At 48.7% G+C, this 72,089-nt stretch overlaps 1 protein-coding gene across 5 annotated transcripts; it reads left to right on the top strand.

Moving 5' to 3' along the window:
- Nucleotides 1-23,880: 23,880 nt before the first annotated feature.
- LOC136494556 (uncharacterized) lies at nt 23,881-61,900 on the top strand. 5 transcript variants are annotated; one of them, XM_066490707.1, is made up of 11 exons: nt 23,881-24,786; nt 24,879-25,180; nt 26,836-26,964; nt 57,152-57,221; nt 57,321-57,421; nt 57,497-58,222; nt 58,306-58,461; nt 58,559-58,790; nt 58,875-58,945; nt 59,017-59,139; nt 61,113-61,900. In XM_066490707.1, the coding sequence occupies exons 1-11, from the start codon at nt 24,072-24,074 to the stop codon at nt 61,479-61,481; spliced, it is 2,994 nt and encodes a 997-aa protein (XP_066346804.1). In that variant the 5' UTR covers nt 23,881-24,071; the 3' UTR covers nt 61,482-61,900. The 5 variants fall into 5 exon arrangements, with proteins under 5 accessions (XP_066346804.1, XP_066346803.1, XP_066346802.1 ...); XM_066490706.1 differs by having other exon boundaries at nt 57,357-58,222; XM_066490705.1 differs by having other exon boundaries at nt 57,321-58,222.
- Nucleotides 61,901-72,089: the final 10,189 nt, after the last annotated feature.

Below are 72,089 nucleotides of genomic sequence, written 5' to 3'. Positions count from 1 at the left end.
GTTGCTAAAAAATTGATCAACTAAAATTGCGAACCGCAGTCAAACAGTGTCAAGCCTATTTGAGCCTCATAGATCCCTTTGTTATACTTGCTAAGCATGGTGAGCTTACACTTGCTTTACATCTAATGAAAATCCCGGATGGGTAACAGATAATGGATATGAAGAGTTTCCGAAGGATGTCCAGGACTACTAGGGAGACGTTCACCAGTTGGAGTCCCTGTGGCAGTTGGGCTAGTTATTCCACTGTGTTTGTAATAATATTGCCTTCGAGCAAACTTTGTATTTAACTTTATGATGAGATATGTGATGTAATAAGTACTTTACTTTGATACTATTGCAATTTGTGATATATGTGTGTATTTGGACATCCTGGGCGCACATATATGAGTACTTGGTTTTGCTTTGCAAAATTGGGTGCGACAAATTGGTATCAAAGCTATAACTGACTGTAGGACGAACAACCTAGATAGAAATGGACGTTTTTAGGATTTCATTATCTTTATTTTACTACTTTTACTTTGCTATAAAATTTTTGCTTATATTCTGTTCTTTATCTGTTGCCAAAAATTATTTTGTTCTAATACTCAACCTTTTCATTCTTGTAGATGGCCCGTACCTAAGCAGACCCCATGTAAGAGGACCATCCTGATGCCCACTAGGAGGACCAGGTTCACTTTGGGCAAGCGTGTCCCAGCACACCTTGTGGAGGCTCTAAGGAACCAAGAGGAGGAACCACCTATGGAGGTGCCCATGGGGAAACCTCTGGAGGACTTGTTGGAGGATCCAATGGATGAAGAAACAGAAGAGGGACCCATGTTTGAGGGACCCATTGAGATAGAGGAGTCTGAGGAAGATCCCGAGGAAATGCAGGAACAAGGTGGCCAAGGAGGGAGCTGGTGACCCTGATGATGGAGATGGTTCTGATGATTCCGATGCTGATGGAGGTGATGACGGTGGAGATGGTGGAGACGATGGAGACGGTGGGGACGATGGGGATGATGACAATGATGATGATCACAATGCACCATTGGCTCAAGGATGGACTACGGAGATCCACTACGACTTGGAGGGTGATGGCTACTACCACCCTAGGCTTCTTGCACTTGTGCATCGCTACCACCCCGGAGGCACTATACAGTACAGGACGGAGCATTGGACCCACCCCGACTACACCGGCTTCTGGGAGACAGAAGTGTACATCCGAGAGGGGACTCGGGTGCGCTACATCCACCGCGCCACCACTGCACGGCTCACACGTGTGGCCATCATCAAGGATGTAGCTCGATAGGCGTTGATGGTCAACCACGACCGTCACTTCGATGACATCGCCTGGGAGGATGACCGCTATCTTCCCCGCCATCGGAGCGGACAGTCTACGTGCAACATCGCTGCACCACTTGGAGAGGCGAACCTGAGGCTAAGGCCTACCTTGTTGTGCTTGGCTAAGACCCACACTGACTTGGATCAGGCCCCGAATGAGCTCGATGTCATGGGGAGGGCCTACATGCAGCTGGCTCGTGAGAACGCTACACTGAAGCAGCAGCTAGGAGGTCCAGATGTGGAAGATTTAGGAGTACCCGCTCAGTCGCCCCCGAGGACCAGAGGATAGTCTGGAGACCCCAGCACCAGCACCAACATCGACCCGTACCCATAGGAGAGTCTTAAAAATATGTAATAAGCACGCGTAGCTACGCGAGAGAGTATTTAGTTTCTTTCTTTTAATGGTTGGACAAGTGTTAGTTGCATGGTTGGATGTTTATCATTATGAATAATGTTTGATTTGGATCTTTGATATGATTGTGATGACTTGTGGGCATGTCCACGGTCATTTAGTTAAGGTTAAGGTTTAAGGATATTATGAATAAATAGTTGGGTTTCGTTCTATCATGCTGTCCATTCTGTATCATTCGGAACAGTCTGTCTTTATCAGTTCATATCTCGTAATCTAGAAACTCAAAGGTCATGAACTTTTTATGGAGATAAGTAGACTTCAACATCTTTCTTTTGGCTCTGTAATCACCTCAATAGCTATTATAAATTATGAGATACAACTGTTGTAAGTTGAGGTTTCTGCGCTGTCAGGATTCCGGAACAGTACTGCTTATCATTTGTATTTGACTAAGTAAACAGTCAGAATCTGAAAAAGTGTTCTAAACAAAAGTTGTAGAGAATTTCATAAGCTTTCCAGAAAGGTATGCTACGCAGTCATATGATAATCAGAGAGTAAGATATGCTCGTTTTACAGCACAGCTGTTATCCAACTTGCTGGAAAAGTTCAGAACAAATATCTTCTTGCATACCCTACATATATCTCTTGTCTACACATACTCTTGTTACATCAGTATCTTGTAAGAGTTATATGCTTGGACATGTGAGACTTATATGATGCCTCTACAGATGGTGAACACCAGGAGGAACAACCAGGGAGGACGAGGAACCGCCGCCACCACCCCCAGTCACCATGGAGCAGCTAATGATGATGCAGACCCAGTTGCTTCAATAGATGGCCCAAAACATGCAGAACATAGGGCAAGGGAATGGGAATGCACCCCCTCATGTCAGAGATAAGAGGGGAGAGTTTCTGAAAGGACACCCACCTGTATTTAAGCACTCTACCGACCCACTCCAAGCTGATGATTGGCTACTGTGCCATTGAGAGGCAACTGGAGATTGCCCAATGTGATGATAGGGAGAAAGTTTTATATGCTTCTGGACAGTTGCAGGGAGCTAGCATAGGATTGGTGGGACTCATTCCGCTTCGGCCGCACTAAAGTTAATCCCATCACTTGGGCTGAGTTCTGCAGTGCCTTCCGCACTCACCATGTACCTACAGGACTGATGAAGCTGAAGGAGTTCTTGGCTCTCAAGCAGGGGAGCATGACTGTTGCTGAATATCGTGACAAGTTTATACAATTGTCACGGTATGCACCTACTGAGGTAGATGAGGATGGAAAGAGGCAGGAGCTGTTTATGGAGGGCTTAAATGATGGTCTCCAGTACCAGCTGTTGTCCCATACCTTTGCTAACTTCCAGCAGCTGGTGGACAAAGCTTTAGTGATTGAGAACAAGCGCCGCCAGATGGAGGACAAGAAGAGGAAATTTCAAGGACAAGCAATCTAGGAGCAACTCTCGCTTCCGTAGCCAACCCTCAACAAACTCAACCTCAGCAGCGATATCAAGGTCAGACAGGTCCCAACCGCAACCTAGCAGCAGCAGCGTGCACAGCAGCAGCAACAGTAGTACAAGGCACCAGCTCAGCGCCAGCAGCAACCCAACAATGTACCAGTGAGGAATAATGCCCCCAACGCTCCGCAGAGGAATGGCGCACCAAAAGCGCCAAATGCAGTTAATGACAACAAGTGCTTCAATTGTGGAGAGCCAGGGACATTACTCCAATAGATGTCCCAAGAAGACGGCTAACTCACAGCAGAACTACGTTCGGGGAAAGGTGAACCATGTTACTGCTGAAATAGCTCAGGAGGCACCGGATGTGGTGATCGGTACGTTTCGGTCAACTCAAACTCAGCTACAGTACTTTTTGACTCTGGTGCTTCGCATTCCTTCATAACATATACATTCATAAAGAAGCATGGTATTCTAGTAAGTGTTATGAAGAAACACATGTTAGTAAGCTCACCTGGTGGGGTAATGAAAGCAGAGTGGATATGCTTAGCTGCTAGTCTCAGCATAAGGGGGGTAGAATTTCAAGCAAATCTTGTAGTCATAAATTCCACTGGTATCGATGTCATCTTGGGTATGGATTGGCTAAGGTTGCAGAAAGCAGTTATTAACTATGGTAATAGTTCTATGAATCTTATCACTTCAACTAGGAGAAGAAGTGGTGTATGTGGCAACTCAATCAGCTGCAGAAATCTATCGGGTTAATCAGTTGGAGGGCACAACCTTAGAAGATATAAGGATAGCAAATGAGTACCCAGGATGTCTTCCCTGAGGAACTGCTAGGTATGCCACCTGACCGAGACATCGAGTTTATAATTGAACTTTTACCTGGAACTGCACCCATAGCTAAGAGACCCTATAGAATGGGAGTGAATGAATTAGCAGAACTTAAGAAACAATTAAGGGAATTGTTAGACAAGGGTTATGTTCAACCTAGTTCATCACCTTGGGGTGCACCAGTACTGTTTGTAGAAAAGAAGGATGGTACACAAAGGATATGCATAGACTACAGGTCACTTAATGAGGTCACAATTAAGAACAAGTACCCATTACCTAGAATTGATGACCTATTTGACCAATTGAAAGGGGCTTGTGTGTTTTCCAAGATTGACCTTCGATCTGGATACCATTAGTTGAGGATAAGGCGTACTGACATCCCCAAGACCGCCTTTGTGACCCGTTATGGACTGTATGAGTTCACAGTCATGTCTTTTGGTCTGACAAATGCACCTGCCTACTTCATGTATCTGATGAACAAGGTGTTCATGGAGTACCTTGACAAGTTTGTCGTCGTGTTCATTGATGACATACTAGTGTATTCTAAGAATGAAGAAGAGCATGAAGAACATTTGAGATTGGTGTTGCAGAAGCTTAGAGAGCATCAACTTTATGCCAAGTTCAGCAAATGTGAGTTATGGCTAAAAGAAGTATCTTTCCTTGGTCACATAATCTCTAATGGAGGAGTAGCAGTAGATCCCAAGAAGGTTAGAGATGTGTTGAGTTGGAAACCACCTAAAGATGTTAGTGAGATTCGGAGTTTTCTAGGGATGGCTGGGTATTATAGGAGATTCATCAAGGGATTCTCTAAGTTAGCCAAGCCCATGACTGCTTTGTTAGAGAAGAATGCCAAATTTGTATGGACTAAGCAATGTCAGGACAGTTTTGAGGAGTTGAAGAAGAGACTAACTTCTGCTCCAGTGCTCATCTTACCTGATCTCACCAAAAGTTTCTCTATCTATTGTGATGCCTCACGGCAAGGTCTAGGAGGTGTTCTTATGCAAGAAGGCAGAGTTGTTGCCTACGCATCTAGACAGCTAAGAAAACATGAGTTAAATTATCCGACTCATGACCTGGAATTGGCAGCTGTGGTGCATGCTCTTAAGATTTGGAGGCACTACTTGATTGGTCATAAGTGTGAGATTTATATAGACCATAAGAGTCTGAAGTATATATTCACATAGTCAGATCTGAATCTGAGGCAGCGTAGATGGCTCGAGTTAATCAAGGATTATGATTTGGATATCCACTATCACCCGGGAAAGGCTAATGTTGTAGCAGATGCCTTGAGTAGAAGGAGTTATGTGAACATGGCCTATACAACTCAACTACCTGAAGAGTTGTGTGAGGAGTTCAAATACTTGAATTTGGGTATTGTGGCCAACGCCATGGAGTTAGAGGTAGAATCCACTCTAGAACAAGAGATTCGTAAGGGACAGCTGGATGATGAGAGGATCAAGGATATTGCAGAGTGTATAGTGATTGGTAAAGCCCTAGGATTCCATATGGATGATCAAGGGACTAGTATGGTTTGGTAAAAGGATTTATGTGCCAAAAGTAAAATCTATTAGGGAGTCTATCTTGAGGGAAGCTCATGACTCAGCCTATTCCATACACCCAGGAAGTACTAAAATGTATCTTGATCTTAAAGAGAGATACTGGTGGTATGGACTAAAGAGAGATGTAGCTGAACATGTGGCTATATGTGATACGTGCCAAAGAGTGAAAGCAGAACATCAGAGGCCAGCAGGTTTACTACAGCCTATGAAGATACCCGAGTGGAAATGGGAAGAAGTTGGAATGGACTTTATAGTTGGATTACCCCATACACAGAGAGGATTTGACTCTATCTGGGTGATTGTTGACCGTCTGACAAAAGTGGCCCATTTCATTCCGGTCAAGGTAACTTATTCGAGTGCAAAGTTAGCAGAGTTATATATGGAAAGGATTGTATGTTTACATGGTGTACCAAAGAAGATTGTTTCGGATAGGGGTACACAGTTCACATCACATTTTTGGCAGAAATTGCATGAGTCAATGGATACGAAGTTGAACTTTAGCTCAGCTTACCATCCTCAAACAGATGGACAGACCGAGAGAACAAATCAGATCTTAGAGGATATGCTAAGAGCTTGTGCTCTGTAGTATGGGACAAGTTGGGATAAGAGTTTACCATATGCCAAATTCTCCTATAATAATAGCTACCAAAAGAGTCTTAAGATGGCACTGTTTGAGGCATTGTATGGCAGGAAGTGCAGAACACCATTGTTTTGGAATCAAACGGGGGAAAGTCAAGTCTTTGGACCAGATGTTTTGCAACTGGCAGAAAAACAAGTGCAAACAATAAGGCAAAACCTGAAGGTTGCACAGTCCCGATAGAAAAGCTATGCGGACACGAGAAGAAGAGATTTGACATTTGAAATCGGTGACTTTGTCTATCTCAAAGTTTCACCCATGAAAGGAGTAAAGAGATTCCATACCAAGGGAAAGTTGTCACCCTAGGTATGTGGGACCATTCAAGATCATCAACAGGAGAGGAGAAGTTGCTTACCAGTTAGAGTTACCGGAGCAGCTCTCAGGTGTTCATGATGTTTTTCATGTGTCACAACTTAAGAAATGTTTGAGAGTACCTGAGGAACAACTACCTTTGGAAGAACTGGATATCCGAGGGGATCTGTCATACAAAGAATATCCAGTAAGAATCCTAGAAATAGCGGAGAGAATCACAAGGAGCAAAATAATAAGAATGTGCAAGGTTCAGTGGAACAGACACTCAGTGGATGAGGCAACTTGGGAAAGAGAGGAAGATCTGAGAACTGACTATCCCAATCTCTTTGAACCATCCGAATCTCGAGGACGAGATTCATCTTAAGGGGGGTAGGTTTGTAACACCCAAAATTCTACTGCAATTAGCAATTAAATTCTTGCCCTATTTATACCTTTTCTAGGTATTTCTAACATAGGCCAAATAATAAATATTGTATAAATAAAATAAACTATAAGTTTAGAAACTTGTTTGTTGCATTCATGCTGAATCATATGGTTTTTGATTGAGTGTAGGGCTAGATGATTTGAAATTGAATTCAAAACTTATTTGAATTTGGCTTAAAAACAAAAATGGAGAAAATAGAATTGGATAGAAATTTGATTTGGAAAAAAAAATTCACCTTCTGGCCCAACTCTAGCTAGCCTAGCCTTCTTCCTCCCCCTTCCCTGGCCTACCTTGCCTAGCGACAGCCCACTCGGCGGCTGCCCTGAGCTGGCCGCGTGGCCCGCACCCCGTGCGGCCCAGCTTGCCACCCGCGTGCGCGCATCAGCTCGGCCGGCCTTCATCAGCCGAGCCAGCCCACCAGCGCAGCCCACCTCAGGCATCGCGGCCCGCAACTGCCCACACCGCCGCTCCCTTCCTACTCTCTCTCGCTGCCCCAGCTAGACCCACTCATCAGCGCTGCCTTCTTCCTCCACTTTCCTTCCCCGACGCTCCCTTTCCTTTCTCTGCCGTCAATGGCGCGGCTCCGATGGAAGGCCACCGGTGCCCGTATGGAAAGCGCCGAACCCGCCTTGCTCCCTTTCCTTGTATGCCGCAGCCGCCCACCTATAAAGGCCGAGCCTCCCCTCTGCCCTTCTCCATCCCCTGCTCGCTGCCGTGAGCCACCGCCGTCGGTGAATCCTCCCCTCCTGAGCGCGAACGCCGTTGCCAAAGCCACCCGAAGCACCGCCGAACTTCCCCACGCCCGTTGGTACTTCCCAATTCGCGTTTTGGCCTTGTTTTGCCCGGATACATCCTCACCCACACGCCTTTTCTCTCTCCAGTTTGCGGCCGCCGTCGACGACTAGCTTCGGAGCCTTCCCGGACGCCGCGTTCCCCTCCAGACGACTCACGGTGAGCCCCTCTGTCTTTCCGTGCCCCTAGATGGTCAAATGGCGCCCTAGAACATCGTTTCCGCAAGCACCAAATCACCAGCCATGGCACCGCCACCATGGGCTTCTTCCCCGGTGACCCCTCCATGCCTGCGAACCAGCGCCGTCGGATCTGCTTTGATCAGTTGAGATTAGATTACATTGGTTCAGTCCACAGCGAGCCATGGACCTAGCGCACCGTGCCTACGTCAGCATTGGTCTATGCCATGTGGTGCACCGAGCGAACCATAGTGCGCCACGTGTCAGATGAGTCAGCAGCCCCAGGTCAACACGCGGTCAGCCATGCCAGTTTTACAAAATAGCCCCCCGATTTTTAGTGAATCAACCCGCAGTCCTGGTTAGTTCAAAACAATTATTTTTCGGTCCTGGTTTTATTCGTTTAGAACCCTAACATTTCCAGAAATAGTATGCCCGGTCCAAATTTCATTTAAATTCAGATTTTTAATTGTTTTAATTCAAAAATAGGTTAGTTTATTTATAGAATTGCCATTACATCTTATTTCATGCATAACTTTCACGTTTTAAGTCCGATTTGAGTGATTCTTTCGCTCATGTGTTCGTAGCAATGCGTAGAATAGATCTGTAAGCTTTTCAACATATGTTTTCACTATTTGGTGTACTATTCTAATGGAGTTCTATCTTGTATGCATGTAATTATTGGAATGATGCTTGATTGATGTTTGGATCACGATTAGAGGGTGAGCCATTCGAGGTGACTGAGGACCCCCAGTAGGATTAGCAGTACTCCCAGGATGACTTTGAGGAAGGCAAGTGTACCAAAGGCCCCTTGTTACCTATGAACTACTACCACTTACATTCATGCATGAGTTTAATTTGAATTGCCTTTAAGGACTTTACCTAGATGATTCCTTGTACCACATATCCTTGATACCTGGGTTTATTGGGTAGGCATTTTGGATAGATGCTGCAGCGCTTAACATGAAGTAATTGTTAAACATGTTTAAAGACTATATGCAATGTGATAAACTAGAACTTTTTAGCAACAGATAGGGGGCTGGAGTATGGGGTTGAGTACTCTAGTGCCTCTCCTTAAGGACTTAATCCTGAAGCGGCAACCCAGGAGGGACCGTACAACGCCGAGTGTCACATGGCTCTGACTTTAACCTATTATCTAGATTGTACTAGCTCGTCTATAGCTCTAGTAAGGGGCAAGATGGTATCTTTCCTTTTTCTGTTAGGGTGTGCACCGTGCTACGATGCCCACGCAGTGCCATTCCTTTGTAGCTATGACCTGTTAGTGCAACTAGCTAAGGGTTTCATAGTGAAACTCTGTCCACACTTCCTAGGAAGAGGTGTAGTGGGTCTCACGAACCCCGGCATTGGGAATCATGGCTCGGTGGGTAAAGATGTACAATTTCTGCAGAAATAATTAACCTGTTATAACAGCCGTGCTCACGGATACGAGCGGTCTGGATCCTTCGAGATTAGTGGTTACTGTGGATGATGGATGGATGGGTTATGAGATAAAGCTTGATGATACTTTAATACCACTTGGGAATTGGGACTGTTCATTAAAGTAGTAATTCAGGTTGCTAAAAATTGAATCAACTAAAATTGCTGAACCGCAGTCAAACAGTGTCAAGCCTATTTGAGCCTCATAGATCCCTTTGTTATACTTGCTAAGCATGGTGAGCTTACACTTGCTTTACATCCAATGAAAATCCTGGATGGGTAACAGATAATGGATATGAAGAGTTTCCGAAGGATGTCCAGGACTACTAGGGAGACATTCACCAGTTGGAGTCCCTGTGGCAGTTGGGCTAGTTATTCCGCTGTGTTTGTAATAATATTGCTTTTGAGCAAACTTTGTATTTAACTTTATGATGAGATATGCGATGTAATAAGTACTTTACTTTGATACTATTGCAATTTGTGATATATGTGTGTGTTTGGACATCCTGGGCGCACATATATGAGTACTTGGTTTTGCTTTGCAAAATTGGGTGCGACAAATTGGTATCAAAGCTATAACTGACTGTAGGACGAACAACCTAGATAGAAATGGATGTTTTTAGGATTTCATTATCTTTATTTTACTACTTTTACTTTGCTATAAAATTTTTGCTTATATTCTGTTCTTTATCTGTTGCCAAAAATTATTTTGTTCTAATACTCAACCTTTTCATTCTTGTAGATGGCCCATACCAAGCAGACCCCACGCAAGAGGACCATCATGATGCCCACTAGGAGGACCAGGTTCACTTTGGGCAAGCGTGTCCCGACACACCTTGTGGAGGCTCTAAGGAACCAAGAGGAGGAACCACCTGTGGAGGTGCCCATGGGGAAACCTCTGGAGGACTTGTTGGAGGATCCAATGGATGAAGAAACAGAAGAGGGACCCATGTTCGAGGGACCCATTGAGATAGAGGAGTCTTAGGAAGATCCTAAGGAAATGCAGGAACAAGGTGGCTAGGAGGGAGCTGGTGACCCCGATGATGGAGATGGTTCTGATGATTCCGATGCTGATGGAGGTGATGATGGTGGAGATGGTGGAGACGGTGGAGACGATGGGGATGATGACAATGATGATGATCACAATGCACCGTTGGCTCAAGGATGGACTGTGGAGATCCACTACGACTTGGAGGGTGATGGCTACTACCACCCTAGGCTTCTCGCACTTGTGCATCGCTACCACCTCGGAGGCACTGTACAACTACCAAAGTGACCTCAACAACACCGACTCGCTGCATGATGGAATAGATTGGATATATGAATAATTTCAATATACATCTAGAGATACGAAACCCTAAGAAGCAGGCAATATATACGAAATTAGAATCGAGGGCTTGCTACATGATGAACCGGTGATCCAAAAAGCAGAGGAATGGATCACGAGGAACCACCAGGAATCACCTAGGGTTAGGGTTTGGCGAGGCAATGTAGCGCTGGATCGGCCGTGAAGAGGCGATGGATGGCAGTTAGGGTCTCTAACGAGGATGTAGTGCGGGCGCGTGACTGAGTTGGGGCACGGCGGCACTAGGGCATGGGCAGGTGGCATGGGAGGTAGCGCTGGAGTAGGGTATGGTGGTGCAGGAGTGCTGTGATGGCGTGGGCGAGGATGGCTTAGGCACGGTGGTGCAACAGGTGGCGAGGCACAGCTGTGCGGCGGCGGAGGCGAGCGCGGCGACGCGAGTGCAGGGAGGTGCAGTGCGGCTAGGGCGGCGCTACAGACGGCAACTAGGGATCTACACAGTGATGTCGGTGCAGATGCGGGTTAGGTCAGGCGATGCATACGGTGGTTGGGTTATATGGTGGCCCCCAACGGATTAAGAAAGGAAACAGAATAGGCGTTCAGTACCCGCACGACTTCTATTGACCGGACGCTCCGGTGGCAACAATTGAACGCTACCACCCAGAGTCTGATTGACTCTAGAGAGGTCCAAATCCCCTCAAGTCGCGACCGAACGTGTCCGATCCCAACTGACCGGACGCAGGAACGCCATCTGACCGAACGTAGGGAAAGAACTGTTTCGGCATCCGGTCACTCCTTCGCAGCAACGGTTCACCTCCTATGAATTGACCGGACGCTGGACTTCAGAGTTTGGTGCAGCGTCTGGTCACTCTTTTTTAGCAGAAATTCAAAGTTCCTTCATGCTGCCTGTTCCTAATCAAGTCCCAACTTCAATAAGATTCAAATAAACACCAATTGGGACTTATGTGAGTGACCTCTCTCAAACCCTCAAATTTTTCAAAGTATTTTGCTTTAGGCTATAATTCTTTTTAAGAAAATAGGCAATAAAAGGGTGATTGAAGAGAAATGACAAAACAACATTTATGCATATGTAATACAATACTTAAAAGTAATTCTAGTTGCTTATCAAGTTTGATTCAAGGTTAAGCTTCTTCACACGCTTTTCGACGGTTATCTTAACCATGTTAGACAAGCCCTAAATGCATTACCAAAAATTAAACATGTTGTATATTATAATGCAATGTAAGGGACAACATAAGCTCATTTTCTAGTGAAGTTGCTAAAATCAAACACATTGAGCTCATTCCTCAACCGACAAAATGTTGCCTCATCTAGCGGTTTAGTGAAGATATCCGTCAATTGATCCTTGGTCCTTACACCTTCTAATGAAATATCATTCTTAGCAACATGATCTCTAAGAAAGTGATGGCGGATATCTATGTGCTTGGTGCGAAAGTGTTGAACCAGATTATTAGCAAGTTTTACCGCACTCTCATTGTCACACAAAAGAGGTAGCTTTTCTAGAACTACACCATAGTCTAGCAAAGTTTGCTTCATATAAAGTATTTGTGCACAACAAGCACCCACAGTAATGTATTCTGCTTCGGCGGTGGACAAAGCCATACTATTTTGCTTCTTGGAGGATCAAGACACAAGCAATCTACCAAACAAATGGCACCCTTCGGATGTGCTTTTTCTATCAACTTTGCAACCGGCATAATCCGGATCAGAATAGCCAACTAATTCAAATCTAGCTCCTTTAGGATACCAAAGACTAATGCTTGGTGTATGCTTAAGGTACCCAAGGATTCTTTTAACGGTAATCAAATGAGCTTCCTTAGGATTAGCTTGAAATCTAGCACACATACACACACTAAACATGATGTCAGGCCTAGATGCAGTTAAATATAACAAGCTACCAATCATAGAGCGTGTAACATCCTAATGGGCCAAAGTGGGCCCAATTTAATCCAGTCATGAGCACTGTTCACCCAAAAATGGGCCAGGCCAGTTTCGTGGTACTGTTCACGAGTACTGTAGCACCGTGGAAAAACACTACGCAACCAGTTAGTACCATACTGGAAACTCTGAATTCGCCGGATTGACTTAAATACCAGGGCTAGGGACGCGTAGTAACCTTCGGTTAACCGTTTTGAACGAAGCGAGGATGAAAGTTCAAGCGGGTTGCTACGCGGGTGGGACCACTCCTAGGAAGAGTGGGCCTGGGCCATGTATGTTGGAACTGGACGTTACAGAGCGATAGAGAGTTTGATCAACCGTTTTACCTCCCTCATCTAGGTCGAGATGTCTATTAGATGGCATTGGTGTCTTGATTGGCTTACATTCATCCATATTGAACATTTTAAGAAGATCCTTGGTATACTTTTCTTGAGAGATAAAAATTCCTTCTCTCATTTGCTTGACTTGAAAACCAAGAAACAATGTAAGCTCTCTAATCATTGATATCTCAAACTTCTTCGACATCAATTCACCAAACTCTTTACAAGAGTCCTCATTTGATGATCCAAATATGATATCATCAACATATACTTGATAAATGAAGATATATCCATCAAGCTTCTTGGCAAATAGTGTGGTGTCGACCTTCCCAATAGTGAAGCTCTTCTCAATAAGGAAATCCCAAAGACGCTCATACCAAGCTCTTGGAGCTTGCTTAAGCTCATATAGCGCCTTAGACAACCTATAAACATGATTAGGATATCTAGGGTCTTCAAACCCAGGAGGTTGATCAATATAGACTAGTTCATTAATAAAGCTATTTAAAAATGCACTTTTCACATCCATTTGATATAGTTTCATTTTATGACGTGATGCATATGCAAGGAGAATACGAATGGCTTCTAGTCTTGTAACCGGTGCAAAGGTCTCTCCAAAATCCAACCCTTCAACTTGAGAGAACCCCTTTGCAACTAGTCTTGCCTTATTCCTCACAATAATGCCTTGATCATTTGCTTGTTGTGGAACACCCACTTTGTTCCAATGACTCTTGCACCTTGTGGTCACTCTTCAAGAGTCCAAACTTTATTTCAAGTGAAGTTGTTCAACTCTTCATGCATGGCATTTATCCAATTTGGATCTTGAAGGGCTTCTTCTACCTTAGTAGGCTCAAAGCAAGAGATAAAAGAGTGATGTTCAATAAATGAAGCAAGTTTTTGAGATCGAGTCATTACACCCTTTGATGGACTCCCTATGATGAGGTCTTGTGGATGAGCTTATAGTAGAGGTGAATTTCTTCTATCAACCACTTGAGGGGGAGGTTATGGAGCATAACATCTTGTGCTTGTATCACTATTTGCTCATGAGAGACATGAGTATCTTTATTTTCTACTCTCCCATCTTTGTCACCATCTTATGGCACATTTGATGAAGAAGGTGGATTAATCACTTGTATATCATTTTCATCATCTTGTGGCTTGATGTCTCTAATCAGAATGTTCTTCATAGCATCCCTCAATGGTTCATCACTTACATCATCAAGATTCTCATGTGCTTCTTAGGAGCAGTTAGATTTATCAAATTCCACATCATATGTTTCTTCAACCAAACTGATGACATGATTAAATACTCGATATGCTTTGGACTTTGATGAGTAACCAATAAGAAAACCAATATCACAATGTCTTTGAAACTTCCCTATGTGTTGCCACTTCTTGTAGATGTAGCATTTACAACCAAACACCCTAAAGAAGGAGACGTCCGGCTTCTTCCCATTGAGCAACTCATAAGGTGTCTTGCCAAGAAACTTTTGAAAGAATAGGCGGTTGGATGCATAGCATGCTGTGTTGATAGCTTCTACCCATAGAGCTTCAAGTGTGTTGTACTCATCAAGCATTATTCTTGCTAGAGTGATAAGTGTCCGGTTCTTTCTCTCTACTACACCATTTTATTGAGGAGTATATGTTGCGGAGACCTCATGCTTGATCCCAACTTCATCACAATAAGCTTCAATGTTTGTGTTGTTAAATTCCTTTCCATTGTCACTTCTAATCTTCTTGAGTTTCACCTCAAACTCATTTTGTGCTATCTTGGCAAACTTCTTGAAGCATGATGCAACTTCAGATTTGTCATGAAGGAAGAATACCCATGTGTATCTAGAGTAGTCATCAACAATCATAAGACAATAAAGATTTTCTCCTGAACTCTTGTATGTTGTTGGTCCAAATAAGTCCATATGAATGATCTCTAGCACTCTTGTGGTTGACATGAAAGTTTTTATAGGATGAGTGTTTGCAACTTGTTTGCCAGCTTGACATGCACTACAAAGCTTGTCTTTCTCAAATTTCACATCCTTTAACCCTCTCACCAATTCATTCTTCATAAGCTTCTTGAGTGAACTCATTCTAACATGAGCAAGTCTTCTATGCCATAGCCACCCAAGTGATGTTTTGGTGAATAGGCATGTCTTTAAGTTAGCATATTCGGAGGTGAAATCCACTAGATATAGGTTGTTGTATCTAAATCCCTTGAATATCACTTGATCATCATCTTTCTTGGATACAACCACTTTCTTCTCGGTAAATAGGCATTGAAAGCCAATATCACACAATTGTCCAATGGATAGCAAGTTGAAACTCAATGAAGCAACATATAGCACATTTGAGATTGAATGATCATTTGATATTGCCACTTTGCCTAATCCTTTAACTTTGCTCTTTGAATTATCTCCAAATGTGATTCTTTCTTGTCCATCTACTTCTTCATCTAGTAAGGTGAACATACGAGGATCACCGGTCATATGTTGTGTGCAACCACTATCAATTACCCAATGAGTTCCACCGGTCTTGTAGTTCACCTACACACAAGAGATCAAGCTTGTTTAGGAACCCAAACTTGTTGATGGCCCTTCACTTTCTCAACAAGTGACTTTGCTACCCAAATTTTCTTAGGCCTATTCTTATTGGAAGATCCTAAGAACATAACTTTTATCTTTCTACTAGAGTCCTTTCTAAGCATGTATGAGCATTGAAAGCAAAGGGTCTAGCATGCTTGGGCAAGGGTTGTGGTGGCGGAGTTTGGCACTTATGGGCAAAGTGATCTTCTTGTCCACACTCAAAACACCTCTTTGGCTTTGGCTTTGACTTATGTTGTTGTTGTTGTTGTTGAGCTTGAGCCTTCTTCTCTTGGTTTACCAAGTACCCAATGCCACTTCTATCCATCTTCATGACGGTGTTCATTAGTAACTCACTTTAAAGATGTTTGCCTCTTGTGAACTTGCTCAATCCAATCTTGAGATATTCTTTTTCTAACTTGAGCTTCTTGTTCTCTTCTTTGAGTGCATCATCATTTTTCTCTTCCTTGAGTCTCTTGTTCTCTTCTTTGAGCTTCTCATTCCCAAGAATCAAATCACCATCATGATCAAGAGTTTCTAAAACTATAGTGTTGGAGGTTTTGAGCTCTTCAAGATCTTTCTTGAGCTTTTTATTATCATGCTTGAGCTTGACATACTCATCATAGTTGTCAGTTTCAACCACTTGCTTGCCTTTACCACTAGATCCTTGCTCAATGCTCTCAACAATTAAATCATCACATGATGTAGCTATATCAATCTTAACAACATCGTTAGTAGAGTTCACCTTGATCAAATGAACTGATCGGACTCCGCGATAGCGTCCGGTCACACCGGAACCAGCGTCCGGTCAACATTTGACCCTCCATTCACTTCCAACTCGAAATCATATGTGAATGAAGTTTGCTCCAATTGATCTTAGGGCTACTTAAGAGCTACCTAGTGCTAGATTTAACAAGTGTGCACCACACCTAACCCACTAGACTCACCTAGGTTAAGCTACCCGTCCATACCCCCCTTAATAGTATGGCCAAAGGAAAAAACAAAATCATAAACTACTCTAAGTGTCTCTTCAACACCAAACAACACTTAGAACTAGTCCATCCTTAACCTTGTCGTCCATCCTTTGAAAACCGAAATGATTTCCATCGTAGGGGCATGATAGCCATGATTGCTCAATTAATTGTCATTACCATGGCCTAACTTAATTGCATCTGCAAAACACACGTTAGTCATAGTAATCTCGTATTATCATTAATCATTGAAACCCAACTAGGGGCCTAGATGCTTTCAACGTCAACAACCAAAGGAAGATGTATTATCTACAATACCATGCAAGATAAATAAACAAACCATCACGGTGCTTTGACTGCATCTACATACAGCCTCGAGCATGCATGCAAGAAATAAATTCCCTTGCTACCGATCTACACTCACGAAACGTGACTCCAACATCATCAATCCAAATGAGCTAAGTCATGGGTTTTTTTCATTGAATATTCTAACATATATATAACTTTGTCTACCTTGATAACGGTCAATAGCAGTGGCGGCCCTGTGCTTTCTCCATTTGTTTTCCATCATTTTTCTCAAATTACTTATTTCTGCATGTTAAACATCTTTAAAATGACATATACTATTGCCATTCAAATCGGACTACGCCCTCACCTAGGTCGGACACGCTCAAGGGCTTTGCCTCCCCATGTGAATTGATTCCGACAGGCTTCGATTACGCCTGTTTGCCTATGACTCTATGTAGCCGTTGTGTCGCTGAGCCGCTCGAGCCGTCGTGGTCACCGAGCGAGCTGCTAAGCGAGCCGCCTGAGTCATAATCAAGCCACGTCGTGCCTCGATGATGACCGCCGTGAAGAACTATGTTGTGACAACAACGACCACTGCCATGGCGATAGGCTAGAAAAGCTCAAGGGCTAGGCAATTTCATCGGCGCCGACTAGACACGTTCTCAATCGCGTTACCCAAAAGCAGCCATGTCCTCGATTTAGCACCCAAGTATGCATGAGCAGTAGCGCTCTGCGCCACGGGTGATCGGTAGTGGCTCCTCCATGATGCATATATTCCTAAGCATGCACAAACATCTCGAGATAGAATGCCCCCATGTCTCGTCGGTACAGTGCTTAGCACTCTCCATGGTCTCCATTTTTCGCCATGGGTCTCCAATTTTCGCCATGATCTCCAAAATTCGCCACGGTCTCTAATTTTCGCCACGGTCTCTAATTTTTGCCACGGTTCTCCAATTTTTGCCATGATCTCCAAATTTCGCCATGGTCTCCAATTTTCGTCACGGTTCTCCAATTTTCACCACAGTTCTCCAAATTTCGCCACGGTCTCCAAATTTCGCCACGGTCTTCAATTTTTGCCATGGTCTCCAATTTTCATCATGGTTCTCCAATTTTTGCTATGGTCTCCAATTTTCGCCACGGTTCTCCAATTTTCGCTATGGGTCTCCAATTTTCGCCATGGTCTCCAATTTTCGCCACGGTTGTTCAATTTTTGCAATGGGTCTCCAATTTTTGCCACGGTCTCTAATTTTCGCCACGGTTCTCCAGTTTTCGCCATGTTCTCCAAATTTTGCCATGGTATAGTGCTAAGCACTCCATGTTCTCCAATATTCTCCTCGGTAAAGTGCTAAGCACTCTCCATTTCTCCATGGTTTAAGTGCTAAGCACTCACCAATTTTCTCCAACGGTAAAGTGCTAAGCACTTTCCATTTTTTCTCTATTTTTAAGTACTCAACACTCTCCAAATTTTACTCCAATGTCCAGTGCTTAGCACGGGAATTTCGCCCTTTTCACTTGTTTCTTTGATCCTACTACAAGATGTTGCTCTATCTTACAGCAGGCTCGGGGACTAAGTGTGTACACTTCACCTAGCAGTGAGTGTACTGTTTTTCCTCTTACTGGTCTTTAGCTAAGCTGGGGGCTAGCTGTGTCCTCGGCTATGCTAGGACTCAGTTATTCTGATTAATTGATCATTGTACTTCTTTGATCCTGACACCAGGTGCATTCTTCACCTACTGTCAGGCTCGGAGACTATAATATATACATTGCACCTTGCGGCGCATGTATCAATACTAGCATCCTCTTTGACTAAGTCATGGATGATGATCATCAGACTTCGTCAACGAAGCCTAAGTGTGTACACTTCACCTAAGGTCGATGTCTTCGACAAGCTCTGCCAACCAGCTGGTCAGATTGTTTGGCGTTCACTTCTACTCAGCGCTCACTTCACTGCCAACTAGTTGGTTGGGCTACTCGGTGCTCGATTCTTCGCTAACTAACTAGTCAGATTGTTCATCGCTTCATCGCCAGCTAAGCTAGGGACTCCTCGGCATTCGGATTCTTCGTGCAAGAGTCGTCAGCTAAGCTAGGGACTCCCTTGGTGGTCGGATCTTGCTATGTCTCATTGATGTGCTATCAGCTTGCTCCATGTTGTTTGGATCAGGGTGCTGATCTTGGGCAGCACGCTTGGGGTCTTGATACGCACATGATAAATGACATTGGCAAGCTTTTAGGCTTATTTTCTTTGACCCTGCTACAAGATTTATTTCTTTATCTTCTAGCAGGCTTGGGGACTAAGTGGCTACACTTTATCTAGCGGTGAATGTAGTGCTCTTTTCTTGATTTACCCTCCATATTGACTAAGTCATGGAAGATTCCTCGCAAACGGAGTCTAAGTGGCTACACTTCGCCTAAGGTGGAGAATTTTTAAATTTTTATCTTAAGCCCCTTACATCCTTCTAGCAAGTCTTACTTGGCTAAGTCCGAGATCTACGTACCACTTAAACTAGTCAACTTCTACTTTCATCGCTCAGTTCACCAGTTAAACTGGTCGGCTTCAACTTTCACCGCTCAGATCACCGGTTAAACTGATCGGCTTCATGTCAAACTGCTTGGACATGCTCAAGACATCATTGGTTAGTGGTTACAAGACGCTCGGGGACTAGCTGTGGGGGGTATAACCCCAGATACCCATGGCAATGGACATGAGCCGCGACACCAGGGGTGGTCCAGCCATAAGAAGAAGGCGTGTGATGCAAGACACTGATCGGCATGCATCACACGATTTTAGGAAGGAATCTTGAAGATAAAGAAGGATTTGTTCAGATATGATAGATATCGTATTCCTTGTAAATACTTACCATATACTCAGGTAGATCTAGATCTAACTGACTTGTAACCCTACCCTCAGACTATATAAGGTGGGCAGGGACCCCCTTGAACTCATCTCATATTCAATACAATCCAACAAAGACACATGACGTAGGGTATTACGTCGATCAGATGGCTCGAACCTGTCTAAATCGCTGTCTCTACGCCTTATGTCACCATCTGGTTCCTATTACGCACACCTCCACCGATCATCTACTACTGTGGGTATACCCCTCGGTAGACTGCCGACCAAATTTCTTCGACAATTGCACCTTGCGGCGCATGTATCAATGCTAACATCCTCTTTGAAGTAATGGATGATGGTCATTTGACTTTGCCAACGAAGCCTAAGTGTGTACACTTCACCTAAGGTGGAGAATTTTTTAAATTTTAAACTTGAGCTCCCTACATCCCTTTGGCAAGCCTTACTTGAGTATGTTTGAGGCCTGTTGACTAGTTAAACTAGTCGGCACTTCATTTTGTTGATCGGATTACCAGTTAAACTGGTCGGCACTTTATTTTGTTGATTGGATTACCAGTTAAACTGATCGGATTGCTAGATTAATTGTCTGACTCTAAGTTAAACTGCTCGGATCTACTCAAGACGACGTTGCTAAGTGGATACAAGGTACTCGAGGACTAGCTGTGGGGGGTATAACCCTAGATACCCACGGCAATGAACATGGGCCACACCGCCAGGGGAGGTCTAGCCCATAAGATCAAGGCCTACGGTGCTCGGCTCTGGTCGACGTGCACTGCAAGATAATCAGAAGACATCTTGACGATGAAGAAAGATCTGTTCGGATATGATAGATATCGTATTAAATACTTACCATATAGCCAAATAGATCTAGACTTAAACCCACCTATAACCCTACCCTCCAGACTATATAAGGTGGGTAGGGACCCCCTCGAATGAATCTCATATTCAATACAATCCAACAAAGACACAGGACATAGGGTATTACGTCGATTAGACAACCTGAACTTATCTAAATCGCTGTTCCTGTGTCTTATGTCACCATCGAGTTACTATTACGCGCACCTCTACCGATCAAGTTTTACTCCATATGTCCGGTGCTAAGTGCAGGAATTTTGTCCTTTACACTTAATTCTTTGATCCTGCTACAAGATATTTTCTATCTTACAGTAGGCACGGGGACTAAGTGTGTAGACCTCATCTTGCGGTGAATGTACTGTTTTTTCTTCTTGCTAGTTTTTCAGCTAAGCTGGGGACTAGCTGTGTGCTCGGCTAAGCTAGGAATTGGTTGTTTTGACTTAGTGATCGTTGAAATTCTTTGATCCTGACATCAGGTGTCTTCTTCACCTACTGTCAGGCTCGGGGACTACGATGTATATATTGCACCTTGCGGCGCATATATCAGTACTAATATCCTCTTTGCATAAGTCATGGACGATGATCATCTGACTTCGCCAACGAAGCCTAAGTGTGTATACTTCACCTAAGATGGAGAATTTTTAAATTTTAAACTTGAGCTCCTTACATTCTTCTGGCAAGCCTTACTTAGCTAAGTCCGAGATCAGGCCACCTGATAAATTGGCTGATTTCAATTTTCACCGATCGGATTACCAGTTAAACTAGTCGGCACTTCATTCTGTTGGTTGGATTACCAGTTAAACTGGTCGGCACTTTGTTTTATTGATTGGATTACTAGTTATACTGGTTAGATTGTCAGATTTGCTGGTTGACTCTAAGTTAAACTACTCAGACTTGCTCAAGACGGCATTGCTCAGCGGATACAAGGCGCTCGGGGACTAGCTGTGGAGGGTATAATCCCAGATACCCACGGCAATGCACATGGGCCGCACCGCCACGGAAGGTCCAGCCTATAAGATCAAGTTCTACGAGGCCCAGTTTTGGTCAGCGTGCACCGCAAGACAATCAGAAGATATCTTGGCGATGAAGTAAGATCTTTTCAGATATGATAGATATCATATTTCTTGTAAATACTTACCATATAACCGAATAGATCTAGACCTAAACCGACTTGTAATCCTACCCCCAGATTAGATAAGGTGGGTAGGGACCCTCCTCGGATTCATTTCATATTCAATACAATCAACCAAAGACACAGGATATAGGGTATTACATCGATCAGACGGCCTGAACCTGTCTAAACCGCTATCTCTGCGCCCGTGTCACCATCCGGTTCCTATTACGCACACCTCCACCGATCATCTATTACCATGGGTATACCCCTACTGCCGACTAGATTTCATCGACAATTACTTAAAAAAAATGCTTAACGGCAGCAGGTAAGTTACCGATGCCCATTCTGTTTGGTGCATCGCCGAGTAGCAAGTAATACTGCGGCTAGTTGGATGGTGAATGGGGGTGTTAGATCATCAATTAGCAAGTACAGTAATACTGTGATAGTTGGATCGTGAATGTGTTTGGTCATCAATTTGCCACGATAATGTGCAGAATGTTACAAACTCTTCGCAGCAAAAAAAAAAAAAAACAGTTAAATGTAGCATGTTTTCTTGTCAATTGCTGACACTGCCACGATAAATGACAAGGGGGACACACCAAAGTTTGGATAAGATTGTTAGACATGTTCGTGTCTTCTGATTTTCGACATAGAGTGCGCTGGAACAAACCTAGGGTGCGTTCGGCTCGCTGGCTGCGCTGGGGCTGGCTGGCCGGCGCACTCATATAAACATTGTTCACATGAACAGTGTTTTCAGATAAAATAGTATTTTTCTTTCACAACAATCAGTCGGAATAGTATTTTAGCTTATTTTTCAGTCCTGCCGAACAGCCTACTAGATCGGGGGAGCTCGAGCTGAGTACCGACGGTGCATTTGACAGTTCCATGAAAGATGGGTGGTGGGGTTTTGTCCTCCGATGATCAAGGGCGTGTGGTGAGCTTCAGGGGCAAGACGAGAGAATTTCCTCCTTATGCTTTCCAAGCGGATCTGTTGGGATGCCTTGCAAGTCTACGGGAGGCCGGTGTAAGCTGGGAATCACACGTATTACTCTTGAAGTTGATGCGACTCTGGTGAAGGAAGCAAAACTGATGATTACAGGTTGGCTTTCGTAGGAGTCATCACCAAGATCAAAATATTGGCCTCGTTCGGCTTACCTAGAAACCGGCTTGTTCGACTTGTTTTTTCAGCCGGAACCATGTTTTTCTCTCACAACAATTCAGTCAGAACAGTATTTTCAGTCAGTTTCAGCCAAGTTTTAGCAAGCCGAACGGGGCCATTAGCAGTGCAGACCTTAGCTCTTGTATCGTCTCTATTAGCAAGTGATATAGTAATAGAGTCGCTCATGCTATAGCTGTTGGCTGTAATCTGCCAAGTAGTTGTTATAACACTTGGGAGATGATTTCCTCGAGATTTCGAGGAATTGGTGACTAGCGAATTTAGAACGTCGGATGAGTAATAAAAGTTTTGAAAGTCTCTACACCTAAAAAAAACTCTAAAGTAATAGTTTATTCAGCGATACAAAATACGTATACTATATAGTCAACATTCTTGCATAAAACTCAGAAGTCCGCACACCTCCGCGCCTCCGCGTCAGAAGTCCGAAATTGTGAAACGGTTGGCGCGAGTGCGCCTACGTACATACCGAGTCTGTAGAGTTCGCTTTGAAGACGGTCAACAACCTCATCACATTATTTATAAATCTAGAAAGCACGTACGGGTAATATAAGTCTAAAATAAAAAGGCACATACAGGTCTACGGGACCATCACAACAACATCATGGTGCCCCTCCTCCCAATCTACGTACATGCTCGAGCTGCATCATGGCAGCTGTCGCACACGGGATCAAAGGTAATGCTAATTTCTCTATCCTTCGACCTCTCAATTAAAAACTATTCATTATTCCTCTTTAGTTTTTGAAGATCAGATTTCATGCCTTAGAAGATTGAATTTTATGCCTAGATGTTACCTTTCATGTGATCTGAAATTATACAATACAACACGGATAAATTGTAAAGATTCGTTATTGCTATTCACTGCCTAAAGTTGTTTCGATACGAAGACCGAATTCACATGTCTGTGTTTGATACGACATCCTCGAAGCTCAGGAGAAAGTGACTTTTTCTATCAGAAAATGAATCTGTTTTCTGATGGTCATTTTGGTAAAAAAAAAAGGTATTTAGCGCTAAGAACTTCTCCGCGTAGGTCAGTAAAAAAAAGTATATAGTCCCAACGCACAGGCGTATATGTAGTTGATCGGGGAAAAAAACGGAAGTGGCCTGCCTAGACCAAACCAACGCAGTCGACCAAGCAAACCTGTGCAGGTCTAACCAAGCCACGTAGGTTGGGTTGCAAACCGGCCCAAAACTGCAGTATCCGAACGTGGAAATTCATCGGACGCCAAATCCGTTCCTCGGTTCCGTTCTGTCTAAAGCCATCGAATCAGCGATTCCGCGTCCCGGTGTCGACGCCCTCGTCTTCAACATTCCGACCAGTTAACAGCTCAATTCCGCATCGATCCGAAGATTAGGGTTCCCCAGCTCGCCGCAGATGAAGGGCGGCCGCCTGCACCGCCCGGAGCCGCCGCAGACCCATCCCGCCATGGCGGCGGCGGCGGTGGCCCCCATCCCCGCCCCTAACCCCGCCGATGACTGGGTGGACGGCTCGTGGACGGTGGACTGCTCCTGCGGCGTCACGTTCGACGACGGCGAGGAGATGGTCAGCTGCGACGAGTGCAGCGTGTGGGTGCACACGCGGTGCGCGCGCTACGTCCGCGGCGTCCACACCTCCTTCTCCTGCCACAAATGCCGGAGGTCCAAGCGCGCCCCTTCCTCCGCCGACGAGGCCGAGGTTGCCGAGCTCCTCGCCGAGCTGCCCACCCACCGCCCGCCCCCGCTGTACCGCCGCTGGGCCGAGGTCCCGCTCCCCGCCCGCGTCCACGTCCACGGGCTTCCCGGCGGGGGCGACGGCGCTCTGTTCCGCGGCGCCCCGGCCTTTTCCGCCGCCCTGTGGCGCTGCACCGGCTACGTCCCCAAGAGATTTGGCTTCCGCTACTGCGAGTTCCCGTCCTGGGCCGACGATAATGATGGGGCTGATGCTCTTTTTGCGCTGGCCAGAGAGAAACCCAGGGAGATGGCGGATGATGCTTTGATAGCCATTGAACCGAAGAAGGAGAAGCATTACGTCCGAAGCCTGAGTTGTCGTGGCAAGAAACTTGATAGCGATCAGCAAGCAATGCCTCCTCTAACCAAGGCTAAGAAGAGAGGTAAATAGTTTGGGCATGGTTTAATTGCTGCACAAAGATCATTCTTCTTCTTTTTCTAATACAGTTGTGTGTCGGTTCCCTATGTGCTACAGAGCCTGATAGTTGGAAGGATGGGTGTCAGCAGAGTGAGGGCTGTGGGATACAGGATTCCATTCATGATGATGGTCACACTGAAACTAATATGGCCAGTTCTGATTTGCTAACTGCTAAAACCAAGAAGAAGATGGAGGAATTCTTGGAGCCAAGTGGGGAGAAGAAAAGCGGTGAGCAAGTTCTTGAGGCTCTGAGCAAGGATGGCAAAAAGGTGCCCAAGAAGCTGGAGGTCTCATCTGGAGTTCAAACTACATCATCCGTGGTGGAACAAGAAGTGCACTCAGGGTTTATTGGGGTAGAGGTTAGTATATCTCACATATATTGCATATTACTGAATACATCGCATAACTGTATGATTGGTAGATTTGTTTGTTTTGGTGCCATTGCATGGCTGTGCTGTTTCTACTTTATGATGTGTTGCTGGAGTTTGCACTTTTTGGCTACTTAGCACTCAGAAGGCCTGGTACTACTTCAAAGATCAGACTCACAGAAATTGTTTAAATCATCATCAATATAACAAATAGCAGGCTATAGTGTCTGGTGGGAATCGACGCTACACAATGGCACTTTCCTCCGCTGCTTCAGCTATGAGTACTTTAGCGGTGCTAAACAGGCTTCGCGGTGAGGAAATTTAGTGCTGCTTTTCTTGATTCTGGCTGGAACAGGATCATCTCTCCTTTCCTTGCTGGGTATCTGTCAGAGTGCCGTCCTCTGCTTTGCCCTTTCTCGCTTCACTCCACAGCTTTGTGCTTCCCTTCCGTCCACCTCTTCATGCTCTACGGCAGCGCCGGCATTCCCCATGGGAAGGAGGGCCAGACACGTGACGATTAGTCAACTCCGAGAGCGCATGGCCACTGGTGAGGTTGGGGTGGAGTGTGAGCCATGAGGGGCAGGAGAAGGAGAGGCACAGGGCAGAAGGGTTCGATGGGTAGAGGACTTTGAGAGGATTGGAGGTGGAAACAAAGGAAGAAGACATAGAAGTGATGCGGCGGCCGACAAGGGAAGGGGATGGGGATGTGATGCAGGTCACTTGGCCCTGGACGTCTTAGATGACAGGGGAGGATTTTGGGCCTTCTACGTTTTCCTTTTGGCCCAGACATCTCAGCTGGAAGTTCTCAGTCATTAACATTTTCTCTTTTCTTAATTAATCCGCTCATTGGATTAGCGGCCACTAAAACGCGCTATATTGATTCTTAGCTTATGAGGCATGTGTCCGCTAAATGATTTAGCCAGCAATTTTAAACATTGATTGCCATACAGCACTGCTCTCCACTATTGTAGATAAACTAGTCAGTTATCCTGACATAACATGAACATATTGTTTTTCTCTCACACTACTAGTCAATAGTCATGTGCCCATGCATTATATCAAAACAATTTTTCCGTGGTTTATTACTCACTGTATGGAACGCATGAATAAGCGTGGGGTGTTTACTGTATGGCTCCAATACATATGGGTTTCTGATGGGAAGCATCTCGAGGTACTCCACTAAAATTTAAATGATTGAGAATATCAATAATATGCATGTTGATAGAATCTTATGGAGCTTATATATACTTTCCATAGTACCTACAACAGACAGCTAAATGAGCAGCACTGCTAAGAAAAAAATTGCAATAAAATCTCAAGTGGGTGTTATAAGCAAGCAAACAATTGGGTCCACGATTGAACTGTACCATACAAATTCATTTTAGTCTGTCCAGTAAGGGTTTCATAAATTCTAGTTGCTGTTGGTGCTTTCTCTAGACCTGATCGAGAAATGAAATGCCAAATTGTCTATGTAAAGAGTTGAGAATTGGGCGTAGATATCTTACATAGGAAGTGACAGGAAGCATCTTCAATAGAGTTCTTTGGAAAACAAGGACGAGAATGTTTTCAGTCATTTCATAATCAATTGTACCTTGCATGACTGCCAAACAGTTCAAAGCTCACGGCTTTATGTTTGTATAAAAAAGGGCGTACCCAGTGCAGAGAGCTCCCGCTCTGTGCGGGGTCTGGGGAAGGGTGTTAGTGGCAAGCCTTACCCTCGCCTGTGCAATGCGAGGAGACTGCGACTCGAACCCGGGACCTTCCGGTCACAAGCGGTAAGACTCTTAAGGCTTTATGTTTGTATGTTTCAAAGAAATCTATTGACCCGTACCAATGTAATCATATGAATTCCAAAATCAACAGTGAACAAAATACACGCAAAACAGGAAATGAAACGCTGGTATGCTGCATGTCAGAGCTCTGAAAATTCGACCTACACATTTACATGGGACACTTATGGCCCATTTGCACCTTTCTAGCTCTGAGATCGATGAAGGATTTGGAGTTTGTAGGATAAAACATAGTGGTTTAAGAATACATGCTTAGTCCTATTAGAACATGAATAGCCTAGAATTTGTATAGTCTAGAATGAAGAGTCTTAGTAGTGGAAGAGTCATGTAACTCCTTTATAAACTCTTGATCAATGAATGGAACAACAGGGATTATTCCTCTCACATGGTATTAGCTAGGGGACCCACCTCCTCTCCCGTCGCCCTATCCATCGCGACGCCCCCTCTCCTCCCCTTCCATCCATGGACAACGATGCCCAGGCTGCCGCTGCTCTGGCCGCAGCCATCGTCGCTGCTCTTCCCCCTCCACCTGCCCCGAGCCTCGCATCGGCACTTGCTACAATCAACGTCAAAACCCACATCCCCTTCGCTCTAAAACTTGATCCACCCAACTACTCCCTGGCGTTGTCAGATATCTATACCCGGGTATTCGAACCAAAGGATTAATGAGCGTCACGTCGGCTCATCTGATGGTTAAGAACGCAACTGTAGCCTCGTCCGACCCCCAGGGGCCGGACGACACCTCGTCCGACCCCCAGGGGCCGGACGACACCTCGTCCGACTTCGAGGACGAGGTTTTCACCTCGTCCGACCCCAAGGCGTGGGCTCCGACTCCTCCGACCCCAGGACGCGGGCTCTGACTTGTGCGGTCCCACAGGGAGGGCTCCGCCTCGTCCGACCTCCGAGGGTCGGATTCCGTCTCGCCCGGTCCCCAGGGCGAGATTTCTGCCTCGCCCATTCCTTGGGGGTCGGGTTTACTACCGGACAAAGGCGAGATTTCCGCCTCGCCCGGTCCCCAGGGCGAGATTTCCACCTCGCTCGTTCCCTGGGGGTCGGATTTACTACCGGACAAAAGCAGTGGCCCGGGAGCACGTCTCGGGCGCATCCTGACAATGCTGGGGGACTCACGTCGCCCACCGCGTCAACAGGCTAGCACTGTGCTGCTAACTCCTTGCCTGACCATCGTCCAATGCCAGTCAACCGGCGTCAGATGACTGGCAATGTACCGCCAGCCCCCCGTATGGCCTCTGTCAGGGGACCCTTTGACCATTCCGTCCACTCGGGTGGGATGGAAGACGAGCGGCGCACGACGCCCGCACGTATGCTGCAGTGGCCAACAGGACCCCGGTGCGACGCCGCTTCCACTTCGATCTACAGGGTCAGCGGGACCCACGAGAAGAGGAGGACGGCACACCCCCGGGAGCTTTATTTCTCTTTTTTTTCCCTCTTCCCTTCTCTCTATCTCTGGTATCCTGTTCTCTCCCCTTGGTATATAAAAGGGAAGGCAGAGCACCGTTCAGAAGAGAGAGATCGATCGACCGATAGATCGAGCAGTTGAATCATCGAGCAATCGAACCACAGAGACTCGGGAGTTCCTCCTTCTCTCGCCAGTTTGTAACCCCTTAATACAAACTCAGTGCTGGTAACACGAGCAGCCCGAAACTGAACGTAGGGACATTCGGCCCGAACCAGTATAATCCTTGTGTCCTCTTAGCATACCATCCAGGTCAGACGCGCAATATACAAATTTACTAGCCGGTGGCAATTCGAAACACCGACAGTTGGCGCGCCAGATAGGGGTACTTTTGCGCATTTCGACATCAACACCAGGCCTCGGATGGCTAGTCACGGCATCAGCTAGGTCCCGGGTGCACACGTGCGCTTCGGGGACTTGGACTTCATCGTCACGGCGGAGGGAGAGCTGGCGCAAGCGCCCGTCGTCGTTCAACCCCTCCACTCTGCCGGCCTCGACGCGATCACCGAGGTGCTCGAGGAGCTGCGGCTGCGTGCGCCAGAGGCCCGCGCCCCCGAGAGCGGCCAGCTCCTCGACTTCGACTACGGGAGGTTGGAGCGTCAACTCGGTGTCTTCCTGGGACCCCAACCGTCCCGGGAGGGTCTGCGCCACCTCACCTTCTCGTTCGCTAACGTCATGACGCACCTTACCGGGGGAGAGCCGCTCTCCCTGGAATACCTCATCCGGAGCGCCCCGACAGTGCTCTCGTTCGGTCTCGGCAACGCCGCAGAGACCATTGGTCACCTTGTGGCGCAACGAATGATTCCATCCCCTGCGAACGACGAGTTCGTGGGGGTGATCGAACATGTCGCGGAGTCTTTTCATGACCTCGCAGAGGTGCCGGAGTCGCCCTCTGTCTCTGACTCCAGCAGGGGGAGCCATCACCCCTCTCGTGAATGCTTCATGATAGGTACCCTCGAGGGACACATCGAAAGCATCCACGAGGAGGCCACCCTGACGAACGACCTCAACAACGAGGTCGAGGGAGATACAGGAGCCCTACCCCGCCTGCGGGTGGAGCAGCTGAAGGCCCGGCGCCTAGAGCTTGAGGAAGCGCGACTCCAGCTCGAGCAGGAACGCGCGGAGCTCAATCGTGAGATCGAGCGCCATAGAGATGGGGGGCGCGCACGCGCCATGGCCTGTTACGTGAACCGGAGGATCGTCGAGGACGATCAAGCGCTCCCGCACTTCGCCCGGGCAAGCCAGAACATCGCTGCTGCGGCAACCTTGCTCACGGGGCTTCCAGTGCCTGCGACGCCCGAGGATCGATGGGCCCACTGCGCGCATGCTGCTTGAGCGTGCGGCTGCGCAGCAGGCCGAGAGCTCGCTGTCTCGGCGACGGGAGCTCTACGCCAGTCAGCGCACGCTCTCAGTGCGACCCGACAAGGACGCATCAGTCCACCAGGCGCCGCATGGCGGCAGGCCACGCATCACGGTTCCGGTGCAGGAGTGTCTCAGCCACAACCGTGACGCGCGCGACACCTTTGACGCCCGCCGGCGTACCCGCAGCGATGCGGGGGAGGGGGCCAGCCGTGGTTACCACCCTCGACGGGGCGGACGCTATGACCGCGAGGAGGACTGGAGTCATAGCCCCGAACCAACAGGGCCCTAGGCCTTCGGTTGACATATCCTCAAGGCGGCGCTTATGCCCCGATACCGTCCGCCGACTAACATCCCAAAATACTCCGGGGAAACGAACCCCGGCTTGTGTCTCGAGGACTACCGGCTCGCCTGCCGGGCCGGCGGTGCGGTCAGTGACGACTTCGTCATCCGCAATCACCCCCTGTTCCTGGCCGACTCGGCGCGAACATGGCTGGAGCACCTTCCGCCCAACTGCGTTCAGAGTTGGGCGGACTTGAAACAAATCTTCGTGGGGAACTTCCAGGGGCATTTACACGCGCCCTGGGAACCCCTGGGACTTGAAGAACTACCTACAGAAGTCGGGAGAGACTCTCCGCAAGTACATCCGATGCTTCTCCTGGTAGTGCAACGAGCTCCCCAATGTCGTCGATGCCGACGTCATCGGAGCCTTCCTATCAGGGACCACCTACGAGTACCTAGTGCATAAGTTGGGACGTAAGGGCCCGCGGACTACCAAGAAACTCCTCGACATCGCGACCAACCACGCTTCCGGCGAGGAGGTGGTTGGAGCAATTCTCGATCGCTTCAGAGGCAATGCAAAGCGGAACAAGGACGCCGACGAAGGCCCCTCCGACCGCTCGAATAAGAAGAATTGGAAACAGCGCGAGTGCTCGCTCGTGGCTGCCGCCGAGCGAAAAGCCGGTCGAGCGCCAGCCGAGGGCACCCCCAATCACTTCAACAAGCTGCACGAGGGGCCATGCCCAAACCGCGCCTTACCCGTCAAACACATGTACAAGGACTGTTCCCTCATGAAGCGTTTCTTCATCGGTGGCTCCAAGAAATGGGAGCAAAAGAAGCCCGAGGCAGAAGCCGACGACGTCGGAGAGAAGGACGGTGGCTTTCCGTTGCCAGATGGCTGCCTCATGATCTTCGGTGGGCCGTAGGCATACGGCTCCAAACGCCGACAGAAGCTCGCGCGCTGAGAGGTCTACGAAGCCGATCCCGCCACGCCTGCTTTCCTCAAATGGTCAGTGTCTCCAATAACCTTCGACCGATCCGACCACCCGGATAGCGTCACATACCCAGGCAAGTACCCCCTCGTGGTCGACCCTATCGTCGGCATGAAGCGGCTCACCAAGGTATTGATGGATGGGGACAGCGGCCTCAACATCATGTACGGCGAGACACACGACGCTATGGGCATCGATCGAGCGTGCATCCGGCCGACCGGAGCGCCTTTCCACGGCATCGTGCCTGGAAAGCAGGCCGTGCCACTTGGGCAGATCGATCTACCCGTCACCTTCGGGGGTCCGTCCAGCTATAGGACGGAGACCCTCACCTTCGAAGTGGTTGGGTTCCACGGAACCTACCATGCCATCTGGGACGACTATGCTACGCGAAGTTCATGGCCGTCCCTAACTACATCTATCTAAAGCTCAAGATGCCGGGCCCGCACGGGGTCATCACTATCGGCACTTCTTTTCAGAGGGCCTACAAGTGCGAGGTCGAGAGCTGCGAGCTCGCTTCGGCAACCCTCGCTTTCGAGGAGCTCGCAGCCATCGGGAAGGACCTCGCTGAAGGAGCGCCTGACGCGAAGCAGGCGGCCGGATCCTTTGAGCCTGCGCAGAACGTCAAGGAGGTCCTCGACAACTCCGCCGACAAGACGGTGCACATCGACACTGCCCTCTCCCCTAGTAGGAAGGTGCGCTCGTCGACTTCCTCCGCGCCAATCGAGACATCTTTGCGTGGAAACCCTCGGATATGCCGGGAATTCCGAGGGAAGTCGCCGAGCATGCCTTGAAGATCAGGCCGGGTTCTAGGCCGGTCAAACAACGCCTGCGCCGCTTCAACGAGAATCGGAGGCTCATCGGCGAGGAAATCGCTAAGCTCTTGGCGGCCGGTTTCATCAAGGAAGTATACTACCCAAAGTGGTTGTCCCCGTTCTGGTAGAAAAGAAAAGTGAGAAATGAAGAATGTGTGTTGACTACATGAGCCTCAATAAGGCGTGCCTGAAGGATTCGTTTCCTTTGTCACGCATAGATTAGGTAGTTGACTCGACCTCGTGGTGCAAAACCCTATGCTTCCTTGAAGCGTACTCCGGGTACCATCAGATCGCGATGAAAGAGTCCGACCAGTTCGCGATCTCTTTCATCACCCCGTTCGGATCGTTCTGCTATGTTACGATGCCATTCGGACTCAAGAACGTCAGGGCTACGTACCAACGTTGCATGACCAAATGCTTTGGAGACCTCATCGGGCGGACCGTTGAGGCTTACGTGGACGACATCGTAGTCAAGTGCAAGCAAACCGACCACCTCGTGGCCGACCTGGAGCAGACCTTCAGGAAGCTCCGGGAGAACGGCATCAAGCTCAACCCCGAGAAATGCGTCTTTGGGGTCCCAAGGGGCATGCTGTTCGGATTCATCGTCTCCGAGCGTGGCATCGAAGCCAACCCGGTAAAAATCTTAGCCATCACGAGGATAGGCCCGATTCCGAACCTAAAGGGAGTTCAAAAAGTTACCGGATGCCTCGCAACGCTTAGTCGCTTCATTTCGCGCCTTGGTGAATGGGGGCTCCCCCTTTACCGGCTCCTGAAGAAAACCGACCGATTCGCGTGGACGCCTGAGGCTCAGGAGGCGCTTGACAAGCGTGCTCCTGACGAAGGCCTCGATTCTGGTCTCGCCGGCTGAGGGAGAGCTGCTCCTACTCTACGTCGCAGCTACGACTCAGGTGGTTAGCGCCGCCTTGGTTGTAGAACGGGGAGAAGAGAGACACGCCCTCAAGGTACAGCACCCCGTGTACTTCGTTAGCAAAGTCTTGTCCGACTCCAAGACACGCTACCCCTAGATTCAGAAGCTCCTATACGCCATCCTGATCACCAAGAGGAAGTTGCGCGACTATTTCGACTCACACCAGGTGACCGTCGTGTCATCTTTCCCCCTCGGCGAGGTTATCCAGAATCGGGAGGCCATAGGGAGAATCGCGAAATGGGTGCTCGAGCTGATGGATCAGGGCGTCACGTACGCCCCACGAACGACCATCAAGTCTTAGGTACTGGCTGACTTTGTGGCCGAATGGACCGAGATCCAGATGCCATCGTCGGCGTCGATCAGGAGTACTGGACGATGTACTTCGACGGATCACTGATGAAGAAGGGCGCCGGGGTCGGGCTAGTTTTTGTTTCCCCCCTTGGGGTGCGCATGAGGTACGTTAATTCGCATCCACTTCCCGGTTTCAAATAATATGGCTGAGTACGAGGCACTCGTCAATGGCTTGCGTATCGCCATTGAGTTGGGCATCCGACGGCTTGATGTCCGAGGCGACTCGCAACTGGTCATCAACCAGGTTATGAAGGAGTCAAGCTACCATAACGCCAAGATGGCTGCATATTGTCATGAGGTCCGACAATTGGAGGCCAAGTTCGACGGCCTCGAGCTCAACCATATCCCGAGGCGGCTTAACGAAGCAGCCAACACGTTACCAAAGACGGCATTGAGCCGAGAGCCGGTCCCCACCGACATCTTCGCTAGCGACCTGCACAAGCCCTCGGTCCCAAACTCCATCATAACCGACAACGACACACAGCTCACGGGGAAGAAATTCCTCCGGTTCAACGACGACCACCACATTCGCGTTGATTGGGCTGCCGTAGTGCACCCCCACACGAACGGACAGGTCGAGCGCGCGAACGGCATCGTCCTCCAAGGCCTCAAGCCCAGAATCTTCAACCGGCTCAACAAAGCCGACGGACGGTGGGTCGCGGAGCTCCCCTCGGTACTCTGGAGCCTAAGGACATCCAGCAGCCGGGCAACCGGTTACACGCCGTTTTTCATAGTCTACGACTCCGAAGCCATCCTCCCGACTGACCTCGACTATGGAGCGCCAAGGGTTAAGGCCTACAACGAGCAGGGAAACGAAGCATCTTTGGAAGACGCCATGACCCTGCTTGACGAAGCACGCGACATCGCCCTGCTCCGTTCGGCCAAATACCAGCAGGCGCTACGACGGTACCATAGCCGACGCGTGTAGGGTCGCGCCTTCGGCATAGGCGATTTAGTCATTCGCCGCATCCAGAGCAACAAAAATCGCCACAAGCTTTCGGCGCCGTGGGAAGGACCGTACATCATCGCAGAAGTACTCCGACCCGGCACCTATAAGCTCAAGACTGATGACGGCAAAGCCATCGCTAACGCCTGGAACATCGAGCAGCTACGTCGCTTAAAAGAGTGAAGGCCTAGGTATCTTCAAGAACTTTGCAAGAAGAGCCCAAAATGAGTTTGATGTCAAAATCAAGAGAGTTAGAAGTGACAATGGGACGGAGTTCAAGAACACCAACATTAAAGAGTTTCTTGATGAAGAAGGAATCAAGCATGAGTTTTCGGTTCTATACACTCCACAACAAAATGGTGTTATTGAGAGGAAGAACCGAATGCTCATAGAAGCCGCAAGACAATGTTGGATAAGTACAAGACTCCAACCAAATATTGGGCGGAAGTGGTCAACACGGCATGCCATGCCATCAACCGCTTATATCTTTACAAGAAAAGAGAAAAGACCGCCTATGAACTTCTAACTGATAAAAAACCTAAGGTGCACTATAGAGTTTTTGGAATCCAAGTGTTTCATACTTAACAAGAAATCCAAAAGCTCTAAGTTTGCACCAAAGGTTGATAGATGCTTCATACTTGGTTATGGTACTAACGAACATGGATATCGTGTTTTCAATAAAACCACCGGTTTGATTGAAATCGTGGTAGACGTGACTTTTGATGAAACCGACGGCTCTCAAAAGGAGCAAGTCAATGTTGAGTTTGTAGCTAATGAAGAAGCTCCACACAAAGCAATCAAAAAGCTTGCCATTGGTGAAGTAAAGCCCGTCGAAGACGAAAATGAAGACCATGTTGTGCATGATCTTGATCCAACCATTCATCATGTTTCATCCAATGAACATGGTGGAGCTTCCGCAACAAGAAATAATCAAGATGGGAGATCAAATGATGCACAAGGTCATTCTCATGAAGATGATGTCAACAATGAGCAAGCTCAACCTCAACTCAACAATGAAGAAAGAAGTGAAGTCAACTCTTCACAAGCTCATGGTGGTGATCCTCCAATCGATCATGACCATGATGATGACGATGATGGCCCCATCCAAAGATCAACTCAAGTGCCACATCATAGAGTGCATCAATCCTTTAAACGGGATCATCCCGTTGATAACATATTGGGGAGCATTCGACGAGGGGTAACTACACGTTCCCGTTTAGCAAGTTTTTGTGAACATTACTTGTTTGCTTCTCCTTTGGAGCCTCGTAGGGTGGAAGAGGCACTCAATGATCCGGATTGGATGATAGCCATGTAAGAGGAGTTGAACAACTTCACTCGGAATGAAGTCTGGTCCTTGTGGAAAGGCCCAAGCAAAATGTGATTGGAACCAAGTGGATCTTCCGCAACAAGCAACATGAGCATGGCGTGGTAACAAGGAACAAGGCAAGGTTGGTGGCTCAAGGATTCACTTAAATTAAAGGCTTGGATTTTGGAGAGACCTATGCACCAGTGGCTAGGCTAGAATCAATTCGTATTCTACTTGCCTATGCCGCTCATCATGATTTCAAGCTATATCAAATGGACGTGAAGAGTGCATTTCTCAACGGCCCCCTATCCGAGTTGGTGTATGTAGAGCAACCACCGGGCTTTGAAGACCGTAAGTATCAAAACCACGTCTATAAGCTCAACAAGGCGCTTTATGGGCTCAAACAAGCCCCTAGAGCTTGGTATGATTGCTTGAAGGATTTCCTACTCAAACAAGGTTTTGAGATAGGAAAGGCCGATGCTACTTTGTTTACTCGCAAAGTCAATAATGATATCTTTGTTTGTCAAATATATGTAGATGACTTAATATTTGGTAGTACTAATGTGGCTTTTCGTGAGGAATTTAGTAGGATTATGACAAATAGGTTCAGATGTCCATGATGGGAGAGTAAGTTGTTCCTTGATTTTAAATCAAGCAACTCAAGGATGGCACGTTCATAAGTCAAACCAAGAACACCAACAGCATGTTGAAGAAGTTTAACATGGACAAGGCCAAGCCCATCAAGACACCCATGCCAACTAGTGGACATCTTCACCTTGATTAAGGAGGAAAGGACGTCGATCAGAAGGTATATCGCTCCATGATTGGATTCTTTTTTTACCTTTGTGCATCTAGGCCCGATATTATGCTTAGTGTGTGCATGTGTAAGATTTTAAGCTAATCCGAAAGAGTGTCATTTGATGGCCGTTAAGAGATTTTTTCGGTATTTAGTGCACACTCCTAATCTTGGCTTGTGGTATCCTAAGGGCTCCACTTTTGAGTTACTTGGCTATTCCGATTCGGATTAAGCCGGTTGCAAGGTAACCCGAAAGAGTGCTACCGGGACTTGCCAATTTATTGGCCGATCCTTGGTGTCTTGGAGTTCTAAGAAGCAAAACTCCGTTGCTTTGTCCACCGCCGAAGTCGAGTATGTGGCGGCTGGTGCATGTTGTGCCTAACTACATTGAATAAAGCAAACCCTCAAGGACTTTGGATGTGAGTTAACCAAGATTTCACTTCTGTGTGACAACGAGAGTGCCATTAAGTTGACAAAAAACCCTGCAAACCACTCTCGAACAAAGCACATAGACATCCGGCATCACTTTTTGAGAGACCACGAAACCAAAGGAGATATCGCCATTCACTATGTGAGCACCGAAAAGCAACTAGCCGATATCTTCACAAAGCCCCTAGATGAGTTAAGATTCTGTGCTTTGAGGAGTGAACTAAATATCATTGATTCTCGTAACGTGGCTTGATGTCTTGCACACACTTTGTTTGATCTAGTTAGGAGAAAAGAATTAAGAAAATATTGTGTGACACTCTCAAAATCTATTTTATAATTTTCATGAGTGACTATTGCTATGTGTTGAAGGGCGGGCCTGGTGCAAGCGGTAGAGTCTTACCGCCTGTGACTGGAAGGTCCCGGATTCGAGTTGCGGTCTCCTCGCATTGCACAGGTGAGGGTAAGGCTTGCCACTAACACCCTTCCCCAGACCCCGCACAGCGCGGGGGCTCTCTGCACTAGGTACTATTGCTTTGTGTTGGTTGTATGAAATCTAGTCACTTGTGAAAATGTTAGCGTCCATCATATTTTTGCCCCACATGGTATAGTGAGTTCAAGTTTAGGTGTTTTTCAGTTTCCATGCGTCGGAAGTTCTGACGTAGGTCGGAACTCCCGACAATCGGAAGTCACGGCTCGCGCTGGGACTCCCGACCGACGAAAGTTCTGGCCCAACGCCGGGAGTTCCGATGCAGATCTAGGTTGTTTGTTTTGACCGCGCCCGGGTTGAAATCTCATTTATAACCGGCCCGGCCCGTATTACTGCGGTTATTCTCTCCCTCGCACTTTCGTCGCCCCGCATCCCTCTCCTCGCGCTGCCATCGCGACTCCTCGCGCCCCGCTCGTGGCTCCGGCCTGCTCTGGGCCGCCGGGTGCTTCGGCCCCCATCCCTTCCGGTTGCTCCGTCGGGGGTCTTGTTGGCACTCCCGATCTCTCCGCCCACTTTCCACCACCCGTGATCTACTCCTCTTTCTCGGCTCGGTGGTGGAGATTCCGTTCGTGGAGGTGCCCATGCTCGGCGATTTGTTCGTGGCCTGTGGACTTCGTTTTTCTCCGTCTCCTTTTTCTCGTTCAAGGTACTACCGTGGCGCCCTAACCCTATGTCAATGTACCTTACGATTTGCCTCTATTCTTTTTCCCTCTCTATTTCTCTATCCTCCTTGTGTGAATGTGTGTCGCGATTTGAAGACCCATAAATGGGATCGTCACCATGTGCGTCGGAAGTCCCAGCGACCGTTGGAGGTTCCGACCGTCGGAACTCCCGATGTCAGCCAAAACTTCCGGCTGTCGGAACTCTGGACTCCGGTCGGGACTCCCGACCAAATGGTCACCACTCCATTCATGGTTCTTCACTTCTCGATATTCGTTCGCTTCTCGTTGTCTTGTTTCTTAGTTCCCCTTCGTGTTTTTCGCAGCCATGGACGGTGGCAGTCCCTCGCGTCGCAAGGAGAAGAGGTCCAAGAAGAATCAAGACCTTGTCGTTGTCCCCAGGCTGTCTGGCCGTACCAAAGTGGCATGTCCCTGTGCTGGTGCTAGTTGTTCTCGTGCTGCCCGTCGTCGTGACGATCAAGGCTCATCTGATGCCGCTCCTCTTGCCCCTGTTGGGGATGTTCCTATTGTTGATGCAGAAGAAGAAGCTCTTGAGCGTGCTGGCCGCACCATTGCTGCTCCACCTGTTCGCACCCCGACTCGCGGCCCGGGTTTCGACAGGGAGCTCGTTCCCAACTTCCCGGGGGTTTTGCCAATCATGCGGGAGCCCGTCATGGCTCCTAATCCTGCGGTGGCTGGACACCTCCTCTACCAATTGACTACCTCATCGGGTTCGGGACATCAAGTCCATGAGGCAGAAATCTTTATGCTGAGGAAGAGAAAGATCTCCAGCTTGAGTATCGCTTCTGGCGCCTGTTTCACTTTGACTGCTATGATTCCATCATCTTTCGGAAGTTTCTGAAGAAGAGGGAGCCACCGGTCATTCAGATGAAATGCATTAATGCCTATTCTCTTGGATTGTTCAAGGAGTCCGAGCTGGAGCAGATGGTTCGTGATATGTGCTCCATGGGGCTGTCCTACCTGATGGAATTTAGGAAGCATTGGAACAATGAGATTATCTGTCACTTTTATGCTTCCTATCACCATGAGAGACCCTACCGGTGCCATTGATATTATCCATTGGACCAGTGAAGGAAAGCACTATAGGTGGATTTCATTACTTTCTCTCGCCTTCTTGGTTTAAGTCACGCCGACCGCACTGCACCTGAACTCACTGAGTATGAGGATGTGGCTTTGGAGGAGTACCAGCATATGTACCTTGATGGGCATCTAGCTGATGGACAAACTGTGTATCTGAAGTCCTACTACTATGTTCTCAATAACATTTTGCGATAGATCTTGTATCCGAAGCGAGGTGACTCCTCTTTCCTTTGTGATGATTCTCAGAAGGTGCTTCAGCGCTTTGGTGATGATTTTCAGCTGTTCTCCATCAGCCGATACATCTTGAATAAGATACATGATGCCAACCTTCCCTATGCCTCCTACATCATGCATGTGATTGAGCAAGTGTCTGTCATCCGGTTCTCCACAGACATTCAGCACAACCTCCTCAAAATCTCCAACAAGACATTTATCAGAGCTGCAAAAGAACTGAGGAAGAAGGTTGATGCAGCCAAAGCCAAAGGCAAAGGTGCTTCGGGTTCTCGCTCTCGTCGTGGTGCTTCACCACTTGCTGCTGCTCGCTCTTCTAGTGCCGAGCCACTCTCTTCTTTTTTCTCTGGTAAAAAGCCCAACAAGTTTAAGTTTCTCATGACCTACATGTTTGGATAATGTTGTGCTAGTGCTCAACGTGAGCATGATATGCAAGAGAGGCTCTATCGTTTGGAACAGCAGGCTGGTATTGTCTTCTCCTCCGCCGCCGTTTGTGCCTCCCCGTGATCCTTTGGCACTCTATGATGAGGCTTGTGCGGCATATGAGGATGTTGCTGCTTCTCGCCCTCATGGCAAGAGCAAGGCTACTGAAGAAGATGAGGACTACATGGAGGAAGATGATGATGCCGATGACGACGATGGTGGTGATAATGGTGACCAAGATGAGGAGGACTACGAGGGCGAGTAGTTTGTTCTTCACGTGGCCTACCCTTTTTGGCACTTGTTGACAAAAGGGGAGTGTTAGGCTTTGATCTATCTTGTTATAAGTTAGTTGGTCACTTAGTTTCGAGACTTTAAAACCTTTAACTTATATCAACTATGTCGTGTGGTGGCTAGTATGTGATGGACAACTATATATATGTGTTTGTGATGCATGATTGTAGGACAAGTAATGGTTATCTACCTTATTAGCTTGTGCTTGTCTCTACTTATGATGGTGGATGTATTTTGGATGGCCATGTGTTACTTTAAATTTCACTTTGAAATCTTGGCCATCATATTCTTTTTTACTTGTGTGAATATAACATGTCATATTGCATCTCTTTTCACGGATATATATTTGTTAACACACACTTGTTGCACCCCACGGATTGCAAAATTTAGGGGGAGCTTTTGTCTTGATGTATGCAAATCATGTATAGATGATTCTAATTGAAATTGAAATTCATGCATACATCAAGGGAGAGCTCTTCATAAATTTTGAGTTTCAAAAGCTTTAAATTCTTTCATTCTTATAAAAGTCTAAGTTGGTTGTCATCAATTACAAAAAAGGGGAGATTGAAAGTGCATTTGCCCTTTATGTGGGTTTTGATGTATTGATGACTGTAAAGAAACACCGCACACCCTAATCATGGGGGGGTGACCTTCATTATATAGCCTAATAGGCTAGGGTTACAATGTACAAGGCCAATGGGCCGTACACCCAATATGGGCTGTTACTATTATATTCTAACATCCTCCCTCAGTCTAAGCGGGAGTGTCACGAACACAAAGACTGGACCTAAAATCAGTGAACAACTGTACAGGTAACCCTTTGGTCATAATGTCCGCGAACTGATGAGACAATGAAACATGGAGCACCCGAACCTGTCCCAAAGCAACCTTCTCACGGACGAAGTGAATATCTATCTCAATATGCTTCGTGCGACGATGATGAACTGGATTGGCGGTCATGTAGACGGCACTGACATTGTCGCAGTAGACGATCGTCGCCGAAGAGATGGGTGCGTGGAGCTCCTGAAGTAACTGACGAAGCCAACAAGTCTCAGCCACAGCGTGCGCAACAGCACGATACTCAGCCTCCGCACTCAAACGAGAGACCGTAATCTGTCGTTTGGAGGACCAAGAGACTAAGTTGTCGCCGAGGAAGACACAGTAGCCTGAAGTGGAGCGCCGAGAATCTGGACAACCAGCCCAATCGGCATCGGAGTAGGCGGTCAAGCTGGTGATGCTGCCGGTGCCGATGTGAAGCCCGGTGGACATGGTGCCCTTGACATACCGCAGGACACGCTTGAGCATCGCAAGATGTGGCTCTCGCGGGGCGTGCATGAAGAGGCAGACCTGCTGAACTGCATAGGCGAGGTCCGGACGAGTCAGCGTGAGATACTGTAGCGCACCGGCGAGGCTGCGGTACTGAGTGGCATCCGCCACCGGAGCGCCGTCCGTAGCAGAGAGCTTGGCATGAGTGTCAACAGGAGTCGCCGTAGAATGACACTCAGCCATGTCGGCGCGCTGGAGCAGGTCCACAGCGTACTGGCGCTGAGACAGGAAGAGACCGTCAGCAGAACGCGTGACAGAGATCCCGAGGAAGTGATGAAGGTCCCCGAGATCTGTCATGGCGAACTCGGAGTGAAGGAGCTCGGTGATGCGACGAAGAAGCGTAGTCGACGAGGCTGTCAGAATGATGTCGTCGATGTAGAGCAGCAAGTAGGCGATGTCGGCACCCGCTTTGTAAACAAAGAGAGACGTGTCGGAGGTCGAAGCAGTGAAGCCGGACCGCTGAATGAAGCCGGAGAACCGCTGGTGCCACGCCCTGGGCGCCTGCTTGAGTCCATACAAGGACTTTTGCAGGAGACAGACGTGGTCGGGAGCCGCCGGGTCGACGAAGTCGGGCGGCTGCTGGCAGTAGACGGTCTCGTTCAGATGGCCGTGAAGAAAGGCGTTCTTTACGTCCAGCTGATGTATCGGCCAGGAGCGAGAGGCGGCGATGCCGAGGACGACCCGGATGGTGGCCGGTTTGACAACCGGGCTGAACGTCTCGTCGTAGTCGATGCCGTACCGCTGCGAGAAGCCACGAACAACCCATCTGGCTTTATGACGAGCCAGAGAGCCGTCAGCATTATACTTGTGCTTGAAGACCCACTTGCCGGTGATGACGTTGACACGAGGCGGTCGAGGAACAAGACGCCAGGTGCCATTGTCCACAAGTGCCTTGTATTCTTCAGTCATCGCCGCGCGCCAATTAGCATCGGCGAGCGCGGCACGGGTGTTGCCTGGCAGCGGAGAAGCCAGGTTGGAGGTCGAGACGGTGAAGCCATACCGCTGCATGGGCGGCGGCAGTGAACCCGTCCGGGAACGAGTCTCCCGCACAAGAGGCTCTGGAGCCTGGGGTGCCGCTGCCTGCGGTGATGGAGCCGAGGGCACCTTCGGCTACTGCTGGTCCGTCGGCGGCGCCGGCTGAGGAGTCAGTGGCGGACGCGGACGACGAGTGTAGTGGATGCCGAACCGCTGCCGATCAGCTGCAACGGCGGGGGCACCGGCCGGCGTACGAGAAGCCGAGGGGGTAGGCGGGTCCGGCCGGAGCGCCTGGGGCAGCCTGTAGGCAGCACCATGCCACAGGATGGCAGGATCCAGCCCGACGGGGTCGCCGGCATCGTCTGTTGCAGACGAGGCAGGCGCAACCGAGGACCGCGAGTGCCAAACGTCTGAGGTAGACGGGGCAGGCGCGGGAAGTATATCCTGTATCAAAAAATCAAGAGAATCCGGTTGGGGCTTGGAAGCCGCAAACGGAAAGTGAGTCTCATAAAAAACAACGTGGCGAGAGATGATGATCTTGCGAGTAGAAAGATCAAGACACCGGTAGCCCTTCTGGGAAGGAGGGTAACCAAGGAAGACACACGCTGCTGAGCGAGGAGACAGTTTATGGGAAGTCGTGGCACTAAGGTTCGGATAGCACAGGCAACCGAAAACTCGGAGGATGGAGTAGTCTGGCATTTTGCGGTGAAGAAGATGATAGGGAATACCATTATGTATGGACGATGACGGCCGCCGGTTGATTAGAAACACAGCGGTGGAAAGAGCTTCGACCCAATAGGATGGAGGCATGGCGGCATGAAACAGAAGCGTGCGAACTGTATTGTTCAGTGTGCGAAGCATCCGCTCAGCTTTGCCGTTCTGGGCGGATGTGTAGGGGCACGAGGTGCGAAGCCGGATGCCGCGGCTAGCTAGGAAGGTAGCGGTGGCATTGTTGATGAACTCGGTGCCATTATCTGCCTGAAAACAGCGCACAGGAAAACTGAACTGTGTGTGGGCGTAAGCAACAAACTGGACAATGTGTTCATGAACTTCTGATTTATGGCGAAGAGGAAAGATCCAACAATAATGTGTATAATCATCAACTATGACAAGATAAAATTTATAGCCAGAAATACTCAAAACTGGAGAGGTCCAGACATCACAGTGAACAAGTTCAAAGGGAGCTGATGTACTAGAAACCGAACTAGCAAATGGCAGCCTAGCGTGCTTGCCAAGCTGACAGGCATGACAAATGTGGCGAGCTGCTTTATTACACTGGATAGCTGATAGCTTAGTTAGAGTGTTGACGATGGCGGGTGCAGGATGACCAAGGCGGGAGTGCCATAACTCCGGGGAGACGACAGCGACATGGCAGCGAGGTGGCATGTGATGTGGAATGGTGTAGAAATCCCCATTGCTATTGCACCGAAGAAGGACCGTCTTGGTCTGCAGATCCTTAACAGAAAAACCAGAGGCGTCAAACTCAATGGAACAGTTATTGTCGCGAGTAAGCTGTCGAACAGATAACAGATTACGAGTGAGTTGGGGAGCGACAAGAACATTATCAAGACGAAAAGGACGATCAGCTATTTGAATAACAGAAGTGCCACGACGATGAATAGGAATTGATTGACCGTTGCCGACCGTAATGGAGGACGGTGGCGACGGGAGATGGGAAAGTAAAATACCGTCATTGGAGGACATGTGAGATGTCGCACCGCTGTCCATGACCCAGGGTGTAGACCCGCCCTGGATCGCCATCTGGTTGAGGGCGGCAATCAAGCTTGCCGAGTCCCAGTTGCCCGGAGGCCCGTACGCCGGAGGACCGCCGGCAGTGGAGAACTGCGGAGGCGCGAAGGCGGTGTGTGCCTGTGGAGGAGGCGCAGGTGGTGCACCCCACTGCTGCTGCTGCTGGGAAGACCACGGAGCAGCCCAAGGGTTGTAGTAAGCCCAGGGGCCGGCCGGCTGACGCCCGCCGAAACTGCCGCCTTGCTACTGGTTGCGGCCACCGCCGCCATTGCCACCTTGCTGCTGGTGGCGCCAACCGCCGCTACTGCCACCGCCGCCGTTACCACCACGGCCGCCCTTGCCCTTGCCACCCTTGCCCTTGCCACCGCCCCCACGATTGGTGGACGCAGAAGGGTTAGACTGGCAGGAGGAGGTGGTGGAGGCGGCCAGTGCTGAAGCTGAGGCCGCCTTGTCCTCGGTGCCAAGGCGGAGCTCCTTGACGCGGAGCATGTTGGTGGCAGACTTGAAGTCGGGAAGCGGCGACGTGTTGGAGATGATGTCGGCGGTGTTGGCGAAGCGGGGGTTGAGGCCACGCAGAAGATTGAGCACGAGCTGTGCAGGGGAGATGGTGTGACCGACCTCCCGGAGGGCATCAGCGGTGCGCTTCATCTGCTGGGCGTAGGCGTCGACGGAGAGGTCGCCCTGGGACAGGTTGTGGAACTCCTGCTCGAGGACGACGGCGCGGGACTCCTTGTTCGCCTCGAACAAGGCCTCGATGGAGACCCACAGAGCGCGCGCATCCTGTTCAGGCTCCATGGCGAGGTCAAGGACGGCGTCGTCGACGGAGCCGTACATCCAGCCGCGGATGCAGGCATCAGGCTGAGACCACAGGGGGTCAGTCGGGCGCGCGTCCGCCGTGCCATCGATGTGGCCGAGCAGCCCGTACTTGCCGCAGAGAGCAGTGAAGAACGCCTTCCACTTGGAGTAGTTCGGGCGCTCGAGGCTGAGCGCGATGGGGACGTGCTGCTTCACGTTGACGGAGGCGTATGCGGCGAAGAGAGGAGCAGCAACAGAATCCCCCATGGCGCCGGACGACTGGTGGCTGAGGGCGCCGGTTGTGGAGGAGGAACTCGACGACATGGGCGCGACTGGAAGGCAATCGCGCGCGGACGCAGAGAAGATGCGCGACTGCCCCGGGCGTCAATCCGCGCGAAGCAGAGGACTCGACCGAGCCGCGCGCAGGGTGCGGCCGCACGCCGAAATCCGATCCGTGAGGCGCGCGTCGCGTGGGGGCACGACGGAGGCCGTTCCGCGAGGCGCGACGGAGGCCGCGCGAGGAAGCGAAGGTGCGTGCGGGGCCTGGGCTGGCGGCGGCGCGAAGGCGCACGCGGCCGATGGTGCGGTGGCGCGCGTTCTCAGGGAGAGCGCACGGGCAGAGGAGAAGCGAAGCGGAAGGTGAGGATCGTAATTAGGGATGATACCATGTAAAGAAACACCGCACACCCTAATCATGGGGGGGTGACCTTCATTATATAGCCTAATAGGCTAGGGTTACAATGTACAAGGCCAATGGGCCGTACACCCAATATGGGCTGTTACTATTATATTCTAACAATGACATCCAAATTAGGGATTAATGTAATCTTAATGAGCTATGTCGCAGCTATTAGTCCCATGAAAGATTCAAAGAGTTAAAAAAGATGAAATGATATCTCTCAATTCTTGAACTTGTAAAGGCGGACGAACTCAAAGCGCTCTTTTATTTTTGTTTTTGAGTTTAGGATCTGCCACACTATAAAGAGGGATGCAAACTTAGTTGGTCTGAGGAAGATAGAGTGCTCATACATAAAAATAAAATCAAAAGAGAGACACTCTAGCACTCCGAGCACGTAGAATATTTTCGGTGACTGTTGGTGTCGGAAGTCCCGACGTAAGTCGGAACTCCTGACCATCGGGAGTCACGACTCATGCCGGAAGTCCTGACGCCCAGTCACTTAGCCTGCGCGTGACCGTGGCCGTCGAAAGTCCCGACGTAAGCCGAAACTCCCAACCGTCGGAAGTCACGACTTACGCCGAAAGTCTTTGACGTGCTGTCACTTTGCCTGCGTGGTGATCGTGGCCGTCGGAAGTCCCGACGTGAGTCGGAACTCCCGACCCAAGTCTGGAGTCCCGACACCTGGGGTTTTGTTGTTCGGCTGACAGCGCTCGTCAGAAGTCCCGACGTACGTCGGGAGTGGCGACAGTCGGAAGTCCCGACGTTTGTCGGGAGTTCCGACATTGACTTGCTCGTGCTGACTTTTGACCCTGTGTGAACAGTGTTTTCTGTTAAGGTCGAAAGTCCTGAGATCTGCGTCGGAACTTCCGATGTAGATCTGAACGGTTAGATTTCTACTATGAGTATAAATAGCCCTCTTCTCTCTTCTAACCGTTACGGACACATTCACAGCTCACCAACCTTCGTGTTCAACAGCTCCCAAGCAACACAGGCACCCCTCACTTCCCTCCTTTGCTCCAATCTTCGATTCCTCTAGGGTTTTGAGTGAAAAGAGAGTGGATTAAGTGTGAAAATCACTTTGGCAAGCTTGAGCACTTAATTTCTTCGTCAAGCCGGTTAGATTTGCATCTATTACTCTTGGGGCTTTGCCCCTATCCAGCTAGGCGTTGCTCAAGTGCTTCCATCTTGTGGAAGAGCATTGGGAAGTTTATATTATCTTTGATTTCTTAGTGGAAAACTCAAGTGACCTTTGTGATTGCCTTGAGAGAGGCAAGAAGGTGAAAGAGACTTCGACCTTTGTGGTCACCTCAACAACGAGGACGTAGGAGCTCCTTTGTGGGGTTGGGGTTGCCGAACCTTGGGATAAATCTTTGTGTCCCGTGTGCTTGTTGTGTTTGCTCGAGATTGCTTGTATTTGCTTGTCTCTCTCTCCTTAACTTCATTTTAGGGTTTGGACTCGATCTACAGTTTGGAGGTATTTCGACATAAAGGGAGTGGTCCAACATCTTCACCAAACCATTAGGAAGTGGGGTTGTAAGATTATTTATCCGCAAAGTTAAATTGGGCACTGCTTTTGTAGTTCACGTAGGCGTCGGGACTTTTGACGTTTGTACCGGAACTTCTGACGACGTCGGAAGTTCCAACCCAAACTGTCGGGACTTCCGACATTGACTGACAAATTCGCCATATTGATTGTAATTTAATTAAACTACTGCACTGCAATTTAATAAATGGATCAAAGGTTTCATAACCAAATGAAATCAGAAAAGAGATGGGCATCAAAGCTAGTACTAACATTTATTGTAGAGAAATTCGCCATATTGATTGTAATTTAATTAAACTACTGCACTGCAATTTAATAAATGGATCCAAGGTTTCATAACCAAATGAAATCAGAAAAGAGACGGAGATACTTGCTGTAGTGCTTTCTTCTTTTTCTATTAGGATCTGTACATCTGTTGATGCATTTTTGTTTTGCATTAATTAACTTGCTATAGTGAACCACTAAGTTGCACGGATGCGGATACATGTATCGGTATCGGAAGGATACGGATACGTGGATACGGTAATTTCCTAGGAAACCCGATACGCGGATACGTTTTACTATTTTTTTAATAAATAGATAACAATGCATATGAAATTGCAAAATAGATGTTCAAGTTCAACATAGAGACATTTAAGGTCTATTACACTCAGAATAACATGATAACAGGTTCTAATATAGGAAATTAATAAAAGGTCTATTACACTCGTAGCAAACTAGCAGTATATGAGGAGCAGCTCACAAATCCCTATGTGATCTGCAAACGGTACTGATTTGGCTACATTGCATAATCCACCCCCGCAACCAGCAATCGCACCAATAGACAGTGGAAACAATGAATGAAGCCGCATATGGATTGGGGATCGAGCAACTTCCGGGTGGACTTACCTTGGAGCAGCGGAGGGGCGGGTTGAGGTCCTCGGAGAAGAGGAAGTGTAAGAAGTCGTCAATGGTGAGCGCCGGCCTCCCGAACCGCGGGGTGTGTCTTCGATCCTGCAGGATACGATCGATGATCTGCTCCGGGACCTCACCGTCGGCCCCTCCCCAAGCGGCGAGGTAGCGGCGGAGGTCGTCGGCAAGCATGTACGGTGAGCCGCCGGCGTAGCGGGAGAAGAGGGCGCGGACGTCCTCCGGCGTGGTCTGCCTCCTGGGCCTCGCTGTCCGTCCTCGGCGGAGGTGTGTGGGGTGGGGAAGCGCGCGGGGAAACTACTGTCTCGTTTGGGTGGAGGCTGGTCGCCGGCGAGGTCGGAGGCGGACTGGCGGCTGCGTGAGGCGGAGGCAGAGGCGGCTGCGCGTGGGAGAGACTGGGAGGCGGAGGCAGAGGCGGGTAGGCGGCTGCGCGTGGGGAGGCGGCTGTCTGCATGAGGCCAAGGCAGAGGAGGAGGCAAAGGTAACCTATTGGGCCGGCTGGGCCGAAATGTATCCCATCGTCAGTTTCCGGCCCAACTTAGCTGGGATACGCGGATATGTATCCGGACCGTATCCCAGGCGTATCCGTATCGGATACGTATCCGATACGGGATACGCCCCTTCCCTGCCGTGTCCGTGCTTCTGAGGTGAACCAGGAGGGAGAGGATGTCCTTGACTTTGCTATGGCTTTTGATCTGATGATAGCCAACACTTTCTTTAGGAAGAGAGAGTCTCATTTGGTGACCTATAGGAACGGACATTCCTCTAGTCAGATCGACTTTGTTCTTACAAGAAGGGGGGATAAACGTGCTTGTGTGGATTGTAAGGTAATACCTAGTGAATGTGTTGTTTCCCAGCACAAGCTAGTGGTGGCTGACTTCTGCTTTCTGGTACAAGCTCGTAGGGTTAAACAAGCCAAGATTGCAAGAACAAAGTGGTGGAAATTAGAAGGGGAAGCCTATAGGAACGGACATTCCTCTAGTCAGATCGACTTTGTTCTTACAAGAAGGGGGGATAAACGTGCTTGTGTGGATTGTAAGGTAATACCTAGTGAATGCGTTGTTTCCCAGCACAAGCTGGTGGTGGCTGACTTCTGCTTTCTGGTACAAGCTCGTAGGATTAAACAAGCCAAGATTGCAAGAACAAAGTGGTGGAAATTAGAAGGGGAGGCATCAAAGGCCTTCAAGGAAAGAGTTATTGAAGAGGGCCCTTGGAAGGACGAAGGCGATGCAAACAACATGTGGGAGAAGATGATAACATGCATTCGGAAGGTTGCGGCAGAGGTACTTGGAGTGACCAAAGGAAGTGGATGCGACTTGAAAGACGTTTGGTAGTGGAATGAAGATGTGCAAAAGGCTATCAAAGAAAAGAAGGAATGCTACAAGCGCTTGTACCAGGACCGGTGTGCAGACAACATAGAGAAGTACAAGGTGGCAAAGAAGACCACAAAACATGTGGTGGGAGAGTCGAAGGGGCGGGCTTACGAGGGTCTACCAACGTCTCAATACGAAGGAAGGAGAGAAGGACATCTATATGATTGTTAAGGCTCGTGATAGAAAGACAAGGGATCTTAACCAAGTCAAGTGTATTAAGGATGAGAGGGAGCAGCTCTTGGTGAAGGAGGATGAGATCAGATATAGATGGCAAGAGTATTTTGATAAGCTGTTCAATGGGGAGAATGAGAACTCCACCGTTCAGTTGGATGACTCACTTGATGACACCAATAGACGTTTTGTGCGTAGGATCCAAGTGCAGGAGGTTCGAGAAGCTCTGAAAAGGATGAAAGTGGGTAAAGCAATGGGCCCGGATGATATTCCGATCAAGGTGTGGAGGTGTCTCGGGGATTTAGCTATAGTATGGCTAACGAAGATGTTCAACAATATCTATCAATCGAACAAGATGTCTGAGGAGTGGAGAAGCATATTGGTACCAATCTAAAAGAACAAGAGAGACATCCAAAGTTGCACTAATTATAGGGGAATTAAGTTGATGAGCCACACGATGAAGCTGTGGGAGAGAGTTATCGAGCAACGACTGCGAGGAACGACACGGGTATCTACAAACCAATTTGGTTTCATGCCCGAAAGATCAACTATAGAAGCAATTTTCTTAATAAGACAAGTTATGGAGCGGTTTAGGGAGCAGAAGAAGGACCTACACATGGTTTTCATCGATTTGGAGAAGGATTATGACAAGATACCAAGGAATGTTATGTGGTGGGCGTTGGACAAACAAAGTCCCAACGAAGTATGTTACCCTCATCAAGGACATGTACAATAATGTCATGACTAGTGTACGAACAAATAATGGCAACACATATTACTTCCCGATTAAAATATGACTTCATCAAGGGTCAGCCTTGAGCCGTATCTCTTTGCTTTGGTAATGGATGAAGTGACTAGGGACATTAAAGGGGATATCTCTTGGTGTATGCTGTTTGCAGACGATGTAGTGCTAGTTGATGAAAACCAGACAGGAGTAAATAGGAAACTGGAGTTGTGGCGACAGACCCTTGAGTCCAAAGCTTTTTGAGTAAGTCGAACTAAAACAAAATATATGATATGAGACTTTAGCAACGCTACACATGAGGAGGGAGACGTGAGTTTCGAAGGTCAAGTGGTGCCTAGGAAAGATATCTTCCGTTATCTAGGATCGATGCTGCAGAAGAATGGAGATGTTGTTGCAGACGTTTGCCATAGGATTAAAGCAGGGTGGATGAAGTGGCGCTAAGCATCTAACATTCTCTATGACAAGAGGGTACCATAAAAGCTGAAAGGCAAGTTTTATAGAACGGTGATTAGACCCGCTATGTTGTATGGCGCAGAATGTTGGCCTACAAAAAGACGACATGTCCAACAGCTGAGTGTCGTGGAAATGCGTATGTTGATGGGATAAGTCTCATGTGTGGGCTGGTCTTTGTGGAGCTGTGCTGGTCACAGGTCCTTGTGGCTGCATGGTCTGTTTTTAGGATAGCATCTTAGACTTAAGGACAGCATCTTAGAGGACGACATCTTAGACTAGAGGACAGCATCTTAGAGGACAATATCTTTGCATCTAGGACAGCATCTTATATTAGCATCTTAGCATATGCTTGGCTGGCTAGCAGCCTATAAATATGTACCCCCAACCCCTCAGGTTGGCATGGCATTTGGAAATAAACTAGAAAATTGCCCCAACTCCTAGTGTCATCCTCTCTCGATGAGAGTAAGTATTCTGCTACTACCAAGAGTAAGAATTCAGCGACTAACAACTGGTATCAGATCCGTACTATCCTGTAGCCTGAGCATCTCCTGCTCACTCATTTCCCAGCCGCACAACAGCCCCAGCTAGGAACAGCAGCAGTTCCGGCCGCTCCTGCTCACTCCTCTCCCTCTGCGCAGACGAGCAACAGCTCATCTGAAGCAGCCTTCTCCCCACACAGCAGCCCCCGGTAGCGCGACATGTCCGCAGGGCAGTCTCAGCGCTCGGTCGCCTCGAGCACACGGCATCGGCAGGAGGCCGAACTTGCTGCGGCAGAGGAACGCGAGCGAGCGGCGTCAGAAACCGCTGCGGCGGCGGCAAGGGCGTCTAGGCTGGCAGCGGCGGAGCTGGCAGCAGCCAGAGCGGAGGCGGAAGCAACGGCGGCGAAGGATGCAGCGCGTGCGGCGGCAGCAGAGGTCGAGGCCCTGCGCGACAACATCAGCAGTTCCGTTTCTGCTGACGACAGCGCTGACGCGGACCTCGAGTTGCTGGGGAGGGAGGCAGGACGAGCGCGGGCGGCGCAGTGGGCAGCCGCGCACGCCCACGAGCGCGGCGGCAGCCCCGACAGGCGCGGACGCGCCAGTGGCGCTCTTGGAGGCGCGCACGGCGACGGTGGCGGACGGGTCGATGAAGAGCGCGGCCTTCACAGGCAGCGTGGCTCTCTCTCCCCGGATCGGTACCATGGTTACTATGGGCTCCAGCTGTTGTGAGGGACGTCGGCCCTGGCGGTGGGTGACCTACCCTCACCAAGACCAACTACGTCGAGTGGGCTGCGGTGATGAGGGTAAAGCTCCAGGTGCGGCACATGTGGGAGGCTGTCCGGTACAGCGACGTCAACTACGACTAGGATCGACGGGCGCTGGATGCCCTCATCGCTGCAGTCCCGCCCGAGATGCAGTTCTCACTTACCAACAAGCGGACTGCCAAGGAGGCTTGAAACGCCATCGCTGCGGCACGCATCGGCAGCGACCGCGCCCGCAAGTCCACACTGCAGGCACTTCGCAAGGAGTGGGAGAATCTGACCTTCAAGCCAGGTGAGGACGTTGATGACTTTGCTCTCTGTCTCAACACTCTGTTGCAGAAGATGGTGCAGTTCGGCGATGACACCTACGGCGAGGAGAGAGCTGTCGAAAAACTCTTCTGCTGCGTCCCCGAGAAATACAAGCAGATGGCTCACTCGATTGAGTCTCTGCTGGATCTCTCCACGATGTCGATCGAGGTGGCGATAGGTCGCCTCAAGGTCGTCGACAGCGATGAGCCACAAGCTCTCTCGGGGCCCATCACCACTGGCGGGAAGCTTCTTTTCACTCGGGAGCAGTGGCTTGCCAGCCAAGGTGACCGGAAGAAGGGGGAGCCTTCTTCCGCGACAGGAGGCCGCAAGCGTGGCAAGCCGCGCAAGGCGCGCAGAGACGCCCAGGCCGGGGTGCGAGGACGTGCCGAGGGTGATGTCCGCGGAGGCGCCCAGGGCGGCGCCGTCGGCAGGCACAAGCCGACACGAGACGACGCCTACCACAGCCACGACGCGGCCAAGCCCACGTCGCACAGGCGGAGGAGCCAGCTCTGTTCATCGCACATGCAAGCATCGAGCTACCTCCAGCGGCACCGGCCGCAGCGGCTCTCCTCCACCTTGACGAGCCAAAAGCACACGCCCTCCTCGGCGACAGCTCCGGCAACGACAAGACTGACGGGTGGTGCCTCGACACCGGCACCACCCATCACATGACCGGTCGACGGGAGTTCTTCACCGAGCTTGACTCTTGCGTCCGAGGCTCCGTCAAGTTTGGGGATGCCTCCGGCGTTGAGATCAAAGGCGTCGGCTCCGTCATCTTCACCGTCGTGTCTGGTGAGCACAGGCTGCTCACCGGAGTCTACTACATCCCCGCGTTGAGGAACTCTATCATCAGCTTGGGACAACTGGATGAGAACGGTTCGCGCGTGGTGGTTGAGGATGGAGTCATGAGGATTTGGGATCGCCGTCGCCCTCCTTCTCGCCAAGGTATCCAGAAGCGCAAATCGACTCTACGTCCTTAACGTGCAGGTGGCACAACCCCTCTGTTTCGCTGCTCGTCGGGACGACGAGGCGTGGTAGTGGCACGAGCGTTTCGGGCACCTTCACTTCGAGGCCCTGAAGCGGCTCAGTACCACAGAGATGGTGCGAGGCCTGCCGTGCCTCGACTATGTGGAGCAACTCTGCGACGTCTGTGTGTTGACGAAGCAGAGGCGACTCCCCTTTTCCCAGCGGGCGAGTTTTCGAGCCAAGGGGAGGCTCGAGCTTGTGCACAGGGACTTGTGTGGCCCGGTGACACTGGCCACACCGGGAGGACGACGCTACTTCCTGCTGCTTGTCGACGACCTCTCCCGCTACATGTGGGTGATGGTCCTCGGCAGCAAGGGAGAGGCTGCGGACGCCATCAGGCGCTCGCAGGCTGTTGCGGAGGCGGAGTGCGGCCGCAAGCTGCGCGTGCGGCGTACCGACAACGGCGACGAATTCACGGCGGCTGAATTCGCGTCGTACTGCGCTGATGAGGGCATTCAACGCCACTACTCCGCGCCGTACAGCCCACAGCAGAATGGCGTCATCGAGCGGCGCAACCAGACAGTTGTGGGGATGGCTCGGGCCCTTCTCAAGCAGAGGGGGATGCCGGCCGTCTTCTGGGGAGAGGTGGTGGTGTCGGCCGTCTACATCCTCAACCGCTCGCCTACCAAGGCGCTCGACGGCAGGACCATGGGCGTAAGCCGGCGGTCTCCCACTTGCGGGTTTTCGGCTGCCTCGCGTTCGCCAAGGAGCTTGGCCACATCAGCAAGCTCGACGACAGGAGCACTCCGGGAGTGTTCATCGACTACGTGGAGGGCTCGAAGGCCTACCGCATCCTCGACCTGAAGACACAGCGTGTGCGCACGGCGCGCGACGTTGTGTTCGACGAAGGGCGAGGATGGGCGTGGGACAAGGCGGTGGACGACGGCTCGGCTCCGACGTACGATGACTTCACTGTCGAGTACGTCCACTTCGAGGGAGCTGGGGGAGTAGGCAGCTCTTCTTCGGCGAGCGCGTCTACCCCAGTCCCCGAGCCTCCACTGACCCTGGCGCCTGTTACTTCGACAGCACCACGCTCTCCAGTCAGGACCTCGGCTGCGATGAGTCCTTCGTCGGCTCCACCACAGTCGGCATCGCCACGCACTCCAGCACCAACAGGCACCTCTCCGGGCACGTCTACTCCAACACCAGCTCGTGTCGAGCACAGCCCGGTTGAGCTCGCTACTCCGCTCTCTCACGACGAGGATCGCATTGACGCGTACCACGACGGCGAGCCGTTGCGGTACCGTACGATGGAGAATCTTCTCGGCGACCAGCCGATGCCGGGACCGGTGCCTCACGACCTGGAGGCGCAGTTGCACCTTGCGTGTGATGATGGCGAGCCTCGGTCGTTTGCAGAGGCCGAGAGACACGCGGCATGGCGCGCCGCGATGCAGTTGGAGATAGATGCGGTCGAGAAGAACCGCACCTGGGAGCTTGCTGACCTTCCTCGTGGTCACCGCGCAAGCACCCTTAAGTGGGTGTACAAGCTGAAGAGGGATGAAGCCGGCGCCATCGTTAAGCACAAGGCTCGCTTGGTGGCACGAGGTTTCGTGCAGCAGGAGGGGGTCGACTTCGGCGACGCCTTTGCTCCCGTGGCACGGATAGAGTCCGTGCGACTCCTCCTTGCGCTTGCTGCCCAGGAGGGCTGGCGTGTTCATCACATGGACGTCAAGTCGGCGTTCCTTAACGGCGACTTGAAGGAGGAGGTCTACGTGCACCATCCACCGGGATTTGCGATCCCCGGCAAGGAGGGCAAGGTGCTCCGCCTGCGCAAGGCCCTCTATGGCTTGCGGCAGGCACTAAGGGCGTGGAATGCCAAGTTAGATTCCACGCTAAAGGGGATGGGCTTCGAGCAAAGCCCGCATGAGGCGGCCATCTACCGACGGGGCAGTGGAGGAAATGCTCTGCTGGTAGGTGTCTACGTCGACGACTTGGTGATCACCGGCACCAAGGATGCGGAGGCGGCGGCATTCAAGGAAGAGATGAAGGCCACCTTCCAGATGAGTGACCTGGGGGCTCTCTCTTTCTACCTGGGAATCGAGGTGCACCAGGATGACTTCGGGATCACGCTTCGACAGACCGCCTACGCCAAGCGCGTCGTTGAGCTAGCTGGGCTCATCGACTACAACCTAGCTCTCACTCTAATGGAGGAGAGGCTGAAGCTGAGCCGTGACAGCACGACGGAGGAGGTGGACGCTACACAGTACCGGCGTCTTGTGGGGAGCCTTCGCTTTCTCGCCCACACACAGCCGGACTTGGCATTCTCCGTCGGCTACGTTAGTTGGTTCATGCAGCGATCGACGACGGAACACCAGCAGGCTGTGAAGAGGATCATCTGCTACGTTGCGGGGACTCTCGATCACGGCCTCTACTACCCTAGGTGCCCTGGGGCGGCACACTTCGTCGGGTACAGCGACAGCGACCACGCCGGCGACATCGACACCAGCAAGAGCACGAGCGGGATCCTCTTCTTCCTCGGCAAGTGCCTCGTTAGCTGGCAGTTGGTCAAGCAGCAGGTGGTGGCCCTGTCCAGCTGCGAGGCCGAGTACATAGCGGCCTCCACCGCTTCGACTCAGGCGCTCTGGCTCGCTCGACTGCTCGGTGATCTCCTCGGCAGAGACACTAGAGCGGTGGAGCTTAGGGTGGACAACAAGTCCGCTCTGGCCCTGGCAAAGAACCCCGTGTTCCATGAACGCAGCAAGCACATCCGGGTGAGGTACCACTTCATCCGAGGCTGTTTAGAGGAAGGGAGCATCAAGGCGAGCTACATCAACACCAAGGACCAGCTTGCGGACCTGCTCACCAAGCCCCTTGGGAGGATCAAGTTCCTTGAGCTCTGCTTCAGGACTGGAATGGTTCAACTTTCCCACAGGACGACGCACAAGACTTAGGGGGAGAATGATGGGATAAGTCTCATGTGTGGATTGGTCTTTGTGGGGCTGTGCTGGTCACATGGTCCTTGTGGCTGCATGGTCTGTTTTTAGGACAGCATCTTAGACTAGAGGACAACATCTTAGAGGACACCATCTTAGCATCGAGGACAGCATCTTAGCATATGCTTGGTTGGCTAGCAGCCTATAAATATGTACCCCCAACCCCTCAGGTTGGCATGGCATTTGGAAATAAACCAGAAAATTGCCTCAACTCCTAGTGTCATCCTCTCTCGATGAGAGTAAGAATTTTACTACTACCAACAGTAAGAATTCAGTGACTAACATATGTTGCGTTGGATTTGTGGTCATACAAGGATGGATCGAGTTCGGAACGATGATATACGTGACCGTGTAGGGGTAGCACTAATTGAAGAAAAGCTTGTTCAACATCGGTTGAGGTGGTTTGGCCATGTCCAAAGGAGACCTTCAGAAGCACCAGTGCGTTGTGGAGTTTTAAGTCGAGATATCAATGTGAAAAGAGGTACAGGAAGACTGAAGCTGACATGGGAGGAGGCAATTAAAAGAGATTTAAAGGGTTGGGATATACCTAGAGATCTTTGTTTGGATAGGAGTGCTTGAAAAACAGCTATTGACGTGCCTGAACCGTGACTAGGGGCTCATATTGGGTTTCAACTCTAGCCTACCCCAACTTGCTTGGGACTAAAAGGCTTTGTTGTTGTTGTTGTAACTTGCTGTAGTGAAATTGTAATGATTTTTGTTAATTATTGATGTGTTCATGGTAGTGTATCAGTTGTTAGTTCTAGTGCTACAATATATATTTGGTATGAGAAAGCATGGCAGGATTGCTATCTATTTAACCTTTTTCTCCGCCATTTTCATAGCCTTTGGAGTAAACAGTAAACAACATATATATTGCCATCATATGTGGAGATTTAGTTTGCAGTACCATGCCATTTGAAGCCGATTTATTTTGTTCTCATGCTTTCAATATGACTGCACGTTTACAGTTCCATTGTAAATTCATAAGTAGTAGTTTCATAATCTATAACTTTTAGTTTGCCTAGGTTTATTTTCTTATTTACTCTTTTAAGTTAATTGCTACATTATTTGGCACAATGCAGGTTACAATGTATAAGCAACAGCCAGAAGGGGATCACACTATGGGCTCAAGGTCTGGCATAACAAGTTCAGGTAACTCAAGTTCCCCAGATACTTACCTGATGCACTAATATTGGTCCTATGAAACCCAGTAGTGCTACTTATATGTTTGTTGCTTGTAACATTCTGCAGTTATCAGAACAGGTGATGGCAAACCATCTAATGCAGGTCCTATCAAAGTGCAAGACATGCAGGGCGTTCAAAAGCAACCAAATCAAACTTCAAATCTGCAGGTTGTTGCTGGTGTACCAGATTTACTTATCGGTCAGTCAAAACCACAGACTATTAAAACTGAGCCTAGTTTTCAGGAAAACAAGACAGCTCACTCTGTCGAGTTAGTGAGTGATGACCATGACAGCAATAAGCAAGGTCTAGGGGAAGCTGCAGTTTTTTCAATCGTCCAAAAAGATTCATCCAAATCAACATATGGTTCAGAATGCCATGAACATCCGCAATCTGAAACACAAAATCCGAGGCACAAAGTTGCTGAGAATCCTAACTTAACTTTGGGTTCTGCAAAAGTTTGTACATCCTTTTCTGGTTCTGTCTCTATACCACCTGAGTTATCACACTCTTTGGCGTCTAAAGAACCGTCATCAGGGAATAGTGATTGTTCAAAGAAAGAGGAGTTGGTCTCACCAACTGTCAGCAAACATGATTCCGTGAAATTTTCTGAAGATAGTTCCCAGGAAGTGACAAGGTACTCTGAGAAAGTTCAACTAAAAGGCTCACCGCCTTCTGCGCCAAAATCATCTCAAGCTAGTAGAATACATGTGTCTACAGTCAAACATAGATTACCCGTGTCAAAGGAGCAATCACAGAAGATAGCCCTCACTGGAGGCACCTCAGCAAGATCATTCCATGGAGAAGTGCCATCACTTCAGTCTCGTAATAAGGCAGTAGCTTCTAGTTCTTCCCAGAAAAAGGACAAGATCCACCAGCGCATCATTAATGTCACACAAGATAGTTCCAATAATTCAGCATCAACTGAGCTGCGTGCATCTGATTCGGTTGGCCCATTGAGCGATGAACAGGTATGAAGATCATAAATTGTCCCAACTCCGATTTTTTCGTAAAAAGTTCCTCTTCTCACTTTTTTATGAAAACAATTCTGTAGCTTGCATTATTGTTGCATCATCAATTGAACAGCTCCCCCAGAGTACCGAGGGTGCCACGTTGCCATCAAGCAGCTGGTGCACAGATTCTTCATCCAACTGGAGCTTCTGTTTTTTCTAAGCGGTATTCATCACATGGAGGAAGGGATCATGCAGCGGTAAGGTTACTAGCACCTGGAGGACATAAAGTTTACCTTTTTTTGCCAATTCACCATATTTGGTTTCTAATGTTGTGATGCTTCCCTGGGAGTGCAGGTTATAAAAAAGAGAAATAGAGACGATTCATTAAAAGATAGCGAGGACACCAAGAGGACAGAAAAAAGACAGAGAGTTTCTAGCACAGAGCATGCTCCTGTGAAAGACTCATGCAGATCAGCTGAAAATATAGCATCAGAACAGAAAAATCGTGGCATATGTTCAACTGGAGCCAACACTGGTTTAGCAAAGGATGATTTGATGGATACTATTGTTTCACACAATTTACCTGGTATGTACTTCAGAGTTCAGACTGCCCATTTCATCTGGTTTTGTATACTGTGAGTCTGTAAGTGGCCATATATTCTACGTACAGGATTGATTGATGAAATTATCAGTAAAGACAGGAATATAACATATGGGGAACTCTGTGACGCTATCCATCAGGTATACATTTTTTTAGTATAAGCACATGTCTATATTCTGGGTGCTCATGCTGATTATATTCTACTTTTCAGCATTTCAGGGATTCAAGGAAATCCAATGGGGGAGATTCTGTCTATCGCAGCTATGCGGATGCCATCAACGACTGTCTTAGGAAGAGGAGGGAATGGGCTCACCTTGTTGACCAAGCTTCAAAGGTAAGTTTATGGCTTCATCATTGCTTGTCATTTTATCTGGTTCCACTTTCCTGTATGGAGTAAGGATGCAAGCTCCACTTGTTTTGGGTCATTGGGTTGACTCAAAACTTGCTAAAATGAACTAAAATGGCATGCCACATAATTAATTTAGGGGGAGGAATGAACTAAAACGGTTGGCCATCAATAATTGGTGTTGGATGGCTGATCGCCTTGCCAAATGACTCTGCCTCATCCATCTACTTGCCTGCTCTGTGACCAGACTGAAGAATCAATTCAGCACATTCTCATCTCCTGTGTTTTTACTCAGCACATCTGGTTCCTTATCTTCCGCAAACTGAACTTCTGCCTTCAAAAACTCGGCTGGCGAGGGAAGAAAATACTGCCCCCACAGCATTGTTTGCAAGAAGAAACCTTAATCTTCAACCGACTGATAACCCCCACCCCCCCCACCCCCCCCCCCCCCCCCCCCCCTCCTCTTCCCCGCACGTAACCTTGGCAGTGTAGACCCTATAGTGACGCACCTAACGTAGGTTGGCAGCCACAGCCACCTAGTATGGCACTCCGTCACTACCCCTGGTAGGACTGCACTGCTGACACAGGCTGACTGCCACCGTTACCACAGGTCTGCGCCCTGGCACTATTTTATGGGTTGGCAGCGAGGGAGGTTTTTTATCCAACCCTGAAATGTGCTCCCACAGGGTGGTGGTAGTCATGAGTCAACCACTAGGCTATGAACACTAAAACTGAATTTGGCTGCCTTGGCGTCTTCAGTCAGTACCTCCTGTTTTTTGGGCTGGTGGAGCAGCAATATCAGGTCAATACCCAAGGAGATGCATAATGGGCTCAATTCTCTAATAATTCTAGTATCATGGGAGATTTGGAAGCATCAGAATGCCTGTGTGTTTGAGGGTATTTTGCTAAACATTCAGGCCCTGCTTCAAAATGTGTCTGATGAGTGTTGTTGGTGGACCGGTGCTTCTAAGTTCCATTTCCTACTTAGGTCACTTGCCCCTGATTCTTAGCATTGGGGTGCTAGTCTGGTTACTTTATATTTTTTCCTAAGCGTGTGAGTGTGGTGTGCTTGGATGGGGTTGTTTTACTCTCATCTCCTTTGTACCTCTTTTCTCAATGAAATGACATGCAGCTCTCCTACGTTGTTCGAGGAAAAAAACATAATTAGCTGACCTGGAAAACACCAATGAGTACCCACTTGCAGCCCGATGCATAGTTACTTCTGTGATGTTCCAAACTCCCTTTTCCCTCATTGCACGCCAATGAACGTAGATTTGATTGTGTTCTAGCATGTGGGTTGTCATTTAGCATTGTTCTTGTTATTTGCTAAATGTCTCATGTTTTCAAATTCCAGTCATAACATTAACCAAATTGGGTGCCTAGTCTTGTGCCATGATTGTATATGCTAACCTGCCTTAGGGTGCTTGTGTATAACTACCCATAGTAGTAGACTTTCAGACATCAGCAATAGTAATCTACAACAACAACAACAACAACAAAGCCTTTAAGTCCCAAACAAGTTGGGGTAGGCTAGAGTTGAAACCTAGCAGAAGCAATCAAGGTTCAGGCACGTGAATAGCTGTCTTCCAAGCACTCCTATCTAAGGCTAAGTCTTTGGGTATATTTCATCCTTTCAAGTCTCCTTTTTATTGCCTCTACCCAAGTCAACTTTGGTCTTCCTCTGCCTCTCTTCACATTAGGATTCCAATACGCACCGGTGCCTCTGGAGGTCTCTGTTGGACATGTCCAAACCATCTCAGCAATAGTAATCTAAACTGTCCAATTTAGAAGTTCCATTTTGTCTCAGAAATAGTGTTTATCTACTGTAGTATTCTTTTTAGTATTAACAGTTTCTTTGTTTTTGGTTTGATTTGATAGCTGCAGATTTATTTTATTGATTTTGTTTCTGTTTCTTCTTTAGTTTGATGTTGAAGAATAATTTCAACTGACTTTTGTTTCAGATGAATTCAAATAAGCGGCGAAAAGGGGAAAGTAACTCATTGTTAGCTGATGTACTGGAAGCAGAGAACATGAGAACCGGACCTGAAAGGGATTCAGAGGGGAGTGCTGATTTGCATCAGGATGACCAGCCTAGGGGCAAACGGAAGGGTCGGAAACGCAGGCGACTTGAGCTCAAAGGTAGGAGAGTCAGGGATACAAGGAAGAGATCCAGCATTGATTCTTCCTCAGAAGATGCTGCTGCCACCTTGTCTGATTCCAGTAGTGACAGAAATAATAACCCCATGGATGACAAAAACAAAGAAGATAATTCTGTTGCCCCAGAAATTGGTGGTTACATAGACGCTAAGGGTGCAGATTCAAGTTCATAGGATTCAACTGGTGGTATATGCATATGACTCGAACTGAATCTTGTGGCGAATTTTCATTTTGGTCAGTGTTTGATGGATTTCTTTTATCCATCTACATATCTTGGACCAAAAAGAAAAATGGTCACTGCAGTCTGCATCACTGTCCCTTGAGAGCAGGAAATGAATCGTCCTGAGTCCTGACTCCTGAGTTCGTCTCTAACAAATTTGTTGTTATGTTCAGCAATAGTGTATATATTGTTAGTCAGAACTTAGCCTTGTGCTATTATGATAGAATTAGTTGCCTGATAACAAATGTTGTTTTGTTTATTTAATGTAATAATTAACGGACCATCTTGTGTATCAGGGAATTAAGTAGACATTTTTGTGTCAAGTATGATAAATTGTTAGATTGCTATGTTAAATAACTCTGTTCTGGTTTTTGACCACTTGTCTATTCGCTAAGGCATGTAACCTATGCAAACTACTAGTATTCAATTGCTGTGGCTCGTTTTCATTCATCTCATTTCAGTTCGTCAGCTCCACAAACTATGTGCACCTTTGATTCAAAATATAAGTTGTACTAGGATTCATGTGTCCAATGATTACAAATTATAAGTTGTATTAAGATTCATGTGAGTCCAATTCATGTATATTTTGGTTCTGTTTTGTTTTAGTTCGTCATATTCATATTATTTGGGTTCAGTTTTGACATCAATATAGGAAATAACTAGTTAATATGCCTGTGCATCGCGACCGGATAAAAAACTATAAAATATATTTTATAGTAGGAAATGAAATGGGAACGTTACATATCTATTTTTTCATTCTATCAAATTTAAAAGATATAATTTATTTTTATATTGTTTTTGAAATTGTTGAGGCCCCTACCTATATTTTTTTGTATTATGTAAAAAAGAGAGTATTTACTTTTTACAGAGCTTGCAAAGCTCAAAAAAAGAAAAGGATTTGCAACTATGAGAAATTCTCGCGCCACAACTCTAATTCTACCTTCCTAACATGCTTGGCTTTGATGTAAACCAAACCAAGCTCCTCTTTAAAAGTAGTCTTCCATCTGCTGAGGCTACGTGTTTCTCTGCCTAAAGATGATTCCATTTCTTGATTTCCAAATGACCCAACACGCTATGATCATGATCTGTCTAAAAATGGATTTGTCAAAGATGGTTCTTGCTGAAATCACCATGTCTAGGGGTTGCGGAGCCAGGTTCTAGTGGATTGAGATGGAATTCCAGCATGCAGTACTAAAGGGGCATTCAAAAAAAAAAAAGAGATGGAAACTTGTTTCCTCACAAGTTATTGCGCAACACACAGTTATAGTCATCTAGATGCCTGTTTTTCCTTCTTAGCAAGTTCCAGGTGTTCAGTGTGTCTCTTAAAAGAAGCCAAAAGAAAAACTTGTGTTTCCCAAGATTGCGAGAGGACCAGAGCCAAGAAAATGAAGGTGAGGCTATTTGGATTCCTTGGAGCTGAGCATAGGCCTTTTTAGATGAGTATAAATCTGATCCCCCACTTATACTTCCAGGTATCTTCTGTGTTTTCACCCCAGTTGCTCTCCTCAATTAGTGTTTGCAGTTCCTCTAGTTGTTCTGCTGCTGCAATGGACAAAGGTAGGTTGAAGACTCTGGATGGAGAGCTGTCAAGGAAATAGCTGATAGAGCAATTTTTTCCTGGACTGCAAGTGGTGAGGTTTCTGAAATTCTGTTAACTTGAGAACATCCTTCGACCAGAAGGACCCAACTGGACCTCTTGCATGGAGTGATGGTAGAGCTTTGTCCAAGCTAAATGTACCTAGGGTATGTCTGCATGGTTATAAAATTTGTCAAGATACTTGATAAGGAGGGTTGTATTCTGGTTTTGGATATTGGTAATTCCAAGACCTCCTTCTTCTTTTGGTCGGCAAGCTATTTCTCAGGTAGCAAGACATGAGCCCATCCTATTGATGTCACCTCAGAGACAATGCATTCTATATCTATCAATGTGATTGGTTACCTTTAGGGGATTTGCAGGCAGCACATGTAGAAGGTAGATAAAGCTAACAAATCGAGTTTACCAAAATAAGTCTCCCATGGTAAGAAAGGAGATTGCTGATTCCACCGAGCCTTTGTTCAAATTTGTTGAGCAGAGGACTGAAGTCATGAATGCTAGGCCTATGAGTGCCAAGAGGAAGCCCTAGATATGTGAAGGGCATGGAGCCAATAGTGCAACCTCGAGGTACAGCTTGGAGAAGACACGGACAGATCCGAGCCTTTCTCTACACTTCCTTCACTCTCTCCCAATTTTGTATCCTACTACTAGAGCAGGGCTTCGTCCATGAGTGGAGTTGTCGGTGTTTCGAACAAACACCAACTAGTAAATTTATATTGTTGCGCGTTAGGCTCGGATGGTGTACTAAAGGACACAAGGTTTATACTGGTTCGGGCAGAATGTCCCCTATGTCCAGTTTGCCGCTGCTCGTATTATTAGTACCGAAAAAGGTTCGTAGTAGGGGGTACAAACGGTCGAGAGAGGGACAGGTCCCAAGTCTCTGATGGAAAGGTCGAAAGGATGCCAAGAGCTCGGTTGCTGCTTGGTTGTGTGTTGTGTGTAATCGACCCGTCCCTCTAGTGGGGCATCCTGCCCTCCCTTTTATAGACCAAGGGGGGAGCAGGGGTTACAGATGACAGAAAGAGAAAAGAACCAAAGGTAGAGAAGGCCCTTCGAGGGTGCCGGGTCTTCCTTTTCCCTTGAGCCTGCCCTGTTGATATGGCAGACCACGCTAGGGATAGCATGTTTCGTCTCAGCAAGTGGTCATGTCCCATCCTCCCCCAGCGGACGGTGTGGTGTGTCAGGGCACTGAGCCATGACTCCGCGGGGAGTAGACGAGGAAATGACTATACGTCTATACTATAGATGATGTGAGTTCTTCCTTGGATTGTAGTGGTTGTCGTATGCCTGTGTTATCCGCGCCCGAGGGCTGATGGCGACGCCTATAACACTGTAGGACAAAAGTCAGCGCCCACAACACTGTTCAGGCTCTGTTAGGTCGGAAAGAGCTTAAAGCGCCCGTCCCATCGTATCCTGACGGTACCTTCCTGCAGGCGTGCAGGGTATGGTCCTTGGTACTGCGATTGACCTAAGTGTCATGTCTTACCTCCTGCTCGTCATCATGAAGGAGCAGGGTGTAGTCGTCGGGCGAGGCGGAGCCAGCCCTCAGACGTTTGGGTGAGGCGGAGCCTGCCCTCAGACGTTTGGGCGAGGCGAAGCCTGCCCTCAGACATCGGGCGAGGCAGAGCCTGCCCTCAGACGTTGGGCGAGGCCAAGCTAGCCCTCAGACGTCGGGTGAGGCAGAGCCAGCCCTCGGACGTCGGGTGAGGCCAAGCCAGTCCTAAGACATTTGGGTGAGGCGGAGCCTGCCCTCAGCCATCGGGCGAGACGGAGTCTAGCCCTCGGGGGTTAGGCGAGGCAGAACCAATCTTCTGTCATCCGGGCAAGAAGCGTAGTAGCGTTCTTGTATGATCGGAAGCATCAACGTTCGATGGTTATTAGTTCCACCTCATGGGGTATCCCAGTATTAGGTCCCCGACAGTAGCCCCCGAGCCCCTGAGCCCTCGGGTGATTCGGATAGAATCGCCCAGGGGTGATTTGACTTGCCAGAGGGTGTGCGCGAGCGCACCCGACGGGTGTAGCCCCTGAGCCCCCGGGTGATTCGGGCAGAATCACCCAGGGGTATTTTGATTCGCCAGAGGGTGCGCGCGAGAGCACCCATCGGGTGTAGCCCCTGAGCCCCCGGGTGATTCGGATAGAATCGCCCGGGGGGTAATTTCGGACCCTTCGCGGGTATGGCTATGAGATTTGGTTTTTATCAACTAGACAGTTTAAAGGGAACCCTAGTATCCCATTCATGGGGATTCACCCAAGGTTAGCCCGGTTGAGACTTGTTTGCGGATCGAGACTCCTTTGAGGTTCGTGCGCCTGAGTCTTGGCCATTCACGGGCCCATCCCTCGTTGGGACGACCGTCGAAACTATTGGGCCAGCCCTCAAACTCCCAGGCCTAGGTGGGCCAAAGAAATGCCTTTTGACCTATATCCCCTTTGTGGGAAAAGAGTCCTGGTCTGCTCGGGAAGACGAAACGTCCGACGCGATTTTGGTGGGAAAGGATAGGGATCACGGGCGCATATCCTGCGACGTGACGTGGTGGTGTATCATGGCAGGCTTAGAGACCTAGGCGGACGGTTGCCCTTCTCGCATTCATCGCCCCTATAAAACCAAGGGGTTCGCCCCCAGGGTTCCATACTTTGCCTCCTCACCTTTGCATTTGTAAGGTTGTTTTCGATGACCTAGGGGTGGCACGGTCGGAGGAAACCGGCTCACTTGTGGCCCATGCCATAGATATCATGGCGTGGGTGCGCCAACTGACTTTCACACCGGGATCACCCAAGTCTTTGCTGTTGCCCGCTCTCACTATGATCAGGAAGTTAACTTGGAGGCAATGAGCCTCGGCTTCGCGCCTGGCTACGAAAACTCCGAGCTAGATGAGATTGAGAAGGCGGTGACTCCCATTGCGCGGGACCTGGCGAACAGGCTGAAAGACATAGTTCTCCCTCCGAGGAAGTAGTTAGTTGAATAAGTTTGATAAACATTTATCTGTAATATGTGGACAAGTGTTGGTGCTTTTGTGTTCGAAAATAGATTCGTAATTTTGTTTCACAATTTTGTTTCATTCGTTTGAGCTTACTTTCTTCCCTTTTGCAATCGAGAAAAAAGATTTATGTGATCCAACCCATCCGTTCATTAAGACCATAGGGCCCAAGGTGTATAAGGGGGAAATTTTGATTTTGCTGGTGAGCAAAGTTACCATAGCTGTTGGGGCATGGGCTTTTTGCAGTCTTACCAGGCATGCTCGTTTATCTGCTCCCACAAACCTTGCCGCTAACCTTAATGTGAGGAAGAGGTCTGATGCAACGACTGTTTTGAAAAAAAGGAGGTATTTATACCTTTATCACCCGAGTGAGATCCGACCCCTTACGGTCGTTGGGGCCGGATGTTACTGGAGACCGAAGCGAGGGTAGCAAACTTACTCTTGTATTCGCACGTACCCCTTACTTAGGATTTTGGCGATCATTTCATGACCGTGCGTTTGGCCTCATTGCTGACCCGACCTTCTTCGAGCCCCCGCGTGTGGTGGGGATTCGGTCAAGGGTCGGCTCATTTTGTGATTGTCGCCCCATCTATGGTTTCCGCAACTAGAGGGGTTGAGGCGATGTCACTTGCCTCGATAGCTCGAGTGACATGCTTGATGAGCTCGCTAACAGGGATGTTCGAATGGAATCCAATCCCGTTGCTTTGCGACAGAGTCGACAAAGCCCCTGGGTGGCGTTCCGTCGCTCCTTGACCTGCCTTCCAGCAGATTCCCCCTCAATGGGGATTCTATGGGCTCGGCTAATAGGCTTGATTGAACTAGAAGGTTGAGACGACCCTATTGCCTCAATGCAGGTTGGCCAAAGACCGCTGAGGCTCATCTGTATTTTCTCCCCTAGCTCTTGTTTGACGCAAGGCAGCCTCAGACCCTTCGAACCTCAGTCTCTCGATCTCGGATCGAGAGGCTCAAGCCCTTGAGCCCCTTGGGGTCTGATAGGGGTTGACCGTGTTTTGCGTGTGACCCCATCCTCGGTTTCCACAACCGAAGGGGCTGAGTTGACGACACTTGCCTCGACGGCTCGAGTGTCACGCTCAATGAGCTCACTAACAGGTACGTTCATGTGGAATCCAGGTCCGTCATTAGCTGACGGGGTCGGCAGAGCCCTCATATGGCATTCCACTACTTCTTAACCCGCCTCCCAGCAGATGCCCGAGCCGTTCGATAGGCTCTGGTGGCCTGTTGGCCTCTCCTTGATGGAGATTCTATAGGTTTGGCTTGAGGTTAGAATCGAACAAGAAAGGTCGAGATGTCCCTATCCGCTTCTGAGCAGGGTCAGGACAAGGCCGCTGGGGCTCCTCTCGGTTTTTCTCCACTAGCTCTGTTTAACACGAGACGGCCTCAAGCCCTTTGTAGGCCGGCCTTCGAACCTCGGTCAGTTGCTGTTCATATCGAATGAGGCGGGCGCCGCTTCATGGCGCGACACAAAGCATTGAGATACGACGATCGCATATGCAACATTTGGATGTATGGGTTTAATATACGATTTAATTGAAATGAAAGTAGGGTCGATAATGTTACCTTGGTGTTATGAGCGATGAGAAGCTCTTACTAGACATGTTCATGTGGGGTTCAAGTCTGACGTTTGTGGTAGGGCTGGTGTAACATGCACGAGCATCACAACTTTTTGTTTCTATCTCTCGACAGCGATCCGAGCCATTCGATCGATTTTAGGCGACCTGACAACATCCCCTTGAAGGAGATTCTACAAGAGGACCCCTCCGAACCCTTCTCAAGAAGGTGGATGCTAAAGCTTAGGGTGTGGGGAACTATGAATTTGATCATACTGGTGAACAAAAATATCGTAGCCATCGGGGCATAGGGTCTAGCGGTTCGTCTAGTTTTACTCAAAGTTTTACACCCGCACACCGTGTCTCTAGTTTTCAATGTAAGGAGGGGTCGAGCGAAGAGGATGTCTAGACAAGTAGACACTCTCGGTAGCCCCCGAGCCATGTCTGTGCCCCTGCTGTTGCTGGGGTTGGAGGCTCGGTAAAGAGGTTAACACGCAAAGTAAGTAAACAGAGGTGCTTATCTTTCGGTGGCCGTTCATTCATCATTTTACCTAGGCTGTCTGATCAACTCAAGAGGCCCGTTGGGCCCCCCTTGATGGAGGTTCCATCACCGGGTCATTCTGTGGTCTTGCCTAGGGAAGCGTAGAGTCGCCTACATGCGAGTGCGCCCTAATTCTCATGCCTGGCATGCGGTAGTGGTGGGCCATGCCCAGGTAACGTCTCGTTGACCAGAGCGCGTCCCGTTGGTCTAGGCACGTCCCCTCGGATTCCTGTCAGCATCGATTTCCCATCTACATTGAATAGGGGAAGGGAGAGAGTTTTTTGCCATAACCTTTCGCATTTCCTCAGCTGTTGTGCCTCTTCCTTAAATAGAGGGAGAGTTCTCATCCCATTCCTTCGCCTATTCCTAAGTTGTCGCTTCTCCTCCTTCCTTTTCACCAAGCACGTTCGTATGTCGTGGTGGTTTCTAAGTGAGAGAGGGTAATGTGAGGGAGAGAAGAACTCATAGATCCATTCGTGAATCCGAAGTGCGGTGTCGAGCTGGAGATCATCCAACATAGATGAGACAGTGCTGGCTACCTTCACTGAGAAGAGGCCGCTGCTGTCGAAGGAGGAGGTGCACTGGAGGGTGCTGAGCATCGTCGGCTTTGTTGTCGTCCATGAGGCCTTCGTCAGAATGAAGCCGTACGGGGACTTCTTTTGATGGATCTTCTTCGTGCGAGCCTTGTTGGTGGGGAAGCTACCCAAGACTGCGATGATAAGGGGTGGTGCCCTTGTAGCTGCTCAGATCAACCAGTTCAAGAAGCTTGATGAGATGTTAGAGACGTCCATCAGCCATGGTGGCCTTTCTTCGCTGGGGAGCGCCCCCATCTAGGTGCCGTTGTTAGGGTTATAGCTGATCACAATGGCGTAGTCCCTAGACACCCTGGCAAAGGCACCATAGTCACCGGCGTGGTGCTCGACGTTGCAGACGATGGCGCCCTCGAGGATCTCGCGGAGCGGTAGGACATCATCGATGGAGAGCGTGGCACGGCGACCATAGTAGTGCTTATAGTAGAACTGGTTAGAAACTGTAATCGAATAAGTCGTGGGGAAGTGTCGATGTTTCACCACCGATAGCCTGCCACGAGGGTACCTAGGGCAGTTTGTTCAGGCTTCAACATATGCAGAACTCAATGGTAAACGCAAGAGACAGTCGATTTATCATGGTTCAGGCCCTCGACCGTGATCGAGTAATAGCCCTACGTCTAGTCGGCGTTAGCCTTTGCATTGGATTGATTGCAAAGTGTTGTGTTGTCTAAAATCCCTTCTCCAGGAACTCCGCCCTCCTTTATATAGTCAGGAGGCCAAAGTCCTAGTCAGTTTACAATGAGAGTTCCTAGTAGGATTACAGAATAATACTACTACTAAGATTATATGGAAAGAATCATAGTTAGACTAGATCTTCTCCCTTCCCTGTAGGGTATCCCGTGGGTCCCGTATCAACAAGCCCCCGAGCACTTCATGGTTGAGCTCTGGAAGCCTCATCTTGTTCTTTTAGGTCTTGCCGAGCAGGAACAAGCGTCGTTCGAGTGCTTTCCTGAGTGAAACCATGTAGCGCTTCTTGGGATCTTCGAGTGGTGTGTGCTTTTTTGAAGAAAAAGTACATCCATCTGGGTGTAGCCCCCAAGCCTCTTGCTATTTGGAACAAGGAGCTGGAGGATCTTGTCTTGAAATTGTTCTGATTCTTTGTCGAAGGGCTCCTAAGCATATACCCGGGTTATTTATCAAAAAGAACTCGGATATAGCTTGGTCTAGGTTCTTTTTATCGTGAGTCCTCGAAGTGGTTTGTCTTGAAGAAGTGTTCTTGGTGACGTGCACTTTTTTGAAGAAAAAAGTGCACTCACTGAGTGTAGCCCCCGAGCCTCTTGCTATTTGGAACAAAACGTTGGAGGGTCTTGAATCTTATGTTTTTTTTAAAACTGCTGTCTTGAAGAAGTCTTCTGAGTGATATGCGCTTTTTTTTGGAAAAAGTGCACTCACTGAGTGTAGCCCCCGAGCCTGTTGCTATTTGGAATAAAGAGTTGGAGGGTCTTGAATCTGAGTTGTTCAAAGAACTAAAAACCTCTCCTGTTGCAGCCCCTGAGCAAATATCTGGGTTCTTTTATTCAGAAAGAACTCGGATGCAGGGTCTTGGCATATTCTCTGGTAGTCTGCTGTTGTCAGATGTAGTTGTATGGTGGTGGTTGAGTGTAAATGTTGTTTGTTCGCGAGTTGTATAGTGTTGGTATATCCTTTCAAATATGCTCGTCCTTGAGTGCTGTTCCTTCACGCCTGAGTCCTCTTTCATTGAATTCTATCTTTTCATTGTGTCCTTTGTTAGGTTTGTTCTGTTGGTGCTCTCGGTCCATGTGCACCGCTTCTTTGGTCTATAAATACCCTCCTGGTGTGCTGTTTTGATTCATCGAGTATTTTGTTACGTGGTCTGAAATCTCCGTAGTCATGAATATGATAGTTTCTGAAGTAGAGCAGCCCCCGGGTGTATCTTGTAGTTCTTGTATATCTTGTCATAGCTAGAGGGAGTCTTGTGATAGAGATTAGAGGTAGACTAATCTCACAGCGGCATTATACCAGGAGGTACGTGGCGGTAGTTGGAGGAAGTCTTGTGATGTGGGATATGTTCCTTCATCTAGCAGTTCTAGGTAGATCTCCCTTGCCTGCTCTATGACTGTTCGGTGCAGATCAACGCTGATCTGGTGTCACATCAGACTTGGGTAGACAGATGTCTGCTGACCTTCCCTGGTCCATGTTGTCCCGTCGTGCTACTGACTTCCACCTCGGATGTACTGCGTTCGTCCTTTGAAGAAAATAGTGTAGCCGAGTGCGGTTTGTTCTACCAAGTAGCAATTTGGAACACATAGTCATTCCAGAGCCTAGTTGTGTTCGGGTTCCTTTTTGCTACCTTGCTTGTCATAGTACCAAGTTCGTTGGGTCTTGTAAGATGTGTAATCTTATATTTTTTGAAGCCATCTATAATGGAAAGAATCTTGTCTTCTGAGTTGTCATTCTTTTTTCTACTGATGTCCTAGTTGTTTATGAGATTCCTGAGTTCTTTCTATAAGAACTGAGTTCTTTTGTTTCTTGTTAGGTAACCCTTCGTTGCTTCTTGGTTGATGAGTTCTTTTTGTAGCAATATGATAACTCTACCATGGTGCTGGATGGATAAGTCTAAAATCTGCCCGTTGAACTGTACCCTTGTGTAGAAGTGTACCGTCCGTCATTTCAGCTATGTCAGTTGTGTTGGGAAATGGACCATTGCGTTCTCATGCCGTGTTTAAACGGGCCTAGTGGGCCACATTTTTATTGTTGTAAAAATCTAGTTAAAGGCCTTCTTTCTTCTTTTTCTTTGTTGCCCTGCTTTTGCCTTGAAACCCTAGTCCTCACTCCACCATCGCCATTGTCGTCGTCATCTGAGCGCCACCGCCTGAGCATCATCTTTTCTTAGTGCCTTATTGCTTTCGCTGGTATATGGGTAGGAAGAAATCAGTGAGCAAGTCTCAAGCAACCTTTGTAGACGAGGAGGCATCACTTTCCGTGATTGAAAATCAAGAATTCATGGCCATGAGGGTTGCTCAGAAGGTCTGGCCAGCTCCAACTACAACTGAGGATCAGTTGCACGAGCTTGTCAGTGATTGCCTGATCCAGGACAAGGAGATTGCTGAATGGAGAGCTCTAGGCCAGCATCGGGTCCCAACTCTAGGCCCTGGTGAGATTGTTCTTTTTGTCTCCTTTATCTGTGCTGGACTCTGCCTTCCTGCCTCTACTTTTCTTCATCGCATTCTCAGTTATTTTGGGATTACCTTGAACCATCTTACTCCTAATGTTGTCCTTCATCTTTCTATTTTTGTTCATCTTTGTGAAACTTTTCTTGGAATTCCTCCTTC

The sequence above is a fragment of the Miscanthus floridulus genome, chromosome 11 (genome assembly GCF_019320115.1).
Source record: "Miscanthus floridulus cultivar M001 chromosome 11, ASM1932011v1, whole genome shotgun sequence".
Lineage (NCBI taxonomy): Eukaryota > Viridiplantae > Streptophyta > Magnoliopsida > Poales > Poaceae > Miscanthus > Miscanthus floridulus.
Note: the sequence above shows the minus strand (reverse complement) of the source record. Positions and strands in the feature narration are given on the sequence as shown.

Coding starts and splice junctions, on each gene's coding strand:
- LOC136494556 (XM_066490705.1), top strand. CDS start 24,072: ATGAAGGGCGGCCGCCTGCACCGCCCGGAGCCGCCGCAGACCCATCCC. Junction 26,965..57,151: donor GGACCTTCCGGTCACAAGCG/GTAAGACTCTTA, acceptor GGCACAATGCAG/GTTACAATGTATAAGCAACA. Junction 58,946..59,016: donor TCTGTGACGCTATCCATCAG/GTATACATTTTT, acceptor TCTACTTTTCAG/CATTTCAGGGATTCAAGGAA.